Genomic DNA, 72,089 nt, shown 5'->3' with positions numbered 1-72,089 from the left:
AAAGCGATAATTGAAGTGATTGAAGCGACTCATCGAGAAGGCCTTGCTTAAAGTAAGTGCGACCGATCGCATTAATTAATACCTAAATTTTCACGCTCTTTATGTAATTAGAAGAGATCGAAATAGACGAAGTATATTTATCTAAACTTCAAGTGATTCACATAGAGTTGTTAATACCTCCATCTGAAAGCCCCGAATGGTTGAAAGAAAAATGCAAAAAAAATAAAAATAAAAATGGAAGTAAATTACTCTGCTATTCCGCGAACCCAGAGAACGATAAATCATGCAAAAAGGCTGCGCCGTGTGTTGGACTTTTTTTTATTTACTTAATTTTCCCACCCTCCCTCCGTATAAAATTAAAAATACATGCGCAATCACAAACACCACCACTGAAAGTATACTCGATATTGTTACTTTCATTCATTTTTGTTAACATCGATTTCCGCAAAGAAACGTCAGAATCTATTAATTATTCAAAACAAAAATATTTTTGCCAACAACAACACTTTTCTTATAAATACACAACTGTAGTTACATATTAAAAACTTATTACACAATACAATACAAAACACTCTATATGTATTATTTTCTTGAAATTTACTCATGTAACTACGTTTTGCATTGCACCGACTTAAAAAACTGCTAACTAAAAATATAATTTGATATAATTTCTATCCATTTATTACATAGATTTTATTATATATACGTTGATTATTATGTTCAGCAGTCAATGTCTTCCGGCTGATATGATGATGATGATATACGTATTTATACAAATTGATTACTGGTGTAAAGAAAGATGTCTCGAAAGATCAGGGTCAGATTTAATAGAGAAATAGAAGAGCTAGTGTTTGAGCGGAATATAATCGACGAGATAAAATCCGCTCAACTTCACTGACTAGGGCATGTGGAAATAATGGGAGAGGATCAAGCTGCCAAAAGAACGTATTTGGGGCAACCTACGGGTCATGGTCTAATGGGCCGTCCGGGATTTCGCTGGAAGGATGGAGTCGCCAAAGATCTGAAGGAGCTGAATATGCCCAAGTGATCGGAATTGTCACAAGACCGAAGAAAGAAATGGTGTACTTTGGTGTCGGAGGCCAAAATCCACTTCCGGTCGCTGAGGCAGGGAAGTGATTATAGGTTATGCTCAACGTAATTCTTTTTTCAAACTACATATTTACTTAAATAGACAATAAGGCTCTTTGGAAGACAACAAATTTGACCGTTTCTGTAATAAATAAAATACATAATGTAATTTCTGAGAAAAACAAACATGTCGCTTTGCATAAAAGTTTTAACACGTTCCCAGCCCAATACTGCGGACTTTTTTGGAATAAAAAAATTATCGCACGAAACACGTTCACTACTTACAAGTTTATAGAGGACACATGAATTCAGGATAATCGAATATGGATTCATTTTAAATGGGTTAAGGTTTTAATTACAATAGAGAACAGAAGCGGGAAAATGTTTAGATATAGAAAAACCAAGAACGATATATAGTGGACATATAATGAAGAAGATCAAAGTGAGCAGCTGTAAGGAGGTCAAGGAACTGGCTATGAACCGTGTGGAATGGAGACCACCGCCAAGAGCCTGGCTCTTAAATAGGATGATGATGAACTCATGCTTAGATTTGTTTTAGAGTTGTGAATGAGAAAGACTATAGACTGCATGTATATTATCAGAGGCGTATTCTTTTTTATATAGGCAGCGAAAAATCCGATAAAACTGGTGGAGTGATTTTGATTTTTGTATGGATAAACAGAGTCCTCGTTTAAAAATGTGGTTAGCAAACACTGTCATTCCTATACCGTAGCCCTGTTTAATAATCGTGTTAACCACGACGCATCACTGAAATGATAATTCAGGCCACATACCAAACTTATGAGTCATTTACTATCTTCTTAAGAGCAAACGAAACTTTGCCTGAAAAATATTTAATACTTTCTCCGTTATAAATTCTTTGATATGAAAGTTTGTTTAGACGTTTGTAGTCCTTTGGATTAAGCAAAAAATTCGCTTTTTATTACTATCTTTCCCGTTTGTTGCAATTAGTATTAATATTTATTAATATTTTTATCATGATTCACGTGAATTGAAAATTTTAATCTCATTGATTTTGTTTTATTATTTAAATTTTTATTGCATTGATATTCAATTATTTTTTGTGAAATGACTCGACTAGTTTGTTATAATTATTAATACAAAGATCGAACACTCAGAAAAAATCCTTCGATCCGGCCGGATTCGAACCGACGACGTCTCCTAGCAAACCGTGCTAGACGCTATGCCAACTAAACCACGAAACGAACCGGCGTACCTCACGAAGTTTTAGTATGTGCTTATTGTCGGATCTTTGTATTTGCTTTTCAACGAATTTTTAGCCGTAGCGCCATCTATAAGAAATCTATGAAAGTATTTCGTTAATATTTGTTTTATTATTTTAAATATTCCTAAAACGTATTCACGTCTTTGTATAAAAACAACTAACAAAAAGGCCAAAACGCTTGGATTATCAATACCTTTTGAGTGAACTTGCCCCAAAAGTACCCTGTAAAGAAGCGTACCAAAATGGCATCCACAATACTGCACTGTTGCGACCGAAACTGCATAGTATTGAGCGCAAGCATACTTGCTTGTCATTATTTTACTGAATACATTTCGGCAAATGAGTTGAAAGAAAGGAAGAAAGTTTAATGAGTCAAAAAATTTAACTCAAATTTGAGAGAGTCAAAAAATTGAGTCGTATCTAGGGCTCATAGCAATAACGCGCACACAATCAACATAGCCCCGCACTAGGGAAACCCTGTATCGCAGATGCTATGGAGACACATACACAGCCAACCACAAATTACACTCAAACCACGAGAGAAATAAATGTAGCCCAGCCGGGAATCGAACCCGAGACGTGTCAGTCCAGCATGGTAACCGTGCGACCCCGGAGGCAGTTAATGAATGAATCTTAGATAACCCTAATGCTATCTGATTATTTTAATCAGTAGAACGCTCAGTATCTCATGTACAATAAAATTTGGCATGTTCAGAAATACGTTACAATTTAACTATTTTGTTTTGAGCCACTGTTCATGCAAAGTAGTGGTAAGTTATAAAAAAAAATTGGTTATTTATCTATTATAATATTTATAATGCAGCGTATTCTGGAAAAGAATCGGAGAGACAAAATCTTATTCGTTTTTTTATGATACCAAGTGGCGGGACGAACAAGTGAACGCAGTCGATCGAATCGAAATCTATCGTATATGATTGTAATCGTCAGAAAGTATGTGAAGTAAGTAGAGGACAATACTGTCGACACCTGCACAATGCCCATGGAACGAACGGTCAACACGTATATGGTTACGATACGATAATAATATGACTCAATTAGTGAGATGTAATAGTTTGTATTGGTTGTACAGAAAGCACACAATACGTTTTTTTTTTATGATGCTAAGTGATGGGACGAACAAGTCGTGCGCCTGGTGGTAAGCGACACGCCTGTCCATAACAGTCGCAGTGCCATTCAGAGCTTTAAATCGCATAGATCTTATGGGCACAGCCACTGTGCCCATCAGCCAGTGACATAAGTTGATAAGTCCCATGTGTGTGTAATTTCACCAGCATCCGTACCTTCCTAAACCGGAACGCAGTAACGCTCACATTACTGCTTGGTGGTAGAAATAGGTAAGGTGGCAGTACTTCCTTGGGCGAACTCTTTCACAAGGAGCTCTAGTGCTACTGCAATCTGATAAACTTAACTCGCTAGCGCCTAGAAAACTCGTTTTAGCAAAATTGTCAAGATCCATTCGTTTAAGCCAAAAATAATCGTTTCTTTAGGCCGAAAATATAGTCCAAATCAAGGCAAAGTGTTATTTTTACAACCCATAACCTGGTCACGTCACGATTTTCACAGAGTTTCACAAGTGATGGAGCGCGCTACTGTTTGCCGTTCTTATCTAGATTGCTCATTCGCAAACTATATGGGAGATAATTATATGGGACAGAACTAATTAAGGGCATTGAAAAATACTTGTGAAGATCATCTGCTTTTAGGTTGCGTACACTATGAAATAGGCACGATAAGATTTTCGCGTGACGCACTTTTGTTTCAATAGTTTACTACATCATTTTATCACCGAATTAGGTTTATGAGAAAAACCTACACGATTTCATCAACATCATTTCTTCGCATCGTCGGTGTTGTACAGAAAGAGCGTAAGCGCCATTGCGAAAAAATTTTCAGGGAGCATGTTTTAGGTTTTCACGAATGTTTTAAAATCTTAACGTCCTGTTTTAAATTCAATATTGAAATTCAAGATAATTAAAACCAAAATCGAATTTTAAAACAGGACGTAAATATTTTATAATAGGACGTAACTAATTTAAAACAGTCGTTAAAACCTAAAACACGCTCCCCTAAACAATTTTTCGAAATGTCGCTTACGCCCTTTCCACAAAACACCAACGATATGATTCGACCTATTTCGAACTATTTTGTAGAGGATTTTTTTTATAATATCAAGTGTCGTGATGAACCACTGGTGGTAAGCTACACGCCTGTCCATAACAGTTGCAGTGCCACTCAGAGTTGTCCATCGCAAAAGATCTGAAAGGCACTGACAATGCGCCTGAGATGTAAATTGATAAGTCCCATGTGCCTGCAATTTCACCAGCTGAATGAATGAAATTATGTGTGAAATTATTTTGGTAATGGGGCCGACGAAATCGAACTTGAAATTGAGGATATTCTTAAGAAAGGCCAGGTCCAGAATATCCTTAACCGACGAACGTGTCACATACATCGCTACACTTGTGATTTATAAGCGATGAATCGATGCAATCGCGCGTTTGTATCGATGCAGTCGTGCGTTTGCATCGATGTAATCGCCTGTAAGTCGCAAGTGTAGAGATGCAATCGCGCGTTTGCATAGCTCATAAAAATCACCGTGTGTAAAACTCGTGTATATGACTAATCAGCTAGATGATGAGTCAAATAGATTTACTTGCCTTCAAAGGAAATGCCTTTAAAAAATATAAAACTTGTTAACGTCACACATAGTGATAAGGCTAAAATCATAGAAAACTATTTATTTAGATTTCTAAGGCTAAACCTGATATTTCGATACCTGCAATCATAGACCACATATATTGGGTAGTGCTTTAAATCATACTCAAATCCTGACTTGAGCATTGAGTAGAGTTCTGGAATACGACCCTAAGAGAACTTATTTTTTGGGCCTGTTCTGTTTTTTTTGTTGCATTAATTTTTTTCACAAAATTCATTTATTTTTCGATTTTTTTGTTTCTTCTTTTTTCGCAAAATTCGGGGAGCATAATATTATTAAATAAATATGGCTGTTTACAAAAATAACAGAAAATGACCAAAAAGTAAACTTGGCGTAGGTAGTGTTCATTGGAGGTATCAACTGTACATGTAAGTAACTACTAATAAATTCAGTGAACGCCCAAAATCAAGCAATACAAAAGACAACAAAAAATTTATAAAGTTATATTATTTCCTCTATTAAAACACAGTAAAGCGAAATAAGTACATCCCCTTAGGTTACCAAGTGGAAATAAGCTAACGAGGTCCAACGAGGCAAATTATCCTATCAATCCTGATAATATTCCAGGAATCTTACGTTATTGGTGCAGTCTGCACTTCCGTGCACCGTTTACATGCCCTAGGACACGTTGTTCGTGTAATTTTAGCTCCACACGTGATCGACTGAACTGAACGATAGGATCAGATGGCAAAAGAACTCTAACGACGGTGAGAAATCTACTTCTATTTCTGCTTCTTCTGAAATATGTTTGCCACGGACTAATGTCTCTCGCCTCACGATATCGCGCTATCTCTCTCTGTTAGTGGATTTTTTTTGTACTCATGCAAAGGATCACCCGCAGCAGATTTTATTTGGGTCCATGGGTCCTTCTGCACAGTCTAGTGTCTTCTACTCTGCACGACACCTTGCACGACAAGACGCTTTATGGACTCTTTATCCCGCCTTGAGATGTGACCGAAGAATTTGTAAATGCAAGTTAGTACCAGAACAAATGTATATGGACGAAGAACAAAGCATTCGATGCTCCCTGATACGCTAAACACCTTATAGAGAAAATATTAATACGTAAAAATGTAAAACTATGTAAAAACAGATTGACGGTATTTTTCATCAAACAATACTCTAGTACTATTTGATGAAAAAATTTGATCTAGTATTAATATTGCTGGTTACTGTTGTTAGTAGGAATATCAGTTAATGTAATAAAAATTTAAAATAATATTATTAGTAGTAATTGTTATAATTCCTCTTGTTTAATATTGTTTATTTAATTTAGTATATTGTTTTGTTTTTGTTTTTCTAAAAGAAAGCGCATTATGCTGTGCGATGACTGTAGCCACCTACGTATAATAAACCCCTTAAAGGGATTGTAGTAAATTAGATTTAAGAACCAATGTAAATAATTTTGTATTGGAAAATAAATGAAAAAAAAACAGGCACGCCGTACTACGAACTAAAAAATTAAAGGTATGGTACAGAAGCTCACATTTTAATTAACTTTATGGTGTTCGGACCGATTGTTCCTGAACATTGCAAAAAACATCTTGAAATCGAAACAAAACATAAACGAAATCAAACAATTTGTTTTTTTTTGGAATATAAATAAAAAATTCGGGCGCTTTACAATCCCGTGATCACGGCTGCCTCAGTTAAAAAAGTCAAGAAATAATCATAACTTTTTTTTATTAAAAAAACCGACCTCAAAAGTTTGTGGAATTACATTTATTTGCCGGGTTTTATTGAAATCGGTTAACCGAAAGTGGCTGAAATCCAATAAAATCCCCTAATTCTCCACTCTTAGAGGTGGAATATTTTCTTCAAATTTTAATGGTACCACTACTGAGATACCCCCTTTCTAACAAAAAAAAGAATCATCGAAACTTACACACAAAAGCAAATATTGTCGAATTAAGGTTTTCCTCCTTTTTTTAGTCGGTTAAAAATTGTTTCATTTCCAAAGTGTCACGAAAACCTAAGAACTCGAAATAAAGAATAACAATACATTTATTACAGTGACAGTTTGCTGTTACATTACAATCGTAAAATACGTCGCTTTAAAAAGTGAAGGTTGTTATTTAACTACCGTGAAAATATTTTTTTACCCCAGCAACTACATCTAAACGCCGTTGTTTATACAAACAGGTAAAGTACTGCAGGAAGCCTCCCCCGCGGAAGCTACCTTCCAGCAATGCGGTTATAGGAAACAAGCATTTTGCAATTGACAGTGTTTAACTACACCTACCTTGTAATTGGCGGTACCGTTCACGAGTATTTAAATAGGTTTATCATGGACCATGCTTAGTGATGATAAACCCTCATGATAAACAATATTTTAGCAATATATTCTAAAACACATCTCCTGCATTTCGTCGCCTTCATTTCTCAAGCTAAACACAAAGTAACTGAAATGCAAAAAATGCATTGTATTGTATATACATACAAATTTGCAGGCTGATTTCATATCACTTTTCCCTCATAGTAACACATTGGCTTTTATCGATTCTTAAAGTAGTGCATCCACATTAACACCCTTGATAATAAATTAAAAAAAAAAAGATTTTTTTCCCATCTCCTGAATAATCACTCTTTATAAGATACGTGTGTGAGAAAGTAAGGCATCTATATTTTCTTGGGCATATAACCTCGAAATATTCAAGGGTAGCTTAAGTAGCTATTAGCTGTGCTAGATCAATCGTCAACTTAATCTTAACAGCCTTGATTGTGGTAAACAGGAAACCCATATTTGATATATCAAAAACAACTTTACCTACTACGGTATTCAAAGTGAAGATAATCGATGAAAGCAATCATTAACTGCCTCCGTGGCTGAACGGATACCATGCTGGTCGTCCGCGCCGAGGTCCCGGGTGCAATTCGGCCTACAGAATATATTTCTCTCGTGAGTTTGGGTGGAGTTCGTGTTTATCTATGTGACACGCGCGACACAAGAGTTTCCCAAGGGGGATATGAGTGTGCACGTTATATATTTATTTACTTATCTATATCGCGAGGAACAACAATGTAGCCGTTTTCTACATGTCAGAGAAGATTGACAAAATTCCTTGAAATACATAATATAATTTTAAAATCACAGAATTATCAAAATTTTTATTGAATGTCAGAATGTTACCTTTTCACAGAGGAATCTTTTCCGTTATCTACTAGCCGTGGACTTAGATGCTATAACAATACGTGTCCTCTGTTCTCACAAAACAAAGTTTTGAAACTAGTCCTACGAAATTGACCCCGTAACTGCGTAGAACTGTCTCATCCATCACCGCAATGTCTTGCAATTGCACCTTATTGTATGCAACTCCCTAATCAAAATAATTGAATAAAGAAGATTGAGCAACTTCTTGACACACTTATTCGTTTTGGCACAAAATGTGGGAACGGCTATATGAGATAAATATATATATATATATATATATATATATATATGATCAGACACATCAGACATATATATTTTCAATATACATACGTTTTACTTTTTTAGAAAGTAATAGTAAATAATCTGATTTCATTGAACTGGTTTAGGATTGTAAAAGTGTGTAAAAGTTCTTCCTAATGAATCGGTTCGATTTTCTGCTAAAGAAATTACTATTAAATTAGTATTGTTCAAGAATCTATTTCTTATGTCAAGTAATAAGACTAATAAGTCGTGCGCCTGATGGAAACAACATGCGTATCTGTAACGGTTACAGTAGGTACCACTCCGAGCTTTTAATCGTAGCAGTAGAGCTCCTTGTGAAAGAGTTCGTCCACGTAAGTACTGCCACCTTACCTGTTTCTGTCGCCAAGCAGTAATGTGAGCATTACTGCATTCCGGTTTAGAATAGTAAGTATGCTGGTGAAACTACAGGCACGTGGGACTTGTCAACTTATGTCTCAGGAGGACGGACGCAGTGGCAGTACTTTTCAGACTTTTGTGATTTAAAGCACTTGCTGTTATGGACAGCCATATCTTTCTATGCATTTTTTTTTTATTATAGTGACCATCCCTAACCGACCCTTGGTATACGAGAAGGGCACTATAACCTGTGCGTGCACAGAAACCTTCTAAGTTTAGGTTCAGATCAGCCAGTGTACAGGGTTGTCACAGATCGTTGTTACTGACTTCATCCGGTTCTCAAAAGGCTAGCGCCTAGGGTGAGCCGCCACAGGTGCGCGTACAGTAACCTCCATATTTCCCAAATAGGTACCGGAGCTGTAGGCACGCTCACTTCCCGTTGCATATTGCAAAATCCACTACCAAATCTCCTTATTGGTGGCGGAACTGTAGGGCACGCTCGCTTCCCGACGCCGAAAAACGGCGTCTCTCCAGTTTCCAAAAACCTAAGCGGATGGAGGGACCAGAGTATATCGAGCTCATCCTCTACTAGCTAGTGCCGGTCAGAGCGTCTTTTGACCATGTGCGGACATAGGGCTTCCGACTTAAAGGGCCCTCGTCTAGACCGCTACTAAGGCACGCTAGCAGCGCATGAGACAGACGCCCCGACCACACACCACCGGAGCAGACGAACATTTCCGTCTCTGCAACTCACAACAAACCCCAGCGAGTCCATACCCAAGTCCGGATCCACCAGAGACAAGCAGCCAAGCAGTAATGCTCACATTACTGCTTGGCAGCAGGATTAGGTATGGTCGCAATATTTTCCTTGAAGAATTCTTTCGCAAGCACTACTGGTTCTAAAAAATTACGCAGTCTTTGTCCTAAGTTTCGGATTTGGCTGTCCACGCCCAGTTAAAAAATTCACCTTGTATTATGAAGTCTTTATATATATATACAAATATATATAGATTTTTCATAATATATGGAGCAGCGCATGCACTCTAGCGGGGTCATTGTTGGTATAAGGTACAATTTCCTGTAGTGTTTCATAACAGAATAAATACGTAAACAAAGGCACGTTACGTGAGATTCAAAATCATCTCGATACCACTTTTGATAACGGTGCAAAGTGTTTTTTATTGTGTACTTAAAGTATTAGCCGTGACACAGGTGTTATACTGGTAATTGCTTTTGTCTACCACTTTTCAAGTCAATTACATTTTTATTGCTTGGTATTTTATCGCGTAGTGGTAGATATAAATCATGACACGATAATAAATTGCATACTGTGTTGCAGAGCACGTAGATATACGTATGCGTACATAGTACATAATTTGTGAGTGGGTGACAAAGGGAAGCTGCTCGTTCACAGCAGGTAAGTAAATAATGCGCATATGTTTCATATAGGTACTGGGTGGACAGATAACTTAAACTATTATACTCATTAAATATCATAGCTTTTGTCAGAAATTTCACCTTAATAGTGTTTACGTGTTATATACGTGGATTTTGCACATCGTGTCGCTTTGTATCTGAATGCGTATCAGTTTCAAAGTTAAGATACTTTAGTAAAAATATAATTATTAATACAAAGATCGAACACAAAGAAAAATTCCTTTGATCTGGCAGGATTCGAACCTGAATCTGCATACCAATCTAGAGCAACCGCTATACCAACTAGGCTACAGATCCAGTCAGCAGACCTTACGAATTTCTGTATGCGATTGTTACAGATCTTTGTTTTTTTGTTTTAACGGCTTTTTTATTGTTCTTGTGTTTTAATGATCCAAGGAATTTTTCTTTGTATATTCGATCTATGTTAAATAATTATAACAAACTATACTGGAGTAATGATTGTTAATACAAAAATTGAACACACAGAAAAAAATCTTCGTCTCGATGGGTTGGGATGAACACACGACCATTATGATTCGGCATTATACCGAAAAGCCCAGTAAAAAGTACAATATCTAACAAAAACAGAAGTATTTCGACAACTCGATAACTTGACCTGTAGCTCAGTTGGTTAGAGCAGCGCTACGGTACAGCATGGTCATAGGTTCAAGTCCCATCTGATCGAAGAAATTTTTCTGTGTGTTCGATCTTTAAGTGACGGCACGAACAAATCGTGCGCCTGATGGTAAGCTACACGCCTGTCGATAACAGTTGCATTGCCACTCAGAGCTTTAAGTCGTAAAGATGTGAGGGGCGCTGTCGCTGCGCCTATCACCCTGAGACCTAAGTTGACAAGTCCCATGTGCCTGTAATTTCACCAGCACCCTTACCCTTCAAAATCGGAACAATAATGCATTACTGCTTGGCAGCAGAACTAGATAAGGTGGCAGTATTTCCCTGGACGAACTCTTTTACAATGAGCTCTACTGGTACTAAAATTAATAATCATAACAAAACTAGTGTAGTTATTTCACAAAAAATCTGAATAATATATAGTCATTTCATAAAAAATAAATGAATATTATAGTAGAAAAACATCATACTATTCAGTAAAATCAATAAAAAAAAATTTTTTTTCTTTAAGGTCCTCGTACGACGTACAGATCTAGCATTGTGTGTCTAACCAGCCAGACGAGGTCAACGCTTTTGCGGATGTTAACCGGCACCAAGTGTCACGAACTGTTCCTTGTCTCTCTGCTACCGAAAAATAGGGACAAATGGAGAGAGATCGCTGAAAGCGCATAGAAGTTGTACCTCGTCAAGACTGAGAACTTGGCGAAATACTCTAAAGTAGAAGAAAAAGACAAACTATGTATATAAAACTACATTTACTTTGGCACTGCTTATTTACGCTTAACATTGTTTCCATACACATGTGTACTTATTACAAACATTATATATGAGTTGCAGAGATAGACAAAGCGGATACATCGATAAAATATCCAAACTTTGAAAATAACTTACATGGTCCGTTTTGCGTAAATTATGAGACATGTTCAATAACACATTAATTAACCTTACATTGTCTTTTATTACCAATCAATTGCTACACGGTGTTTTAATAACCTAAACCGGATGTTGTCATTATTACTACAAAGATCGAACAGTAATAAAATTCCTTCAATCCGGCTAGATTGGAACCAGCGCCTTAAGCATACCGTGCCTGATGCTGTCCCAAGTGAACTATGGAACGAACCAGCAGACCTTATGAATTTTTCTATGTGCTCGTTGCAGATGTTTGTTTTTGGTTTTTAACGACTTTTTGCCGTAACACCATCTTTTTTTTTATATAATATCAAGTGACAGGGCGAACAAGTCGTGTGCCTGATGGTAAACTACACGCCTGTCCATAACAGTTGCAGTGCCACTCAAGAATTTTAAATCGCAAAGATCTGAGGGGCACTGCCACTGCGCCCCGTCACCCTGAGATATAAGTGGACAAGTCCCACGAGCCCGTAATTTCACCAACAGCTTGGCGGCAAAAGTAGATAAGGTGGCAGTACTTCACTGGACGAACTCTTTCACAAGGAGCTCTACTGCTACTAAAATCATCCATCATCCATTTGTCACTATCTGTGACAAATTTATGAAAATTCGTAAGGTCCGTCGGTTCGTTCTGTGGCTTAATTGGCATAGCGTCTGACACGGTTTGCTAGACAACGTTGGTTCGAATCAGTCTTTGTATTAATAATCTATGAAAATTTTTCTTAAACCAGATATATTTCAGTTCTTTATAACTTCAATCATCACCAAGGCCACCAGGTAGCGTCCGTTTCCGCTGACTTAAACTCACAGGGGCGTCCATTTCAGTGAAATCCCTCTCCTCGTATCTTCCATGAGTGGGTTTCAATATATTTATCTCGTTAATTTTATACGAATACGCTTTGAAGTTACCCAATTTCTGACCATCTTTGTAGAGATACTTTTTTAAGCACATGTCGCAGAAGAATGCCGGGTCGAACGGCACCTTGTCGCAGCCGTCTATGATCCATTTAGCACCGAACTCTGCGCAGGCTGTGCAGTAGATGGTTTGGTTCTGTGCCACCGCCGTGTGCGTAGGATAGTGTATCGTCTTCAATGGGTCGGACGGAGTCACCAAGCGGATCTCGGAGAACGTAAACAGATGTTCACAGTTGCCTTGATGCATGTACACCTGGAACAAGTACAGCCGGAGTTATATTGCAGTTCTACAAAAAAAAATCATAATCAAAGTTACTTCATTCGACATGCAGTACAGTAAAGAAAAGATGATACAAATTAATAATAAAATAAACATGTCAAAAGGGTTTATGACTCAACTACAGAAGACTATGGAGTATATATCTCTCGCCGATGTTAGCAGGCAATGGTACACACCAAAAATTAACAAAAAATACACACTCACATCTGAGCAATAACCTCAATTAAATATCTTCAATGTGTATGAATAAGGCGCAAATTAAAAGAAACCGGCATTCCGGAATGCTTGACAAATAGCACATTTTCAACTGATTGTCAATAACAATTAAGCCACTGCCCCTTACGAGGAGGAGGCGAGGTCATTCCAGATTTTGGCTAAGGAAAATTTGAAGCGACTCCGGGCGGCAGTCAATGACATCGGTTATTAAAAAGATCCCTAATATGTTGTTTCTCAGCATGAGTCACCAATAATGGTGTACGTTTTTAAATATAGAACATAAAAAACACGTATGTTTTAGACATCGCGAGTTATCTCATGCCATGATCTCTCCTTGGTACAGCATGTCAAAAATGCACATACATATACATTCTACACCATGTTACATGAATTAGGTCTGGGTTCATATACTACATATATGGCAATCTAAATAACCGTACATTAGAAACCTCTATAGGGTCAAACCAAAACAATACACAATACTCAATACACAATAATAATATCGAGTTCTTAGGTTTTCGCCATTGTTACATGGTTGTTAGTTAACTGGTTGAAAAAAAACAAGTAAACCGCCTTAATTTTTAAGTATTATTTGTTTTTATTCTAAAGTAGACAAATAAGTAGCAGCCAGCCCTCTACACTTAACAGCTTGTTTTGCGCAGTACAATTAGTAACTAAATATGTTTCTTTGTATTATTTGCAGTCCTGCAGTTAGGCCGGGAAGATGACAGAAGGGACGCCATTATTGGTCAATTTCTTAAAAAATTTCGACTGTATTTCGAGTTCTTTAATTCAACCTTTTATATTTAATACAATAATATTGGTTCAATCTGACGGCACTCAACCGTAGTAGCTCTATATTTATTGTCGGATTGTCACACACCGCTTCACAGTGCAAAGTAAGCCAAAATTATACGTATACCCCCTGAGCATAATCATTAATATCTCGTGGATATAATCACTAATTCGTGTTCGTAGTCCTTAATCATGAGATGCCACGGCGGTGACTCGACGGTTTCCGTCGAGTGAGTTTTCCGTTATTTTAGTTAATATGCTGAGTCTCACGGTGGTTTTCTATTTAAAATAGCGTACACTTATTGATATTTAGCAAAAATTCGACGTTCTTTTTTTGAAACTCATTATAGTTAATAATAATAATAATAATAACGCACGCCCTCAACATAGCCCCGAACTAGGGAAACCCTGTGTCGCGGGTGCCATGGACACACACATAGATAACCATAAATTACACCCAAACTCACGAGAGAAATAAATGTATTAATAATGTAAATGTAATAGTTCCGTGTACTATAATAAAATTTTTCAGCTCCATAGCCAATAAAATTTTGATTCAGAACTAAAAAGTTCGCCTTTAAGATGTGGTTTAGAAAATTATAAAAGACCGATTAAAGTACAGGAGCAGAAAAATATAACTCCATGTTTCAGGCCCAAGCAAGTATGCCCAGAATTTTGTACAAAAAACGTATTTTTCTAGATGCTCTATGGTCATATAGAATATGTACCTCTAAATTTGAATGCGATATTTTCATTACAGTGATACACTGGACAGTTACGTGATAGGAGTCGTATCTGGTTATATACTCGATGGAACTGTATTATCTGGGTTTGAATCACTTCAGATATTATGTATAAATTTGATATACACGGGAACTTAAGAGGTTAAGATACGTAAAACAGGACGAAATGATAAGTATACAATATTATCATTGTTATGGGCAGCAAAAGTACATCGCAAGCACGACAACATTGGAGATTTATGAAAATTTGTTACATATAGTGTAATAAGTGTAGTACTTAAAGCAAATAAATGATTTGACTTTGATACATACCTCAGGGTGTCCCAGCTTGAGGATGAGCTCGTCCAATCGCACTTTGGTCATGTCCTTGCAAGGAAAGACGCCGCGGCCGCGTTTCTCAGCCCAAGCGCGCAGACCCGCAGAAATGTCCCTGCAGGAGCCGCGGGTGTCCACGTAGAATACGTTGTTTATGAACAGGAAACCCGATTGGAACACGTCCTAAAACATAACAATAATTTATACAAATCAAATTAATCAGCCTATTGTAAGTGTACGCCATTTTTAAAATTTATAAAAATAATTCCATAAAATAACAATCCGATTCAATTCGATGATCCAAATGGTTAGCCTCGTGGGTGCTAGATGAACAGGTGCCGAGTGCGTCTCCCGGTAGGACTGGGTGTTTTGGGTTGTGCCCCAAAGTTAATTCTATTGCCCTGGTGCCCACAGTATAGTGAATTTCCTAGTTTGAGACTAGCTATTAGTGTGGTTGCCTGGCACATTATTATTCACGTTAATTCTCAATATGTTCTTCAGCGGAAAAATTCTTCACAAAAAAAAATTACTTCAAAAATTTAATAAATAGAAAAGACAATGTAGTTGATTTATTTGAAACAGTCATCAAGTTTTTATTATTTCTCAGCAATTGCTTTCATTTAGGTTCTTAACCGACTTCAAAAACAATTCGACTGTTTTTTTGTGTGTATGTTACGCGTTTACTCAGGGATTTGTGAACTGATTTTGATCACTTTTTTTTGTCGGAAAGGAGGTACCTCAGTGTTGGTCCCATATAAATTTGAAGAAAATAATCCGCCTCAGGGTGGTAAACCAGGGGTAAATCCGGTTTCGCACGTTTTCCGGTAACCGACTACAATAAAACTTAACAAATATAATAGACTCATCCGCAGAACAGAGTCAGAGAGAGATGTGTTACGAGAATAATTTCGTTATGCAAACTAAGGCCTATGCAAAGGTTTTTTTGACAATTTATATATCTTATTTCGTTTCGAAAGTATAAAATCCAACAACAGTCGATCTGACATTCACAGCGAAGAAGATCGAACGAAATGTACTATATCCTTGCAAATTGTCTTACAAATTGTCTTGCACATAGATCTTTGTTCTACAAATGAGTCGATATGTACTTCCACGAACTTTTGAAGTCGGTTTTTTTTATATAAAAAAGTTATAATTTGCATTAGGTGACGCGTCGAAAGTAGGTTCGCTTCTATAGCTTAACAATATGCAGTAAAGTGCATAAATCCCGCAAAATATTCTCCTAAAGTACCTGGGCAGTGGTCACCGGCGGTTCGTTGATCCGGTCGGCGACGTCGACGCGTACGTCGGCGTCGTTGGGGCACACGATGCGATCACGCAACGCGCACAACCGTTGCCGCCCGTACAGCACAACATCGTGACTAAACACCGAGTGCCGCGACCGGCTCTGGAACAAGACACGTTATCGTATTTTGAATGGTGTCGAACATATAATGGCGTTATGTCATAACATTTTTTTCTATAGTATTATGTCCTTTAAAACCACTCTTTAGTTTTAAGCAGAAAATAGCGCAATTTTACTTTAACATTTTATTACATGTAATATTTACCAAACTTAAATGTTGTGGACAACTTTATTTGAATGTCTGAACACCTATTATTTATTTATCTGAAGTTGCACCCTATTAAATAAAATAAAAATAATGCCCATTCAATAGGGTAAATATAAATTTTTCTTATGTTGCCTCTTCCCCTTTGATTTTGGGCCATCAATGCATGTCTTTACACTAAACTTCATTACAGTACGTACAAACATACGAGTAACTACTTTTCATACAAACAGACTTAACTAAAATATGAATAAATTCACAGTCTCACTATGGAATCTTAAAATTTGAAATTACTTTACTATACATGGCACAAAGGGAGGCCTATACCCAGCACTGGATGAAATCAGGCTGTAGATGATGATGATGATATTACTTACATGTCTGTCCTTCAAACTGTAGGCAAAGCCTCTGTAGATGCGTATACGGAAAATAAGGTCTTTCCCCGGCTCCAGCAACTTGTCTTGAGAATCATCCTCAGTAAAGTCCTAGAAATTACGTTGGCTTATGAATATAGATTTTTAGGCTAGGTTCAGATGGACGCACATCTGCCGCGCGTTCAACATTGACGCGCGTTGGTGGAAACTTTTAGACAACCGAAGACAACGCGCGGTGCAAAAGTAGGAAAGTGTACAATCGCGACGAAAGCATGGTCATCTGGACAGGTACACTCCCAGTGCCTATAATTTTAAATGCGCGATAACTCGCGTTGGCCAGCAGTGACGCACGTTTTGAAGTATTTCCTCTGAACGCAGGCGGTATGGCGGAACATTTGAACGAATGTATGACAAATATACGAATATCATCTAGACAAACGATTTGAAAACGCGCGTTAAATATTTGTCATCTGTACTTAGCCTTAAACTTCACAGATTACAAAATAAGCGTGACTTTTTTTTTTTAATTAGATGTTCATATACACTGAAAGTAAATTTAAGCTTACGATTCTTTACAAAGGCGGGATCAATATTATAATGACAAAATCAAGTGAAGCAATTATAAAGCAAGTTTAATACATGAAACCAAATAGTTTTTATTATGAATCCCCAACCCTTGTCCCACAATGAATGAACTAAATCTACTATTACATACAAAAAACTTAAGATCACCAAGCTGATAATATGAATAATTTAACATTCATATTGACAACAAAAAAAAACTTTTGTATTGAAACAACTGATTTATAATCTCCACTATGTAAATTCTGTAACAAACTTGAAATTATGCTACATTTAATGGAATGTTACCATTACGTAGCTCTAAGAAGCCAATTTCAATTAGGGGATATTTGGCAGGTTGGGAAGTTAAATGTAGTGTTGGGTGACCCGCTGGCGAAGAGGGCTAAAACTCTATACTCATATGTGAGGTCTTGTACCTTACTACGAGGCGACACGATATAGCAGAAAAATCCACAGGGATTGACATCACAAGACCGACATTGACACCCATGTATTACAGGCCTTATTAAAAACAAGATTTAAATACTTATTTACGTAAAGAAAAAGTGACTTGATTTAGTGTTTCCATGCCTTAAAAGTTTACATAAGTTTTTTTTAGACCATATAGATTAGATTAGACCATATTCATTAGCTAGTTAATAGTTACCAAGAGTAAAAAACTACCTGCAAATCTGAGAGAGGCATCTGCTTCAACCCACGATACTTCAACTTTATAGGATATCGATTATTGTAGTCTTTTTCCAATCTTAGTTTAAGCTTCTTCACAATATTCAGCTCATTCTTATTTTGTTGAACTGATTTTAAAATGTCAGTTTCAGCGACATATGGCACTGTTGGTGTTTTGGACATCATCACTATTTCTGAGCCTGTTTCAAGTAAGTCTGATCTGGAAGAATTGTGTTTGTTACATAATGCATAAATATATAAAATTGATTATCGTATTGTTATTTTAGATAGAAAACTGTAGAGACTCCGACATATTAACAATATTAACGGATAACTCAGAAAATTTAAGTTGCATATATTTACATTTTTATTGAATTGATATTCAATTATTTTTTGTGAAATTATTCCACAAGTTTGTTATAATTATTAACAAAACTCAAACTACAAAAATCGAACACTCAGAAAAAAATCCTTCGATCCGGCCGGATTAGAACCGACGTCTCTAGCTTACCGTTCCAGACGCTATACCAACTAAACCACGGAACGACCCAGCGGACCTCACGAATTTTTCTATGTGCTTGCGTCGTATCTTTGTATTTGGTATTTTCAACGACTTTTTAGTCGTAGCGCCATCTATGAGAAATCTATAAAAGTTTTATATCACCCAGTTAGATATCTTTAGTTACCAGCCCTGGCGAGAGATGTCGCTATTCACTGTATTTTAAATTATTATTGAATTGATATACAATTCTTTTTTGTGAAATTATTCCACTACTTTGTTATAATTATTAATACAAAGATCGAACACTCAGAAAAAATTCCTACGATCCGGCCGGATTCGAACCTATATTTACTCGAGATGTTGTGTTTTCTTAGTCACCACTATGGAAGCTCAAATTAAGGACCAAACTAGTTTGAAACATGTAAGCAAAAACTGCACTTAAATACGCGCGTAATCTGTTATATTATTTGGAATGGAATTATACTAAACATAATTACTTAGGTCACTCTAGTTACACTGCCATGCAATCCACTGAGTGGAGAAAGCAGTGAGAAATTGTTTGGGATCACAATATCCTTCAATTATTGTAAGTTTGTGTAATATACAGCTGAAACAACTGACCTGTGTATATGTCTCTGTATATTCCAAAAATATTCTGTATTTATAGTAATAAAGATAATACCTCTAACAATGGGGCTTTTCCAATCGGTGGTGTGGGAAAAACAGCAAAACATTACAAAACAAACGGAATCACATTTCATCAGTAATTAAATATTAAACATGTAATCACAGAAACAAAAAGGCAAATAACTGTGGACATTCAGCCTCAAATTCCCACAGTTCCTTGGTTTTTCAAACTCTGTTCAGCCAATAAAGAAACTACATCAACAACATGCCGCATTCATTTGGGTCTTGCGTGTATTCCAGTTCATCTGGCTAAAATAAGGATTAGGGATAACTCATTGTGTGAGTGTGGTTTAGACGAAAGAAGTGTGGACCATATATTCTTTGACTGCACTAAATTATGATATTCCTTGTATGACATTCTCCCTCCTTCTATTCCTTGTCCTACTTCCATTAAATGTCTTTTGTCTCTATCCTCTCACCCAAAAATATATCATATTCTCTGTAAATTTATTCATGTGAATCATATTAAATTGTGAATATTGTTCGTATATTAACACTATATTTGTACTTAGATATTATACATTGTTATGATTGTTACTAACAATTTGTGTTGTCTCTTTTGTTCTAGGGATCAACTTGTGCAAAAATTTCTTCAATACTCCCTCTAAATCACCGAGCATACTTTCCTTAAACAATCCCTCCATGATGGTTATAAAACTAACACGTAATGGACACTGGCAGAATTGAGACAATAAATTAGTCTCACAAGCCCATCAAGTATATAACCAGAAATAGAGACAAAATAAGGGCCATATATTCCTGGTAACACATTAGCGATACAGGTCTTATAAATATCAACTCCCGTTTGCACTGAAATATAGACAGGCCAACTACTGACCTGTGTGTACGTCTCTGTATATTCTAAAAAATATTCTGTATTTGTTGTAATAAAGATAATATCTCTATCAATACCATGCTGTTATATTCGGTGGTGTGGGAAAAACAGCAAAAGATCTAATTACAAAACAAACGGAATCACATTTCATCAGTAATTAAACATTAAATATGTAATTTTGCAATTTTCGTCCATTATACCAAAGCTCAAGTTAACTGGTCGATTTGAAGTGAAACAGTTGATGACACCCATCAATTGTTTCGAACTCGGGCTAGCGGAGCGCAGTTGTCACAGTAATGATATGGCAGAATAGTTTTCAAACAAATTAAATGACATTTCGTCTCTATTTCTGGGTATATACTCAATGCCATTCATTAAAGAAAAAAAAACTGGTTGATTTGAAGTGAAACAATTATGACGCCTGTCAAATGTTTTGAATTTGGGCTGGCCAATTGGAGCGCAGTTTTGACATTAATAATTCGGCAGAATAGTTTTCAAACAAATTAAATGACATTTCATCTCTATTAACTGCCTCTGTGGCCGAACGGTTACCATGCCGGACTGCCACGCAGAGGTCCCAGGTTCAATTCCCGGGCCGGGAGAAATATTTGTATAGCTTACATTTATTTCTCTTGTGAGTTTGGGTGTAGTTTGTGGTTGCCACATATATCTATGTCCTTGGCACCCGCGACACAGGGTTTCCTAGTGCGGGGCTATGTTGAGTGTGTACATTATTATTATTATTATTATTTCTGGTTGTATACTCGATGACCTAGAACAATGGGAAGAGCTTAAAATCCCGTGTTAAAATCAAAGTGCCCATTTAATGATAAATTACATTAAAATGATAATGTGTGTAGTAATTACCTGCAATATTGAGCAAGATTGTCAAACTCCTGATCGTTAAGATCAAAACCAACAAATTCTCTTATCCTTTCATCTTCGAACTCTGCTAACTTAGCCTTAGATTTTGGGCGACCGTATATGGGCAGATAACCAAAAGCATTCGGAAGTTTTTTTGGATCTATTGGGCGAGTGACTAGGTTCCCCTTAACATCATACCATTTGTTTCCTACATCTGGTACATAGATACTCTTTAGGTGTCTACCTTGCTGATGGTCCGTTAAATATCTACCTTGGGGATTTTCTTCAGCAGACATCACGATTTCAGAATCTGTCACTGAACTTTGCGCTACAGTTGTTTGAACATTGATATTTGATTGAATGGGAGGGGCTGGTGACATTTCAGTGTTATTTCCTTCGCCTTGCTCAGGTATATCACAATTATACAATGGAGCCACATCTTTACATACTTGATGTTCATTTGTTTCCACTGCACGAGACACTGTGGACTGTAATTCTGTTTGTCCCAGTGTGATATCTGTTACATTACCACTGCCAACAACTTTATCTAACAGTAAGATGTTACTGTCATCAGTATCCATCACTACCGATGCCTCTACTTCTGTAACAACTTTTACTTCTTCAGATTTTAAATCGCCAACAAGGACAGAATCATAGCTGGTTTCATACTCTCGTTCTATGGAAACTTCAAAGTTGTGAATAAAAACTGTTTCATTGGTAGAAAATCCCTTATTAACAGCAAGTTCTATGTTACCTTTAGTCTGTAAGTCAGTCTTGGAAGTGCTGTTTAAGTCAGTATCGAGTGGTGAGTTATCTACATCGATTGCTAAATTTGATTCCATGTTTTAATATTTATGAATAGTTACCTAACTTATAAGATTTAAAAAAAACTATACAAAAGTTGGGACTTTGAGAAACCCGTTGGAGATTAAACTGTTTGGTTTTTGGAGATTATTTTAGGTCTTTAGCTACTAAAAATGTTTAAAACACTAGACTGAACTAGGTAAACAACAGGCTTAGCCAGCCACAAATTAGAAAGCTAGTAGGAATTAGTGCTTAACACATTCTAGTTCCACAAAATAATTAATTGCCCGGCGCCGTGAATAAATTTCAGTTCTATCTTTTTTTTTAATCATGGCTTGAATTGACTTGTGAGACTACTTAATTCTGCCAGTCCAGTTTATTTTTTTTTTCAGAAAAATAAATATTTTAAATTTTTATTGAATATATTCAATTGTTTTTTATGAAATTACTCCACTAGTTTGTTATAATTATTAATACAAAGATCAAACACTCAGAAAAAATTCCTTCGCCCCGGTCGGATTCGAACCGACGTCTTCTAGCTTACCGTGTCAGACGCTATACCAACTAAGCAAAAAAAATCCAGAAAAATATTTGTATTTCCGGATTTTTTTACCATATTTTTTCTCTAATTTCCACATTTGACGTTCACATCTGTCAAAAGTAGAAGTTACTGAACGAAAACAATTGAGCCAACAACAAGTGGTGGTGGTATGGTTGTTGGAATTATTTTCATTGTTGTGAAATTATATTAAATCTCGTTTTTCTATAAAGGGCTTTTAGTTATACAAGTTTGTTTTATAATTCACGCTAAATAATACTTCAAAAGATATTTGTAAACAATTATATTTTACAAATTTTTTTTTCATTTCGTACTCACGAAAGTAGTTGTGTGTGCATATCTGGCAACACTCTGCTGAACTGGGGTGCGTTTAAGACCGCAGGCTAAAAATTCGCCAGCTAAAAATTAATCTGCAAAGGCATCCGTGAACGGAGTCTTAGGTTTATGTCAATGTAAGCTGCCAAATTCAAATGACAGCTGTCATAAGTACCTAATTCAAACTTTATTAAACTAGCAGAAACAACAAACAGCTGTCAATAGTGTCAATCTGACAGCAGGTTAAAATTTCACGACCTAAAAAGCACGCGAAAATTTATCCCAACATATGTCAGGTTAAAATTTATCCCGGCTAGCGTCCTTAAACGCACCCCTGACATAACGTTATACACCCCGTTTAAGCACTCTGTCAGGCGAAAATTTAATCTGTGAAAATTTTATCTACCCCGTTCACCGACGTCGGCTAGGATGAAATTTAGCCTAGTTGGGATAAATTTTCGCGTGCTTTTTAGGTCGTGAAATTTTAACCTGCTGTCAGATTGACACTATTGACAGCTGTTTGTTGTTTCTGCTAGTTTAATAAAGTTTGAATTAGGTACTTATGACAGCTGTCATTTGAATTTGGCAGCTTACATTGACATAAACCTAAGACTCCGTTCACGGATGCCTCGGCAGATTAATTTTTAGCTGGCGAATTTTTAGCCTAGGTCTTAAACGCACCCCTGACGACACGACATGACAACCATATGACAACGTTATGTCAAAGTGAAAAGTCATAACAAAAATTAGCCATCGGACCCTGCGGATCACAGAATTAAATTAAATTCAACTTTAATTAGCATTATCTGTATTTGTTTAACATGCTCACTTTATGGAACTTATTTGAGGCCACTTTGCTATGTTTAAACGCAGTATGTGTACTCCACGAAGAAAGATTTATGCAGAAAAGTGAGTTTACGCCTTTTGATTACCACCTAAAATTCTAGAATCTTAACATATTGAATACTTTTCGTACTTTTCATGTTAGCAAGTAACTCTTAGCAAACATGAGGAATATTACTCAGGTATGTCATAAGTTTAAAATGTGTTTTAACCATTTATGATCTTTTGTAGTGGGTTGGGGCGCTAACAGTCCGAACCAAGGGTTTGAAGACCAGTCCTCTGTCAAGTTTCAAGTTTTAAACTTAGTGAGATCTATTAGGACAGTCACCAGAAGTAAGTACATAACAATAATCTAAGTTGTAATATTATAATATGATTATATGGTAATATTTTCTATCTAGATAGGTATGTTTAATATCTAAAATTTTCAAAAAGTGCACTCTAGACACCAAAGAACTATCAAATAACACTTAATAATTGTATAGTTTCTCTATGGTGTATCATGTATATATACAGGGTGTCCCAAAACTCAATGATAACCTGGGAACAGGATGCTGCCTATTTTGTAACAATGTAGAAAAAAATATTTAAAAAATCTTTTTTTTGTGATATAAGCATTTTAATGAAAAATGTTGAAAACGTACGACCTGTACACCATTTTTAAGTACTACAATTACAAATTTGCTAATTTTGCTGTTCTAGTTTTTTTTTTAACGTTAACCCAAATAGCCCAGCTAATGAACACAATGCCAAAGAAAGCCCGAGTTGCTAAAGTTTCAGCACAAAAAAATAATGTATTTAATTTTTTTCTTGAAATATTATTTAGCAGATTCTTTTTCAAGGTAACTTTGACACCTCATACTGTAAAAAAATGTACCCAGAATACTATGGCAACTTCTTGCAAAAGTTGACATAACTAATTAAGATCCTAAAGTGGTATAAAACCTTCTACATCATCGTTCTTGGAAAAAATAATCTTGGTTTTTCTAAAAAGAGGCCAATTTAAAAAGGTTACCTTTTCTGAGTGAAAATGGCTTTCAGTGCCTCTATAGTTAATTTACGTTTCATATCCATATAGTCGGAGTTAGACTGGTAAAAATGGTAAGTATGATTAAGTGAGGCAAACAGTCTCAAAATTCAACATTTCTCGACGTATATAGAATATTAAATTAAAGTAATGAATAAATTATTATAATTTTATTACACACATTACAGATTACAGCAAGTGCTCAAACTGTTTTCAATCACCGAAGCTGTACAACAGATAAATTTACGACGGTGTGCACGATTGGTGAAAAGGTCATTTTTAAGGCAGTGCCGTGCATATATTGATGGTGGTGGAAAACAGTTTGAGCACTTGCTGTAGTCTGTAATAAAATTATAATAATTTATTCATTACTTTTATTTAAATTCCTATATCTGTCGAGAAAAATGGAATTTCGAGACTGTTTGCCTCACTCAATCATACTTGCCATTTTTATCAGGCAGTCTAACTCCGACTACATGGATATGAAACCTAAATTAGCTTTATAGGCACTGAAAGCCATTTTCACTTAGAAAAGGTAAGCTTTTTACATTGACCTCTTCTTAGAAAAACCAAGATCATTTTTTTCCAAAAAGCATTACATAGAAGGTTTTAAACCATTTTTGAATCTTGATTAGTTGCGCCAACTTTTGTAAGAAAATGCCATAGTAGTCTAGGTAAATTTTTTTTACAGTATGGGGTGTCAAAGCTACCTTGAAAAAAAATCTGCTAAAAATTTCAAGGAAAACCTAAATACAAATTTTTTGTGCTGAAACTTTAGCAACTCGGGCTTTCTTTGGCATTGTGTTCATTAGCTGGGTTATTAGGGTTACTGTTACAAAAACTAGAACAGCAAAATTAGAAAATTTGTAAAAGTAGTTCTTACAAATGGTATCCAGGGTGTGCATTCTCAACATTTTTAATTAAATTGCCTATATCACAAAAGAAATGACTCCGATTTTTCAATATATTTTTCTGGGTTGTTACAACCAGGCAACATCCTGTGCTCAACCAGGTTATCGTTGAGTTTTGGGACACCCTGTATTTATTCATTTCACTTTGAAAGCTTCATAAGTCCATTTTTGGACGAAATCCCTTTTTACTTTTCTAGTGCATAATCAGGAAATTAAAGCCTAAAGTAGACATTATTCAAGACTTTTTTTAGTTATGAAATAAATGTATAATCATAGATTTTGATGTCCACATGAATGGAGGTTACGAGGTATAAGAATTTAATTGATGATATTGTATATTTACTTCATAATGTTTGTATAGAAATGATGTCTAACTCTTTTCTTTTTGTTTCAGTTCCTCTCATCCTCCTTAACATACTTACAATAATATTTAAGTTACTGCTAGGATAATAAAGCATTTGATTTGATTACTTTCTTAAATAGTAACAAACCAAAATACACATTGGAAATTGAGGAGCATGGGACCAAAAACTGATTAAGTCACATTTTGATGTGATCTTCCCTTTTCATCCCAAGCGCTAGTTTTTAAAGTTTCTATGAATGATACATCAACCTGAAGAGCAACCGCTAAATCCTCCTAGATGCACAAATCAAAATACGACAAATACTTTCAATGACACTCGACAAAGTTAGAATCGAAATTTATCAGATTTGTCAGTTTTTGTTTCCAAGCCCCTCAATTATTTCTTGTAAAGTATTAGATGTGCTTGTTTTCGCATTTTAAAGTTACCACCAGAGAATATTGACAGTGTATACAAATGCTCTAAAGGTCTGTATTGTTACAATTTAATATATTTTTGTATATTAAAAAAAATATCTGATTCGGTTTATTTTAGCATCTCAATACCTATCTATTTTAGCGGAAAAAGGACCTCAGACTTTAAACAAGTAACTATGTATTAGAATTGAAGTCTTTTGCATAGGTAATATAATTTTTGGCTGGATTGAAGGAAATAAGTGGCTGGATTCACCTCAACTTAATGCCCAAAGAATGTTTTCCATCTATCAGAGTTATGATTTTTATTCTTAAAAAAAACTTTAGATCACTCTCGTGTAATATTTTCAAAATGCACGTTAAAGTGGTTACACATGGCGACTATTAGCAGCGATGCAAACGCGCGATTCCATCGGTATACACTAGAAATCATACTCAAGCCCTGCCATTAGGGTCATATTTCCAGTGCTTGAAATTATACTCAAGTCTGCTCAAATCCTGACTTCAGTATAATTCAAAGCACTAGAAATCATACTCAAGTCCTTGCCATTAGGGTCGTATTTCCAGTGTTTGAAAGCATACTCAAGTCTGCTCAAATCCTGACTGGAGCAGTGACTAGAGTTCTGGAATACGACGTTTAGGGTCGTATTCCTGAGCTTGGAATCATACTGAAGTCAGGATTTGAGTATGATTTAAAGCACTAGAAATCATACTCAAGTCCTTGCCAATAGGGTCGTATTTCCAGTGCTTGAAATCATACTCAAGATTGCACTGGAAATACGTCCCTAATGGCAGGGACTTGAGTATGATTTCGAGTGTTTTAAACCATATTATATTCTAGAATATGGCCCTTAGTATTATGATTGTTTCATTAAACAAATAAAGTCAATGATCAAGTAAAATCGATTTATTTTATTCCACTTCGAACTTGATTTAAAACTATTTATGCGAACGCTAATAAATGTTGGTTACACGCACGCAATAAATTGAACGCATCTAAATAGAACGACTGTCTATGGTTTCACAAAGTAGAGATGCGGTATTGCCACGTGTGCAAATTGTTATGTAAATGTGTCTTGTAACTATTATATTTCATTAGTTTAAGAAATCGGCAATGGTTCTTGTCATTATTGTAATAACATCCAAAACTACTAGATATAAAATATTCTTCGGTATTTGTCAGAGGGAGTTACGTTAATGTAAAACTTTAATATCACATTAAAGCTCTTTAGGAGGGTGTGTAATGATCGATACAACAACAAATTATCTACTTTCATTATACAATAACGATATTTGATGTAATTCCTCCCTACGTGACCGAACAGTTACCAATTTAGTCCCGGGTTCGATTCCCGGGCTGGGAGAAATATTTGTATAGCCTACATTTATTTCTCATGAGTTTGGGTGTAATTTGTAGTATTCTATTTGTGTGTCCATGGCACCCGCAACACAGGGTTTCCCTAGTGCGGCGTTATGAGTGTGTGCGTTTAAAAAAAAAACCATTTTAAAGGATATAATCACATATGTGGGATGTAAGGAATGATTGATTATTTTCTTTGAAATTAAGAAGCAAGTGGTATAGCAACAAATGGCATAATTTCATATTGTGTACAATGTACAATAAACTTTCGGTATAACAAACATTTAACTAACAAAATTATTTAATTGTATACGTATTATTTATTTTTATATGCCATACTAGTGCACCAATTGCCTGATTTCAATATTCCCTATACCAGAGCAACGAAATTCTAGTGCTCTACTCAGAACACCCAGACCAGAACCAATTTAGAAAAAATAATTTTCCAAAATTGGTCCTACCGGGAATATAATCCGGGGCCTCCGCATCCAGCGCCCACAATGTAAACTGTCAGGCCATCGAGATCGTCATAATATACATTTTTTCTTAAGTCTGATAGCAAAGGGTTAGGTAACAAGTACTACGCAAATATGGGTACGGGCATGCAAGTGGAGGTTTACAGTCTCTACCACCTAAGTAAGTAAGTGAGAGGTGTGTTTGTGGTATGTTATTGAATATTTATATTCAATTTATATTTATTATATTCTTTTATTAGTTAACTTTCAATTAGCAAACGGAGATGGTCAGGAAAATACTATAGTTCTATTGTCTTGTATTCGACTCTAGATTTTGTCGTCTTTATCGAAATATAATCGAGTATAGTTGCTAATTTAGTAATTACTACTTTTGGTGTCTAAAAAAGGCCCTCTATACCATGGTACGAAAATGTAATTCATATAAAAACGTAACTAAAAATCAAAGTAATCGATCTGATTATTAATTTAGTTACAATCGATCCGACTACTAATGTAAAAACAATCGATCCGATTGCTGATATAGTAATCATTGATACTATATTAATTTAGTAATAGTAGCGCGCGGGCGAAGAGGTGACAGAAGTAAATTGATAATAATTAATCGATATTGATTTACTATTTCATTTTGTTCTAGTAAACTTAGATATTTATTATAGAAATATGTGAAAAATTAAACCAGACCCCAAATAAAAATTTGCATCCTAAATATTATTATTCTGATTAAAATAGCAATTATTACGTGTGTTAATTTGTTTTATTTATCCATCCTACACACCTCATGATATATTGTTGATGTTTAAAATATAGAACAAATCAACAAAACAACCTAAATGTCTGCGTTAAGTGAGAAGAAAGCGCCAATGCCCGTGATTTAGTAATCGACAACGATCGAATATGGCGGTGCATTCGTTCGCAATTCATTCGTCTAATGTCGAAATTTAAACCATGATCGGCAAACGATCAATAATTAGAAATCCATCCACAATCAACATTGATCGACAATAGAAAATTAGTAACTAGTAAATTAAAAACGATTTCAATTCACAATCTACATTTGATTATCAATCGAAAAGTACAGTGTGATAACTAATTATTAGTAATTATTTAATATCAACAATCAAATTACTTTGATTATTTTAACAATCGAATAATTCGATTATGTTAAATATCTATCGCCCTACGCAACTTTCGGTACTGTATATATTCGATGTGTATCATCAATTAATTTAAAATAATACAGTGCCTACGTAAAAAAATGTGTCAATGAGAAGCTGTTACTGGTAATAACAGCCACTTGATATTACTTCTACTTTTAAATGTTACTTGATATTTTCGTGTAAACTCTATTTCTTTTTACGACGCCATATTTGACATAGACTAAACGCCGGCCTTTTCCGCCCGAAGCGTCTGTTGTTTCAACGCGGAAAATTAGTAAATGATGGCAGCGAATAATTATTTTGGGTTTACTCACGGAGGAACCCAGTACGGGTAAGCTATTTTTTATTATACTGTTATAAATATTGATCTGCAAGTAATCATTTGCACTAGAAATCCACAATAAATTTTCCGCAGCCTTGTGCTCGTGTTTCTAATCAAAATGGCGTCTTGATGTGTATTGATCGTGGTAATTTGCAGTAAGGTTGCCGCTTTGCGGAGTAACAGATATTTGCGGTGTTTTTAGCGCGGCTACTGCCGGGGCCGCTTACGGTGGCCAAACGGGGTACGCCGTGGCCCCGGCGGCCACTGCGGCGACGTACGGCACCCAGCGCGCCGCCGCCACGGGATACGATACAGCTTATCAAGCCGCAGCGGCTACACAAGGTTAGTATTCTTCTCCTACTCCGATAAAATATAGGCTCATTTGTTGCTCTTAATTACTCGTGGAGGTGTTCATCGGCTGAACTTTGCAGCACTACTCTTGTGTCGCATTGGGTAGGTATGTCGTTTAATCAATACCTGCGTTGCGGCACTGATTGTCAGCTGAACGTAAATCGAATTACGAGCTTACATATCTGCAGAAATAATTTGAAATACCTATGTCGTTGTGTAATGAGTAATGTTTACTTATAATTGTAATTTAAGAAGTCATTTGTTTCCTGTCAGTGAAGTTGTGAATAGAGTGGTAATTATAACGGGATTCTCATACTAAATCAATTGCCAATAAAAACTTCACTTGGGGTTTTTGTGTACCAGTTACAATTTGTCATGGCCAATTTTACCAGGAAATTGTATATGAATTGAGTACTTATGACATGTTAACATTCATGTGTTTATATGCTGCTTAAAAAGTATTGTTTGTTATGTAACTGTTTTCTACATGTAAATACACCATGTAAATACATTTAAGGATGTCGATCATTTGCTCATGGACTGTGTTTTGACAGAACCTATCAGGGCACGGTTATTTGCACTGGCTGTTTTCTGTACATTTACACCCACACGCTTACACTCTCATGTTGGGTGGTTTCAATCAGTTTTGTTGGAGATTTTGTATACATGTTTGGTTACGTAGTATTTTGATCTATCTGTCTGGATTTTATTAACTGTTTTCTTGAGGTATTATTATTATTACAGTAATACACTAGCAGCTCTGAGCTGATGCGTGTATATCACTGTGCTTGTATAAAATAAACGATTTATTATTATTATTATATTGTTAGTTTAAAAAATGTTTATCAAGTCTAGCTTTGAAACTTTTCACTGTTGGAGCACTAATTACTGTTTCTGGGAGCAATTCCACAAGTTCATAATGCAAAATGGCAGGAAGTGTTTATGTCTACAATGCCCATAATATGACTGTTTTAAAATTCATAAATTGTATTTTCTTCAATAGTAATAACTTTTCTAGAAACACGCAGAAATAATTAAAAAAATTGTCGCTAACATTGTAGGAAAAAATGCTTCACCATAGACAACAGCACTGTGGGTGCGTTAATGAAAAGAAAAAGTACTATAATTGTATAATATCTGAAAAAATATCATTTATTTCGAACGATTTGATTTATTGGGCGTATTCTAGTCATACAATAAAAATCAAATTGTGTAATTTGTTTTTTTTGAACGGCAGTGCCGTTTTCGCTGGAATTGTCCTTCTATAGCCTGTACTTATTTAATTTACTGTTGATATTATGTTATGCAGCCTATTTTAAAATTCTATTGTGTGGGCTTTTCATGCCAATATTTTTGTATGCTATCAAAAACTGAAGTAATTTCAGACTATACATATAACGCCAAATGTGCATTTTTTTTACCATACCTGAATTGAAATCTTTATTGCAATATTAATGTTGTGATTTCTACTGTATTGCCCACTAACAGTTTCGAAAATAATGAAAAAAATCAACAATTTGTTGGCCTTTTTGAGATTGAGGTGATCTTTTCTGTCCTGGGAATATAGAGACTTTTAAGTCAATCAAACAATATTAAAGATTTTCACTAAACCAACAGTCATTTTTTATTCTGGTTACATGGTTATGGCAACACAATGTAACTTACTGAAAAATTGAAGAAAGGTAGTAACAAAACTGGTCCTCTCTGTCTGAAACTATTATATATCAAATCATTTGGTATTGGTGCAACGGGCTAGTTTCCGCAACTCAACGTCGAGGCGCCTATTTTGCGTGTGGTGGGTGCAGGGTCCTACTCGTGCCACCCAAGCTCCTCCAGGAATCTCTGCAGACTCTTCAGTTTTGTGAAGATTTCGGGGAGCGACCTCGGCACTCCAAGGTACTTTGCCCTGTAGTTGGCCACACCGGAGCACTCTAGTAGGATGTGTGCGGCCGTTTCCTCCCCCTCCATGCACGCTCTGCATAGAGGGCTGTCCGTGATACCTAAATTGAAAAGATGTTTATTATATGTACCATGACCCATTAGAGCGGCAGATAGAGTGCGCAGCTCTTGTTTTTCAAGTTTGATTAATTTACGAGGTAGACTGGCGTTGAGCGTTGGGAGTGCTTCCCTAGCCTGTCTACAAACCGTAAGGATTGTCCATATGTTATTATGAGAAGATTTTGTACCTTTGAGTATAGTTGTTCTTGACCATTGGTAGGGTAGGGACACTATGGATTCCGGCCCTACAGCATCCGTCTCCGACCCTTTTCTAGCTAGTTCGTCTGCTGCGTCGTTGCCACGTGAGCCGCTGTGTCCTTTAAACCACTGTAGAGTTACGTGGTTGTGTGTACATACCTCCATGAGTGCTTGATGGCATTCATATATAAGCCCTGAGTTAATGTCATAGCTGCTCAGTGCTTGTAGTACTGACATGCTGTTGGAGAGTATTCGAATGGAGTGATTCTTTACTCTTCTCGCTATTATTGCTTCTGCTGCCAACTTGATACCCATACATTCAGCCTGGAATACTGTGTTGTGGTCACCAAGCAGCGGTGTTGATATTCTGATATTGAGGTCTTCTGAGAATGCCCCAGTACCTGTTCCTGAGTTTGTTTTTGATCCGTCAGTGAATACGCGGACCTCACTGAGGTTTAGTCCTTCGTTGGGATCTTCAAACAATTGTATCCTGTATTTTTTGTCAAAAATGTATTGTTTCGGGATCCTATCCACAGTCGCCTCCAGTAGCGGTTCCTCTTTGACTAATTTGTAAAGGATATCTGTATGTGGGGTCCTCATGTGCTTCCAAAGGCCGGTTCTCTTTAGTCGCACTGCTGTTGACGCCGCTTCCTGTCTGATAAACAGTGGGAGGGGTCGCAGGTCCAGCATCGCTTCGAGCGCCGCAGTTGGAGTTGTCCTCATGCAGCCGATCGTCGCCATGCATGCTAGCCTTTGGAATATCAAATCAAATCATTTATTTCTTTATGATACACAGGTTATAAAGTTGTTACAAGAATGAATTTTGAATCACTGTGATCCGCCTTATGGCATACAAAGTTTTCTTAGTTTTAGTAATTCTCATGCAATAATAAGTTTGTTTATCTCTTTTGAAGTAGAGCAGTTTTACATGATCTACTGTTCAGTTGATGAGAACGGCGGGCTCGTGTGACGAATTCAAATAAATGAAGATGACGGTTTACGAAAAGTGACATTTCAAATATATATAAGCATGGTAGAGTCAGTATTTTCAAATTTGTAAAATGTGGTTGACAGCTATCTGTTTTTTTCAAGCCGCATATAGCCCGAATACATCTCTTTTGAGCTTTGAATATGCGTTCAATATGCGGTGCATTTCCCCAAAAAATGATTCCATACCTAAGGTTGGTTGCTACATAACCATGGTAGACAGTCACTAAAGCGTTTAAATTTACTATTTTCGATAGCCTAAACAATGCATAAGAAAACTTTAGTATTTTACCACATACATATTCTAGGTGTGTTTGCCATTTTAGATTATTATCCATATGTAAACCTAAGAACTTTACTGTCATTGTTTCACTGACCTCCTTGCTTTCATAGACCACTCTAGTTTGCATAGGTTTATTGTATCTTTGTTTAAATTTCATAACTAGTTTTGTCAAGATTTATAACTAGATCATTATATTTTAGCCATTCAATAATAGAGTTCAAACTTGTATTTATATTTGTTTCATTGTCATAAATTACCGTACAATCATCCGCAAACAATATTATAAGGTCGTTAATTGATTTAGGAATGTCATTTATGTATATTAAGAATAGCAATGGTCCCAATACGCTACCTTGAGGTACTCCTTGACTTACTATTCTCTGTAATGATGCATATAACTTCTCAATTTTCGATACGGGACATACTTCATTAATGTGTGTCGACTGAAGTCTATTTTTAAGGTAGGATTTTATTAGTTCTTGAGCATTGCCTCTTACACCTTATACCCACAATTTATGCAAAAGCGTGTTATGATTTACATAATCAAATGCCTTGGTTAAATCCATGTATAATGATGAAACGGGCTGACCTCTGTCCATCTTAGAATATATTTTATCAAGAAATTCGTATATAGCCAAATAGATGGAATTATTCTTACGGAAGCCTTTCTGTTGGTCTATCAATATATTATTTTTTTCTAGGTATGAGTAGGTTATTAAGTATTACTCTTTCGAAAATCTTGGACATTACTGGAATTAAAGCAACTGGCCTATAGTTCCCTAATTCGCCCTTATCTCCTTTTTTGTAGAGAGGTTTTATTACTGTCGTTTTTAACTCTCTTGGGAATATCCTTTGTTCAATCTATATCTAATATATTTCTAATCTATGTATATATTTATAATCTATGTATATTTTAATCAAGTAAAAGTAAAAAATGGTGAAATTACAGGCACATGGGACTTTTCAACTGATGCCTCAGGGTGACTGGCACAGTGGCGGTGCCACTCAGATCTTTGAGATTTAAAGCTCTGAGTGACACTGCAACTGTTATGGATACGCGTGTAACTTACCATCAAGCGCATTTGTTCCGTCACTTAATATTATAAAAAAAAAAGAAAAATGTATGGGGATTGGAATAATGCGGAATATTTCATTTTACCCTTTGTTAATCTACCCGTAGCTGATACATTTCGTTTCATGGTTGTTGATAAATAACATCAATTACGACGAAAATTTACGAGTACATATATCAATATTTTTGGCAATATTGCACATCACTTGTTTACAAGTGTGTGATATTTGGCCTTGTACGTGGGGCGCACTATAAGTTTCCGAAATGAATAAGAAAAAAATACTATAAATGGTCAGAAATGAATTTATTGTTTCTCAAAATATTCTCCGTTAGCGTTAATGCACTTTTTCATACGAATCATACTTACCTTCGACTGAAAATTACTTGAACACAAGAGTAATGGACTACTTCATTACTCTTGTGTTACCTTTATCGTAAATATTAATTAATTTTTATATATATTATTATGTCGAATTTTGTATAAATTCACTTAAAGAAATAATAAAGAGTTGGGCAGATACGTACATACAAATATTACTACAAATGTGAAAATAAGCGTGTACACTTTGCACGCGCGCCACTTTGGTTGGTTTCGGCTCATCTCAAAAGACCCATATGCTCGATTGTTGCTTTGTTTTGGGATCGTAACTATAAATCCATGTTTCGTCACCTGTTACTATGTCCAACACCACATCTGACGTTTCTTCGTTGAATCTGGTAACCATGGCATTGCACCAAGTGACGCGATCCGTTTTTTGAGCCTCAGTCAAATTGTGTGGTATCCACCGAGACTTTATAGTAGAGAGATCCACAGCTTTTTCACACCCAAATGTTTGTGTGGTATTCATTGTATTTGACTCAAGCTTATGCCTAAAGACGCCCGAATCTCATGGTATGTCACATGCCTGTCTGTTTTGATCATACAGCGCACAGCATCGATGTTTTAGTTGTTCACAGCAGTGGACGAGCGACCATTACGAAATTCGTCACTGAGATTCACACGACCGCGTTTGAATCCTGCAAACCAGCTATAAATAGTCGTCATGCATGGTGCTTCATCGCCAAAAGCAGTTTGAAGCTAAGCGAAGCTCCGCTGAGCTGTTAAATTACACTTAAAAGTCGTTGAAAAGCATGCTACGAAAATTTTCACGAGTTAAATCCATGATGATGTAGACAACCAATTTCTAAAATGATGCCACAATATAAAAACAAGCGACAGTCAGATGAAACAAACTGTATTCTACAGCTAGAGTTCCATTTTCAAATATTGTAATTACTTTTTAAATATTGTTTATGTAAGTGGCCAGTTTCGGAAACTTTTAGTGCGCCTTATGTACAAGGCCGACATTGACACAAAAGCGTTACAAGCCTTATTAGAAATAAGACAAAAAAGAAACGCGTGTGATATGTTCCCAAATTTATAAATGGTTATTTACTTCTTGTATGCAATGCCATTTGCAAGGATGTGGCAGAAAACAAAGACCGAATCAAAATAAATTAATAAATATTACTGTTTTTTTTATTTCTGGAGATAATTAAGTGGGGTACTTTAGTTTATGAACTTTGTCGCCTTTGGCAAGGCGAAGTAGTCTGCCCGGCAGACGACCCGGTGTAAATTCGCCGTAACTCTTATTGTGTTTTTTTGTAACTCTCAAATATGAGATAGATTATTAGTAATGTGCACTACTGAAAACGTTTCTTTTTCTTTATCTTTATGTATGATAGCATCAAATCTAATAATTGCCACATGTTACACAGCTGCTCACGCGCACGCGCACGCGGCGGCGGCGGCTGCGTCGGCGTATGACGCCAGCAAGTCGGCATACTACCAGCAGGCCGCCGCCGCCTATCCCGCCGCTGCACCGCCCACGCCGCAGTACGACGCCACTGCCGCCAAGCCCGCTTACTCCACGCCTGCAACTTACGCTCAAGTTAGTCCTTCTGGTTTTATTGTCAAAAGGAAATATACAATATAAACAATACAACAAACATATTTATGTTATGAAATTAACTATATGATTTTTCGAATTAACTGGACCTGAAAACTTTTTGCACTGCAACTTGTTTTTATTGCAAAACATTTTGTCAAATGTTGGCATACTAATACAAAATAAACCATGAAAATACTATCAATCATTAGATGAAAGTGACGTGCCATATTCTTTGGACGCCCGCCAGTAAATTCACTATGTTGACTTAAGCTTTGAAAATCCACTCCTATTAACATTATTCTGGGAATATCATCCTGTTTTGATGTTTTTTGATGAGCCGACAATAGGTATAGCAAATAGACTCGTTTTTAACCGACTTCAAAAAAGGAGGTTCTCAATTCAACTGTATGTTTTTTTTGTATGTATGTTACGCGATAAGTCCGGTATTTGTGAACCGATTTTCATGATTCTTTTTTTGTTGGAAAGAGGTACCCACCTCCACAGTGATCCCATTTAATTTTGAAGAAAATCATCCATCTCTAAGGGTGGCTGTTCACGTATGACGATTCATTTTCATAAATAGCGCCTAATTTTTATTATAAGGAGCAATTATTTTAATGGTTGATTTTGCTATTCTCCAATTCAAGGCGTTTTTCTCTCTTAATATACTTTGAGTAGTGAGAACCGATTTTCATTATTTCCTGTGTCAAGTCCCGTATAGTGGCGAACTAGGGGATGAATCCGCGTTTGCGCACTTTCAGGTAACCGATTTCAATAAAACTGGTAATTATATGTAATTCCACATACTTTTGGTATCGGTTTTTTAGTACTCTATACTGAGATTATTTGAATATGATGTTATTAATCGAGTTTCAGGTTTTCATGATTGTTACACATAGGAAATGAGACTATTTTTCCTATATATTCAATCAAGTTCGACATACTCCAGGTCTGTTATCTACTCAGGATGCCGCGCGAGGCCATTGAAATTAAAAAACATCCTAAATTCAACAGGAAAGATGGTTTTTCAATGCTACCAGTTTTTCTTCCAGTATTTCCTCTGATGAAAAATCCCAAAAAGACATAAGACTGCAATACTAATTAATATGCATTAATTTATTCTAATTTCCATTATTAATTAATAATAAATGTAACCTAATAAAAGTTCTCATTGTTATAATAAAATAATTTGAAAAACGTATTATACAGTGTAAATTGGAACATCCTTTGTAAAATTAAAGTTAAGATATTACATTATTAGATATATAAGGTCTTTATTTAATAACTTTTGAAACTACAGCGGAAAAATAGGGTGGTTTGCATTAATATTAGACCTAACTGGTTGATGACTTTACCATTTCAGTCAACTGTGACCATGGGACCTCTAAAGGGTCCGAAAAATTGGTTTTTTTAAAAAAAACAAATAGATGCTATTTAAATCCGAAAAAATAGTTTCATTTCGTATGATGTTACTAATTTTGCTTTTATAAAGGATTACTGTAAAATGTTTGCAGTGTTTTTATGATGAACATAAAAATATATACTTGAGAAAAGTCACTGTTGGCTGAATATATGAAAAAGCTGGAAAGAACATTTGTAAAGTGTAGTTTCATGTGTGATAAATTCTTTATGTCTATTCAGAGATTAATTGACATAACCATGGAAACATAATATTAAACATGGTTCCAAGTGATAATTATTATAATTATCTTTATATTTATACAATTTATTACAACGGAATGCTGTACCACTAGCAAAGTCGTGTATGTAATAGATGTATATTTGTAATAAGACGTATCCAAACGTATCAAATGACAATCTCTAAAAAGTCGCAATCCATATCGTTTTCCCAATGATTTTTTTTTAAATAGTTTTCTCACTGTTTCTCATTTGAAGTGATAAAATCTTGATAATTTCAAACCCTGTTATTAAGCCTGTTAATAGATTGTTACAGAATCTCGTGATAGGGGTGAAACTGAATGATTGTTTGTACAGACGGGGGCGCGCGCAGGCGGGGGTGCTGCAAAGGCGGCATACGGCGGCGTGTACACCGCTACGACCGCCGCTACTTCCTACCCCACGCAGGCATATTCGCAGCCCGCGCAACAGCAGCCCAAGCGTGAGTAAACCATCTATGTACCTCTCAATGTTTCTAGCTTACTGGTATTGGTTGAAGCAATACACAACTGGATAATCTGATGGGTAGTCATGCCAAAAGGTCAAAACAACTTCTAATTATTTTCGAGTATACAGGCTTTATATTTGAAAGTGAGACATACTTATAGAGTGTGTTATATTCCTGATTCTGAACCCAAAGAAATAATGAACTTAAAGTTGACAAAAAAATTTTTTTAAATTTTTTTTATCGACTACTACTTGAGAACAACATTAGTTATCGAAATCTATGCACATCACTATTATTGCTCCGACGCAGCTGCAAAATACAAAGCGCAGGTCGGGGGTGGGGACGCGGGCGCATACGCGAAATTGCTCAGTGCACGCGCGACCTTGATCTAACGAATACACGTAAATTATATGTACTTCCGCTTGCCCGATCGCCGCAAAATGGATATTTATTCTAACATCGAATTGATTGAGATGGTGCGACTTTATGCAATAAGTGGTGATAGTGTGAGGCAAGCTATTGAAATGTTCCCAAATCGGAGTTTACGCAGAGGAGGTGAACAGTGTCGAAGTGTTGCGTGAGGGGATTGTCTCAGCATTTTATACTGTAAGACAAAATGTGTTTGTGTTGTACAATTTAAAACAAAATTTAGTATGCCGTGCTAGACTATGCATTGTGGAAAACGGTGGACATTTTGAACACTTGCTCCGTACCAAGTGTAAATAAACTGTAAATAACTAAAAAATCAATAGTTGTAAATAATTTGATTTTACATTTTTAACTACGACATAAACCTCAATTCTTATTAAATGATAACTAGTTACTAAATCATAAACTTATCTTTTTCAGTACGTAAAACATTTCAATGAAAGTTCAAGTAAAAAATAATTAACATAAGCTAAATGTGAAATCATTGTTATTGTTGCTGTCTCACTCGGCGCTGGCTTGGTAGCATTCTCATTACACTCGAAATCAAGCGTAAAGGGAATCGGTTTATTCCTATGTACACTTCAAAACACATTTGTTGATTTATTTTTTGTTCTATCCCATATCCTAATTTTATTTTAGTCTATGTTAAGTTGTAACATGATTTACTATGACATGTATGAATATGTCTCAATTTCAAATATACAGCCTGTATAACCAGAAATAGAGACGAAATAAGGACCATCCATCCCTGGCAACTCATCAGGTAAATGGGCCTCATATCAACTCTCGTTTGAGCTGATATCACAAATTAGAAAACTGAAATAGTAACAGCGCCAACAACTGACCTGTGTGTACGTCTCTGTATATTCCAAAAATATTCTGTATTTATTGTAATAAAGAGACATTGGGGGCTGTCCCATTCGGTGGTGTGGGAAAAACAGCAAAATATCTAACGACAAAATTAACGGAATCACATTTCATCAGTAATTAAATATTAAATGTATAATTTTGCAATTTTCGTCCATTATAGGAAAGCTCAAGTTAAACTGGTCTTTTTGAAGTGAAACAATTGTCGACACCCGTCAATTGTTTCGAATTCGGGGTAGCCAATCGGAGCGCAGTTGTCACTGTAATGATTTGGCAGAATAATTTTCAAACAAATTGACTATTCGTCGCTTTTCTGGTTATATACTCGTTATTAACTACCACCTAGCAACGGCGGGGGTGGATTCGGTCCGTAACTGCGATACTTAACGACGTACGTTAAAACTCCTATGTGTGCATGTTGTCGTAGTCGAAAACTGCAATACTTTTAAGGTGGGAAAATGATGTACATTTTTTTTGCAGAAACTGCAAACCGAGGCAATACTGCATATGACACTGCGCTGTACAACGCGGCGACCATGTACGTAGCTCAACAAAATAAAACTGGTGGCGGCGGGTAAGTGTCTATTGCTGTATTATAATTATAAAGGTGTAAGAAGTTGGTATGTACGGTTCGTTTGACGTGTTCTGGTGGCAGCGGGTGGAAGAACTACAACAAAGGTGGCGTGGGTGCTGGCGCAGCGCGGCGGCCTAAGCCCCCGCCGAAGGCGCAGCAGCTGCACTACTGTGACGTATGCCGTATCTCCTGCGCCGGTCCGCAGACCTACAAAGAGCATCTGGAGGGACAGAAGCATAAAAAGAAGGAGGCAGCCGTCAAGCTGGCGGCGGCGGGAGCCTCGGCGGCCAGCGGCCGTGCGGCGGGAGGCTCCTCGCTGCGCTGCGAACTATGTGACGTCACTTGCACTGGCGCCGACGCCTATGCGGCTCACGTACGCGGCATCAAGCACCAGAAGGTCGTCAAGCTGCATACCATGCTGGGGAAGCCTATCCCTTCTACCGAACCCACTAAGCTCGGCAATGGTGAGTAGAGAGAACTATGATTATTAAAGAATTGTTTTGTGTTATGTTTATTGCTGAAGATGCAATGGAACATTTGTTAATTTACATTGATATTTTTCTTATGTGTATCCCTGTTGTAGTTTGGTGTTTCTTGTTATTCTTATATGTATAGATAAATCGGTTTTGTTCATCTACTATGAGGTATTAGTTTGGTACAGATTAAAAAATGTTTTCTTTTTCCAGAATCCTTACTATTTGTTTTTCAATGTTGTAGTCTATTTTTGGGACTGTTCCGTTTGGCTTATTTGACGTAACAATATTTTTGCGGAGCTCGAAAGTCTACGTGTTAGTATTCAGATATGCTCTCCAAACTCAGTTCTAGAATCGAGTGGAGAACGTATTTGTACTGCAAATGCACGTGCTGTTCCTCCCCGATGCCACAATATCATATCTGTATCATCGCGTAAAGTCGGCCGTTGCTGTACGAGTCAAATTTTCTCTGTTTCAATGATATCAAAAAATTTCGGCACTCGGTACAGATATGGAGTGTGAATCTATGGGCCTTTTTATGTCTAAAAATTAGTTAAGAATACACCAAGTGGGTTTTAGGTATTAGGAAAATTATTCAGAACACAAAATTGGCAATTGGAAAAACCATTGAAAATGAAAATCAAAATTTATCTATCCAAATTAAGCTATTGATGACTTTGAGTGTAGTAACTGTAGAAAAGGCTCATTTCTTGGTGAGAAAATGCCTGTTTCAGTTAAAGCCACACTCACTAGAGAAAATTTGACTTTATCAGCCAAAAAGACGGTGGCCGGGACGCCCAAGATCGCGTTCGTTGCCTCGGGGGGGCTCAGTACTGTGAACACGAACACGAACAAAGATGCGAAACCTGCAGACAAGGAGAAGGATGGCGACGAGAAGGACGAGGACGGCGACACCGAGCCTGAGGTGCAGCCTGTGGGGCAGGACTACATTGAGGAGATCCGCGGCGACGACGGCAAAGCGCTCTCCTTTAACTGCAAGCTATGCGACTGCAAGTTCAATGATCCCAATGCGAAGGAGATGCACATGAAGGGCAGGAGGCATCGTCTGCAGTATAAGAAGAAGGTACGCTGATTCAAAACGTCGTATGCCGTCAGCGTTATGGCTTTAACGGACTATATAACTTGCTACGGCAACCGCATGCGTGATACAGCTTAAGGTGTCACAATGGCCAAAGCGAACTGTCGTGACACTGAGCAGAGTATTAGATAATTCAACATTCTTAAATTGCCTTCTTTTTACCTTTACTTTCGAAAGAAAATTCCCAATGATTATTTAGTAAAAGGTTTGAGGAGGTCGTCGAGCCTGGCGGCTGCGTTTTTGCGATTGCCAAGAGATCCGATCGCCATATGATTACAAATTTTAATGAGGGCTAAGAAAACTTACCTGTCGATATTTGGTTGATGGTTTGTAGTAGGTAAATTATTGACGTATATTGTGCAGGTGCAACCCGATCTGGAGGTGAAGGTAAAGCCTTCGATGCACCAGCGCAAGATCGCCGAGGCCAAGGCACAGCGCATGATGGCGCGCGACGAACTTTGGGCCAGGAGGCGCATGCATGACGTGAGTTGTATACATTTAATTATCGTGCTTACAAGGGGACTTTTAAATGTGTAGTGTGTTATAAATAACCCACATGAAATCCTGTGGTGTTTGCAATGGTTGCCTCTTTGATACAACGAGGGTTTTGTGCATGTACTAAAATTAGATCACGGTCGTATGGCAGGGCATGGAAGAAGACGAGCGTGCTTATTGGGAAGGCGGGCTGGAGCCGTGGGGCTGGCGTCCTCCGCACCCACCTCCCCTGCACCCACACCATCACGTGAGACTTTGGTTCTTTATCATAACGAGCTCTTACTACTAGCCACTCGTATTATTTATCTTAACAATTTTTTTTGCGACATCTAATACTTTAATTGAGCCGCAACGTACGCAGGGCATGGGCATGGGTTACGGGCCAGTGGGCCGGCGGCCCGAGACTTCAGACGATCGCCACGTAATCGCCAAGCATGCTGAGATCTACCCCACGGAGCAGGAACTGCAGGAGATTCAGCGTGCCGTTTCGCATACCGAGAAGGCCCTCAAGTCGCTTTCTGATGCGTTGCAGGACCAGGCCAAGCCTAAGGTAATTTTGTGATATTGATGTACTATACAATGTGTTGATTTGCGTTCTCGCCATACTTAAGAATTAATAATAGAAATAATGCTAAAACATAGTCTGTTCTATAATAAAGTTTTGCAAAATTGACCGTAAATCATCGCGAGCAAAGACCCCGAGCCACCAGCGCTTCACCGAGCGATACGTAATCTTTCTCGATCGCTTATTTACCAATTTTTTATTATGATTATGTATTGCTATAATTTACTAATTATTTACAATAATTAGAAAACTTCGACTGAAATTTTTTTTCGTAACTTGAGATTTGGTACTTACCAACTTTAGGTTACAAGAAAGTATTGCTGGAAGTGTCCACCACTAACTATAATACAAAGGCTATACAAAGATAAGCACGTTGTCTAGAGTGAGTCGGAAAATGCCCAAAAAATTAAGTTGGCGTAGTGTTCATTGGAGGTAGTTTTGAAAGCAAAGACTTTTTTGCGCTTAACTCTTCGACACTAGTGATCTCCTCCGTGTAAACTAAACCTTTTACAATACTCCATAAGTAGTAATAACGCATTTGCCGTCCATAATGAGAAGGAGCACCACTTGATGGTAATGTTAGTTCTGGTGAATCTGATAGTGGCTCTTTTTTGCACTATCTCTTGTTTACATAATAAACTATGAAGGATTTCGCCAGAGACTAGCTAGAATTGCGGCAGGCGCTTACCCCAGTGCGTGAGCGAGTGCACTGATAAGGCGCGGGCGCTTACTGCGTTTGAGAAAGAGATAACAACACTTTGGCGGTTCCTTTGTCGGTCCGCTGCGCTATAAGTTTTGGTAGCACGGACCGTGCAAGTTCAATACAATACAAATACAATACAAAAATTATTTATTGTACACCAAAAAAGGACACAAATACAATACAATTAAATTAAAAATAAGCGGTGGTACAATGGGCGGTCTTATCGCTTTAAGCGATTTCTGCCAGACAACCTTTGGATGGAAGTAATTATATAATTCATAGGAAAAAGACGGTGGTGTATGAAGAATTACTAAATCAACAGATAAAAATTGATAAATAAATACAAATATACATATATTTATAAATAAATAATAAAACCAATACATATATATGAATATCGTAAACTACTATATATTCTCATACTTATAAATATAAAAATTTCTAAAACTTAATTTCAAAACATAAAAATACCTAAGCAGTCCAGGTCAATGATTTCGCTTGTTGAATAGACAAAGGTAAAGCGTTCCACAAACGAATAGCCTGAACAGTAAAGGACTTGTCGTAATACTGGGAGGTATGCAATGGCATCTTAAGTTGGAGAGTTGAAGAAGAGCGCAGAAGTCGGGGGTTGTATTGATGGGCGAATTCAAATCGCTCCTTAAGATAAGGTGGTGTGTGAGGAATAAATAAGATGCCATAGAGAAGATTAAGAATATGAGCATTCCGGCGAAGTCTAATGGGTAACCACTTCAGCTCATTGCGATAAATGGAAACATGATCAAATTTCCTCAGACCATAAATGAAACGGATGCAAAAGTTTTGTAGACGTTCGAGTTTGTTGAGCTGTTCTTCGGTTAAATCCAGATAGCAGGCATCAGCATAATCAAGAATTGGAAGAAGAAGAGTTTGCGCAAGCGCAGTTTTCGTGGCAATAGGTAAACAATTACGTAACCGTCTGAGAGATGCGGCAGACGCAAACAATTTGCGGCTGGTCTCAACTAATTGAGGTGCCCAAGATAGCTGCCTATCAATAAGTATACCTAGATTTTTAACATTGTCACTAATTTTAATGTAGGTGTCGTCTATAATAACCTGCGGCAAGCGAAACCAATCTATCGTGGATACCATTCTAGAGCTGCCAATAATAATCATTTGCGTTTTCGTTGCGTTCAGCTTAAGACCAAATTGTTTACTCCACGTCGAAATATGACGGAGATCATTATTGATTACCTCAATGGCTTCGTGCAGGTTCAATGACCATTGGATCAGGTGATTGCGATCGATGTTTACCTCAATTAAATAAAAATTAAGAATTTTTTTTGCGGTTTATTTTTTTTAGTGATTTGTGTTCAGTTTCGAATGACCTCTGTAAATATAGCGAGAATGCAAACCAACAGATTGTATATTGGTGATTTATGTAAATACAATGTGATGATTTGTAGTCTCGCCATATTTACAGAGGTCATTCTATATCCGATTTACAATCATCTGCTTGATCCAAAGGTCATTGACTATCGCGGCTCGTGCTAAACTTATAGCCATAGCGCAGCCGGAGGAACCGAGAAAGTGTTGCTATCTCTTTCTTTCTCAAAAGGAGCACACGCGCATGCCTATAATGCGCTCGTTTACGTGTTAAGACGGGGTGGGGTTATTGCCGAACTCGCCGCAATTCTAGTGATCTATTAGCTAGTCTCTCACGAAATGCCACGTGGTTTGGTATGTAAACAAGAGTCAGTGCAAAAAAGAGCCGTTACCATGTTCACGAGAACCTGCATTACCATTCACTGCAATAGCGTGACTATTCTTATGGCATGATGTGAAACGTTTGGTTACGCAGAGGAGATTTACGAGTGTCGAAGAATTGCGCGCCAAAATCGTCTCTGCTTTCAAAGTTCTAAGTCGAATGTGTTAAATTGAAATAAAACTCACGTGCGAATCTCTAGCTTCGGTACGGAGCCAGCCACAGCAATAATTTCATGTAATCTGAAGTTGGTAAATGCCAAATCTAAGTTTAAAAAAAAATTGGTTTCTGTCATTGACCTACCAATAAATGGACGTCGGGTGTGCTATATATATATATATATATATATATATATATATAGCACAGCTATATTCAAGTTGATAGTACGATATTACAAAATATGACAGTCTTGTAAGAATATCTATACAATCAAGGGTTTTGATTATAGGGACCAGTTGCCGCTAAGAAGTCTGAAGACAAGAAAGACGATAAACCGGAAGGTAAAGAAGATGGTCGCGACAATCAACTGTGAGTAACGCAACCATTTCTATTTAATTTGTTAGCATAACAACTAAATGTTTGTTTCAAGTTGTTATTAATTTGCTCACTGTACATTTCAGTTTATCTAGTGTTAAGTTTTATTCCTGGTCTGAGTACAAACCGCTTTTCACCATATTTCCCTGTCTGTTTTTGTTTAAATTATTTTGTGTTTGCTTCCGCGCTACGGCCACAGCAAACAAGGGTTGAGTAAGCTGCCGATTAAGATAGAGCAAATTAAGAAAGAGCCAGGGCCTGACGATCGAATGAAAGTGTGCAATATTCCTTTGCCTGTTGCGAGTCAAGCTGTTAAGAAAGAGCAACCTCTCGTCAGGGAAGATGGTCAAAAACGTCAGCCGTGAGTTGCTACGACCTAGCCGTTATTTAGAGAGAAGTAGGCGCTTGTTTTGTGTGCTGATGAAAGCACCATGTTGTTTACTTTCGCGTAGATATTTCGCTTTTTGTAGAATAGTGCATAGTTAGTAAAGTAGATGAGATTTAAGATAAAACATACGGAATAGGATAAGTAGCTTTTAACTTGTTATACAGGAGTTGCAGTCGCAAGTTGGAATTATTTCGATTACGATCTGCTGAAATTTATAAAAAAAGTTGTAATTTCATCGGTTTTTATTGAGGTGACGACGTGTTTCGCCGAGTCCTATCTATCTATAAATGAATTGTAAATGACAATTTTCGGTGCTAATGATATTTGGACGTACTGTCGCAGTTTCTCGTTCATGGGTGAGGGCGAGTCGGGGGCGAGCGGCGGTGAGGGCGCGAACGTGGGCAGCGTCATGCGCGCGCTCAAGGGCGTGATGCGCGTGGGTTTGCTGGCCAAGGGTCTGGTGCTGCGCGGCGATCGCGACGTGCGCCTTGTGGTGTTGTGCCACGACCGTCCCACCGTCACGCTGCTCAAGCGCGTGGCCACCGATTTACCCGCTCACCTCGCCAAGGTCAAGGTGAGCTCCTTCGGCATCTCGAGTGTAGGATGAGCCGCGTGCGGAGTCTACATGTGCTGATTGTCCAGGGCCCCGGCGACGAGCCCAAGTACAAGGTCGAGTTGCAGCCGGCAGAGGGCGCTGTGCAGGTGTCAGATGGCACTGTCAACGTGCTGGTCAGCCTCACTTCGGCTGTAATGCGCGAGCCTGCAGGTACGTTGAAAGCATCGCTTGTCGCCCACGTCGACGCGCCAATTTCACTCACCTGTTCTATATCCCTCCTCCCGCTATTGAGCGATCTGCGAGGTCGATCTCCTGATTGTACCCTTACCTCGTTAACGTTATAGCTGAAATTGCCGGTCGATGTCATCGACGAAAACACAATTCGACCAAATTATCTGAATATATGTTAATAAAATGTAATATGTATTTTATATAATAATTTACTACTTTTTTTTTGTTGAAGATGGAAAAAGATAATTTGTTCCTATTTTACCCGCCCGCCCGGGCCTGTGTTGAATGCTTATTTTTAGGTGTGCATAGGGTAAGAAGCGGCCAGAAGAAGGGTTTTTGATCATCCTCCGCAGTGGTATATTACTATCTTAAACCGAGCAAACATAATATATATTTTATTTTATGTATTCTTAATATTATATTCTTAATTTCCTATGTCCGATTCTCGATCCCGTTTCACTAGAAGAATTCCCTTTACCTTCTTTTTTAAAGTAATATTATTTACAGATTTACATGATAACATTGCAGTCAGTATTAAACTTGCTAAGTAGTGTTTGGAATGCGAGGAGAAGACGTAAGACGATAGTTCGGCCGTATCGCATCACACGAAACCTATAGATAAGTGAGCGTCACGGCACGAATAATTGTCGACGGCCTTGTATTTTTGCCGAACGTCCCTCGGGCGTTATATCGGGACGAGATGACCAGCCGTGTGATCCCGCCCCGAGTTAATAACACCCAGAAGTGGGGCCGCAGTAGGGCAGATAACTGCGAGTGTGTGTGCGCTCATGTTTGCCCTGTTTTGATGGTCGCTGTGATGGTCAAACACCCTTTGTATTGTTGTCGCTAGAGGGCGGCGAGGTAAAGCGCGACGACAAGGACGTGCTCCCGCGGCAGAAGTGTTTGGACGCGTTGGCCGCCCTTCGGCACGCCAAGTGGTTCCAGGTACATTCGCCACTACACTACGTGTGTGCACTCCATACTAATCACAGCTGGTTCAGCCACGAGCGTTTGCAGCTGCACTTATTACCGTGGGTCCCATTTTTTGCCTAATATAATTTTGGACATTTATATATAAAAAACCTCGTGGCGGTGTGAAATTCCGCCCTATTTGAAAGCAACAATTAACAATCGTTAATTAGTAAATAAAAATAAATCCGTTTTAGTTGCAAGTGCTTTTGGTTTGACCAATCATTTTTTGTAGCATTCACATTGAGTTTTGTTAAATACTCTTGTTTCAGTCATATGAAACATTTTTATCTGTAAAAGTTGGAGTGCGCACGTATTTATTAGTCACATGTTTGTTTTTATTTACCATCAAATAGTAGTATTTTAAGTTACTAAAGCATTAAGATGTTGAAACCCCCATGAACATGTGGCTACAAGTGCTTATCTACGATAGAAAGCTGCGTTTCCGCTCGCACTTCGATAGCCAATGGGAGGTATCAGGAAACGCAGTTTAATAAACAAGGAAACGTGAATAACACCATATTTATTGCTCTTATTTCTTTGGTGCTTTTGCCCACTTAACTGTAACGTAATTCGAGCTAAGAGAGGAGCAATAAATTGGGACCCGCGCGTGCTGCGACCCTGCGGCGCGCGCGGCCACCGTCCGGCGTCTGACCGTATATCTGTGTGCAGGCTAGAGCGGCAAGCCTGCAGTCGTGCGTTATCATCATTCGCATCATGAGGGATCTTTGCCGTCGTATTCCCAACTGGACTCCGCTCAACCCTTACGTGAGTCAACATTTCTTTCGAATCCATATGTAAGAAAATAATGAACATAAAAGCAAATGTTTTAACCTTGCGAAAATGACCTTTATTGTGTGATGTGGCGTAGGCAATGGAGTTGCTGGTGTCGGGAGTGATGCAGTCCGCGGGCTCGGCGTTGTCACCCGGCGAGGCACTGCGCCGTGTGATGGAGGCCGTGGCCGGCGGACTGCTACTTGATCAAGGGCCTGGATTGCGGGACCCCTGCGAGAAGGAGCTTGTCGTACGTATTAATTAATCTAAGCGAACAGGACTGGTTTGGTTTTTAATTTTGATTACCATAAATGGTTTATTGGTTCTTAGGATGCTCTCGGCAATCTGCCACCGCAGAAGCGTGAAGACTTGACTGCTTCGGCGCAGCAATTCTTGAGACAAATCGCATTTAGGCAGATTCACAAGGTATTTTCAGGCATATTATTTTTATTAAAGCATTTATTTTAGATTTAGTAATAGTTTACAGATTCATTTCGAGCTTCAATATCATCTTGAAAAAACTTATCAGAATGTATTCGGCAGGTGCTAGATATGGAGCCGCTGCCTAAGATAAAGCACCCTACGGGTGCGTGGAAGTTCCCCCGCAAACGCAGGCGTTCCAACACTGACGCTGAGGGCGAGACGCCTAACGGTACGTACTGATTTGTTTCCAGGAATACAAAAAGACCGCGAGTCATGTAGGTAAAGATTGGAAATGATGATACGATGACGAGTCGTAGCGCGCGATTAGTCGCAGGTAGCGGACGCAGATGCGAGTTTTTCGACGCTGTGTCTTGCTGCCTGCTTCTACCGTTCACAAAGACGACTTTTAAGGCGCTCCTGATCCAATCCCACCGTGCAAAGTAAACATTATGTTTGGGTCATGATTCCTAATCGTGAGATGAGAATCGTATTATTTAGTTTTGTTTTCTTAACAGGTGAAGGCAAGGTAGTGAAAACCGAGGAGAAATCTGATGCGTCAGAAAACAGCGCATCAAACGCGAAGAAGTAACGCCCGTGCTCGCGTCATCCTCGCTTACCGACTCGCTGTTCTTTTGTGATCACTCCGCAGTCGGTGGCTAGTCAACCAAAGTCACTGATCGACGCATCTGCTTGGCTGCCTATTCAGTCGAGCACACCAGTAACAGATCCGATAGATATTAGTTCATGACGAGGAGCCAAGCCTGTTGCCTCGAAATGCAATAATCTGGTAAACTACACTGAATGCAAGGATGTCTATTTTGTGTAACATATTTACCCATCCACAAGTTTTTTGGTCACACAAATATTATGTATGTATATTAATATTATTTTTGTGGAGATCTGTCCAAAAACAACAAAGATAGCTGTCCCGATATATTTGTAGTGTTTTAAAATTAGGTAAAAGTTTAGGCTCTATATTATATTGTAATTTAGAACTAGAATGTTGAAGATTGAGAGACAGGGATATAGTGTACGCCTGAGCGAGTGGCCTGATATGGTAGGCAGGAAGAGCACGAAGGAAGCCGATTCGATTAGGGCTCTTAAGATTTTCTTTATTATTAGGATAACAGTATTTTGACATTGATATTTAGTTCCTTGTGTTTCGACATCGTCGATTCGCTTTTGTTCGCCTGCTGAATAGCAGTGTTTTTGTCTGCTGAATAGCAGTTTTTAATATTGATTATCTGTTTTTTTCTAATTTTATTAATTGTAAGTTGTATATTTCCTGAATACACATCTGCTGCCTACAAATAATGTAGAAGAAAGAGATCTGTTGCATCACCTTATAAAACGAGTATCCTGAAATTAGAACCATTTTAAACGGTACTCTGCCTAGCACTGAATATGATTTGATAAATTTTAGTGTGATTTTCGCTTTATTATTATTTACTAGGAATAAGGTTACATACAAATATTAGAAACCTTTTAGATAGATATTATAAAAAATTCAACTGATGTGAAGTACGACTGTGAAGTGAAACCTTTATGATTTGTTCTCTCGTTCTCTCGTGGGGAGAATATTTCATTTTGTATTCTATAAAATATGTACTTTTCAAAAATTAATGTCAATAAAGGTAAAATGACGAAATATTCACGTATTATTATTTGAAGCTAGTGTGTGGCTATACCCAAACGTTACTGTAATCGAGGATAAAATATACATTCAAGTTGGTCCAGTTCAAAAATAAAGAAGATTTAGGGTCTGTCTACACTGGAGTAATCCTATGTTTTAATCCCGAGAAGCGCCTATAATTGAGATCCGATTATTTCGGTTAAGGTCAAGTGGGTTAAGAGGAACACCGGGGTAATACCTAAAGTAAAGCGTTTAGCACTATAGTCTCAGTCGATAAAACAGACAAATTAGTTTAAAGAGATGTCGCTACGATGTTTAAATTATTTTTTTTTTTTATTTATTAAGGCTTTGGCAAAGCCATCAGCCTAAACATGAAGTTTGTTTCTGTAAATATGACCGCCACAAAGAGGATAGGCAATTTGAGACGGCACGCGTGTTTGGATTGACTCGGGATTCCTTAAAACGGGCCGATACGGATATTCTAGTTCGAGATTCATATAATTTCGCGTTTTAATCTTCGATTAAGGCACAATAGCACTATTTATTTATTTATTTATTTATTTATTTATTTATTTATTTATTTATTTATTCATTGCTTGCTACATGGTTTTCTTAGATCTAAATTTTACATTTTTTCCTTATAAATATAGCACCCCGGTAGGGCGTTGCAACGTCTGAGAGAGAGCACACTTTACAATATTCCATTTACATATCTATTACATTACATGTCATATTTATTGTCAAAAATTATACATTACTAAAATAGTCAAAAAAAATTCTCATATAATTACCCAATATCAAAAATAAAACTTACATTAAACAAATCAAAACTAGTACAGTATTTGAGTGTTATTTTCTGAGAAAAAATCTTGTAATGTATAAAATGCGTTGTCCAGAAGATATTTTTTGAGGTGATTTTCAAACTTTTTTATATTTGGTTGACTTTTTATACTATTTGGTACAGCATTAAATATTTGGATTGCCATAGAGTGAGATCCTGTCCTATATAGACTTAGGGTAGAAAAGGGTAATTTTAGTTTGTTTAAGCCGCGATTATTTCGTTTTACTATGGTAATGGGGGAATAAAGTTCAAAATGTTTAAGGACAAATTTACAGCACTCCAAAACATAAATAGAAGTTATTGTCAGAATTTTATGTTTTATAAAATACGGTTTACAAGACACTGTTTGTTCGATGTTAACTAGTATACGAATACATACTATCCTATTCCACTTTAAACTAGATTTCACAAAATAATTGAAAGTCAAAATAAAAACGACACTTTTCTCTCCAAAAGGTCCAGAGCGAATCTCGCTACGATGTTGCTAATTTAAGAAAAAAAAAATTTACAGTTGCGTAGTCTGAAAACACTAGATGGGCGCGTAATTTTTTCTTTGCTGGACCTTGGTGAAAAAAATTGCTTTGAGAGGTTATTTTTATAGAAAAACACGTAGAGAAAACGGTAAGTTTTACTTTTTATTAGTTATCTCAGACCAAAAAGAACAAATAATACGAGTTTCATTCGAATCAAAATCCTAATCGCCAAAAACATTGTTGGGGTAAGAGGATCTAATACTTACGGGGTAAGAGAAACCTACGTGCCTCCTTCCCGTGTCAGGGATGACAAACTTTTTGAAGAATTATAATAGAATATTGTCATATTCGAACAAACACAACTTTATATCGATTTTAAACATCAAGTTAAATTTGTTCAAATAACGTTTTTGATAGTAATCGTAAATTTTGGTAAAATTTTAGTGACTTCGTCCACATGATGGTAATTTACATTTAATTGTATGTAAGATGGTAATTTATATTTATGGTAATTTACAATAATTACACCACTACAATTTTATGTCTAATCAATCACACATGTTAAGGTAGTTTTTAAGGCCAACAGCAAAATTCTGATGGTACATTTTTTCCGTCACGAATTTTTAGAAAATTTTGTATTTTAGTCGAATGATGACGTAATCTAAGAACACAAAAATGGCTCATTGCAGGTTAGCTACGTGGTCACACTACTTCTATACCAAATTTCAAATTTGGAACTGTTTTCAAAATGGTTTTGGTGACTAGAGAAGAAAATTTTCAAAAAACTCCAAAAAAAAATCATAACTTCTAAGTCACTGATTTTCGGGGAACTAATGTTTAGGAAATATAATTTTGAAAGATTTTTGTTAGAAGTATAAATTTATTTTTGGACCAAACATTGTTTTTCTATTATGATGTTGTTTAAAAAGTACTTTAGTTACTTAATGTGTTGATTTGTAAACGAATGGTTAAAAATATGCCTTTATTATGCTTTGTACAGTTAAGAGCACATCAAGCTTGAAACTTTGTACTTTGGACCTCTCTTCTCGCAAGCGGCATAGAGTTGGATTTAAGTCTTAAGTGTCAAGCTTGACGTGCTCTTGACCCTGCAAAAAAAAACATATATCAGATTCACATTTTTTCAGACACACATGTTTTAATTTGTCACCCCTGACCTTAACCTGTATGTTCCTCTTGCCCCGAAATTAACTTTTCACTTTTTTTATGATAACTATACGTTATTCCAATGGTTTTAAGATCAAATTCGATTGAAATATTTTTACTCGGGAATTAACTATGGACAATAAATGGACACGCGCTTGTTACCTTTTCAATCGAAACAAGGAAAGATACTGACATATAAGGAGGCTGTACGGTGGAACCTTTGCTTATCCAAATAAATGGCGGAAATTTATTTAAAAAAATGTACGAATATATTTACAATTTTGATTTCGCTATAACTTCGTTATGACAGAGGTACAAATTGTCTAAGAATAAATACTAAATAGTACAATTTTGGTACATTTTTTGGTACCAAATATGTCAGGATTCGTTAAGGTGCACACGGCACTCTGAAATCTCAACATATTTTGTCTTTTAAATTTTTATTGAATTGATATTCAATTATTTTTTGTGAAATTACTTCACTAGTATATAGTAATATGTTATAATTATTAATACAAAGATCGACACTCAGAAAAAATTCCTTCGATCCGGCCGGATTCGAACCGACGTATTCTAGCACACCGTGGCAGACGCAATACCAACTACAAAAGCCACGGAACGAACCAGCGGACCTCAGAATTTTTCTATGTGCTTGTTGTCGTCGTGTCTTTGTATTTGGTTTTTCAACGACTTTTTAGTCGTAGCGCCATCTATGAGAAATCTATGAAAGTTTTATCACCCAGTTAGATATCTTTACAGCTACCGGCCCTGGAGAGAGATGACGCTATTCACTGTATTTTAAACTTTTATTGAATTGATATTCAATTATATTTTGTCTTATTTCTCAGAAACTAACCAGCACATCGAGCTGGAGTTTCCTTTACTTTAGATTACTATTAAGGTACAAATTTTTGAAATAAGAAGTTTTTATAGTTATTGAATACAATACAACAATATATACAGAGTTATTGCGGCAGGGTTACCGCTGACTCAGCCTGGGTTCGTTAGAGGATGTTCTGCGGTCTCAAACTTGGCTGTGTTTGCAAATTATTTACTAAATGAAATGGAAAATGGAGGTCAGGTTGACGCGGTCTACACTGACTTCGATGATCGTGTGGACCACGACACCCTCCTCCACAAATTAGAGACATTAGGTATCCACGGAGACTTACTTCGTTGGGTGCGATCTTATTTGACCAATCGTTCTGAGGCTGTGGTCTTGGGAGGATTTAGGTCCGATTATTTTACAATTCCGTCCGGCCTCCCTCTGGGCTCACACCTTGGACCTCTGTTTTACAACGCCTATATTTATGATATTAATAATCACATAATTAACGCTAAGAACTTACTCTATGCCGACGACAAAAAGATTTACATGCAAGTCCGATCCACAGCTGACTGTGAGCTATTACAACAAGATTTAAACAATTATTATAAAAAACAGAATCACAGACAACGCCAGTAAATGTCAATGTATAAGTTTTACTCGTAAAATAAATTTAATTGTATATCCGTACCATTTCAATGGCATCGCTATTGAGAGGACCCACATTGTGCCTGGGTGTTTATTTTGATTCCAAAATGCTTATGTCTCGTCATTTTAATTTAACAGTATCACTAACAGGGCATTTAGGAACTTGGGCTTTGTTCTACGAACTTGTCAATCGTTTAATTGTGCAATCACTTTAAAATTATTGTATTCGGCATATGTCCGTAGCATATTGGACTATGCTAGTCCTATATGGTCGCCACTCTATAGTGTTGATATTAATCAAATTGAACGAATTCAAAAGAGGTTCCTAAAGCATTTGAATTATAAATGTAAATTAACCTATCATCATTCACCTTACGTTGATATCTGTCACACATACAATTTGTTAAGTCTCCTGGAGCGTCGTGAGTTGTTGGATATGGGTCTTTTGTTTGATGTACTCAGTGGTCGTTTGGACTGTTCTGATTTATTACAGCAAATAAGTTTTCGAGTGCCTGCCCGTCGTACCAGACGTACGTCTCTTTTTCATGTATCATTTCACTGCACAAACTACAGCAAAAACTCTGTGCTCACAAGATTACTTACTGGTTACAATAAATATTTCTATGACGTTGATCCCTTTGTAAATTTTTTTTAAATTTTTCAGTCAAACATTAAAGAATTAATTTTCAAATGCAATGCGTAGGTTCACTTAATTTATTTTATTTTGCTCATTTATTTATTAATTTCTTTTATAGTTATAGTTTGATATTTTTATAATGTTAGAAGTATTTATGATTTTGGGTTAAGTTGTATTCATATGTAGGTATAGTGTATAATAATTAGTAATACTAAGTTTTATTGTGTATAGTAAATATTGTTTGTATGTAAGTGTACGTATTTAATTTACTTAATTTGTTTCACAATTACATGTATGTATATAACCTGTATAATTATTTATCATACTCATGGACACCCCGTGCTCTGTTTTTATTTTAAGGTATAAATCGAGGATAACTGTTACTGGCTTTGTAATATGTAATTTATTTTTTTGTAACTTATCATTATTTGCGGTTGTTATCCCAAATAAATAAATAAATACTGGTAATCCGAGGTGCACCCGCCATATTGACAGTCAATACGGCGAGTGTACCTTTGATATTGCTATAACTTCGTTATGATGGTGGTATAATTTTTTAAACAAAGGTACTAAATTCGGTTTTAAATAATTTTTGAGGTTAATAACACATAAAACTACATTTAACTTAACGTTTTAGTTAGATATTAAGGTATTCTATCTAGCCATTATAATAGGGAATCGGACAATTTTTCAGAAAGTGCCTAGAATTAACTAAAATAGATACGTACAGCCATGAAAAATAATATTTTACTAAAATAAAGCTTAATAGTCTCTAAAATGTGCTAAAACTATGTTAAAATTTAAATAGAAACAAATTGGCGCGCAAACGTAACAAAATGTAAAATTGAACGCGTGACGCATTGACTTACAAGCGTGACGTGATTTTTTTTCTATTGTCCGATTGCCTATTGCTTTAGGATAATATTCGTTGTAGACGTGGAACATTACGATGCATTTAGTTAAGAGCTCTCATGCCAAAAAAGTTTTGACGTTGGCTCCGCCCAAATTTGTGAAACAAATATATGCCTGAAGTTCGCGTGACATGCGACAGGAGATGTTGAATTTTGCGCATTAAAAGTACTAAATTCGTTTAAGCGGAATAACTCAAAAACTAAAGGGATTAAAAAAAATCCGTAGTGACAGTTGTCGATCATGCGTAAATATAATTAATTATCAAATTTTTGTCCTAATAACCTGTAGCATTTCGAGGATAAATCGAAAAAATGTGAAAATTAGAGGTCCTTTCGTGCTTTTTATGTATCGAGGAAACTTTGTTTTTTGTTTCTAATTAAAGTCTATGCTTGAATATATCGTGTAGTTACTCATACAATATTTTATTTTTAACTTTAAAGTGGATATACCCCCCTAAAATCAAATCGAAGATTAGGAATTTTTCCTCGGCTCCCTCTTAAATGATCATGGTGTTCTTATATCGTGAACTGTTTCAATAACTTTACAGTAGAATAGAACCTCAAAATGCTAAGGCTCAATTTATATTGCGACTCAATTTATACACGGAATGGAATCAAAGGCGGAGTTTTTGTTCACGTTTGACATTACAGTCACACTGCGCCTACCTTCGCGCCACATCCCGCGGATTCGCCATAAAGCTTAGAGGATGGAAAAAAATAGTCCAAGCCATAAACTTACAATATTATCAGAAAAATTAGCTTTCATTCTGTTCCGCCGCAATATAAGGCTCAATCCCAATAGTTCTGCCGACAGAACTACTCAACAGAACAGGTGGGAATAGAGGCTCAATTCAGGCGAATTTTTGTATAAGCATTATTTTTGCTTTGCTTCGCATTTATAACACAGAGGAAAGGGAAACAGCATTACAGAGTTTGGAAAAGGTATGAAATTTGAAAAAGGATGTATCTATGAGTACCTACATAAAGTAGTCGGGACCGCTGCAAATAAAACAAGTATTTGGCAGTTTGTATAATATATTTAACTATTTAATTTCTTTGTACAACAACGACAATAAAAATTGCTTGTGTTCAATAAAATAAAATGCAACACAAGAGAAAATTTGTCAAAAACGCGACAAAAACGTTACAAAACAACAATATTCGGATAAACCCGATTATATGTTGGTATCGCGAAAAATACGTTACAGGTTTTATATAATATACAATAATTACATAAATACAATTCTGGATAATGAACACTTTTACATTTTCTGAAACTAACAAAACGTGGTATAGTCCATAATGTAGCATTTTATTCCCTTGAACCAACTCTGGCATATATTAAGTACATACATTTTTGTTTTCAAAAACATACACACGACAATTTTTATAATTGAAATGTACGGACAAAAAAATAGATGGACACAACTGCATGATACACATAAATTCACGAATTGGCAGTGCTATTTTGCGTATTTACTAAGCTAAGTTTGGAAATACTGAAACGAAATTAGGTGGCTATATGCTATTTACAATCCAGTATCTAGTTCGTGATTGAGACAAGCTGCGACTTATGAAGTTATTTTAGTCATCAATTTAAAAGGGGTAACTTAATTTTTGTTTCTTTACATTGACATTTATAAAAAAACCTTATGCAGTTAAATAAGTACCTAAATATAATATTAATACACAAGTTATTTTTAAGTAGTCAATTTAAAAGGGGTAAATAAATTTTTGTTGGTTTACATTCACATTTATAAAAAAAACCTATACAGTAAAATAAGTACCTAAATATAATATTAATACACACTATTATTTCAAATTAAAAACATGCAATATCATAATATTAAAACTAATCCCTTTTAAACTGAATTTTATTATTTCAATATTTAAGACTTTTGAATTAATGTGTAAGGTCGACAGAGAACTTGGAACAGCATAAAGAGTGAACTAATTTGAGTCTCTATACAATTACAAAATAGATCAAACAATGAACTAGCAGTGCTGGACTCACGCAATCACCACCTATTTTCCGTTATTGTCGTATTAAAAATAATCTCGCAACGAAATTAATTGACGATAGAGGACTTCAGTTTGCTTTGATGAAATGCATTTATAATGCAAATAGAAGAAAGGACATTGAAAAATATGTATACATATTGTCATGAAGGATGTCCAATGCACCAACAAACGATAAAAAGCGAACCAACTTGCTAGGGTTAATGATAATTTTGAACGTTTCAAAAATAAGCTACTGGTGCAATTGTAGCTGGTCGCTTAAAACTCGATATATACAACGGATTAGTTCCACGACTAAAACCGCCTGATATATCGGTTGCACAGATGTCTCGCATGTTCATAATTGAATGCAAATAAATGAACAGCGTGAGGCAGATGGTCGCCATACAATAAAATCGAACAAAGTAAAACATGCGATAAACACGGACCCTGATCCAAGTCAAATTCAAATGGCTTTTTTCAGATATATTTTTTCAAATTTATATTTTTTTTAGATTTTTGAAGTTTTTTTATTTTTTTGTATTTTTCTTTATAATTTTTTTTTGTATCGGCTTCATCATTTTTATATCTTTTTCAAAAATTAAACAGTTTTTGAGACACTTTTTATATTATTCTAATAACTTTTCTTAAAGATAGCTCGTTTTTAAAATTATTATTCATTTATTTATTGTACTTTTATATTCAGCGTGGCCGAGTGCCTCTTATGTAAAATCGATATAAAACTTATACATAATGTTTATAAAATCGCCAGGCGTTTAACATTTCAATAAAAAAAATTAATAGAGCGTGGGCTGCGGACGAATTAAACGATGGCATATTGTTAAATAACAATTGAGCAAAATAATAAAACTTAACAATTGCTCATCTTTACAGGCTAAGAAACGAACGAACTTAACAAGAAGGTGGCATCGCTGAAACATATCGGTTGGATGCCACGCGGTCGCGCGCCCTGCGCCGGCGCCGCGCCCGCTATACACAACACGGCTACACGCACCGACTAGGAATTATCTGACTACTCATTTTTTATCCAATTAGTGTTTGTAAATGCCAAAATATATGTCTTCTTTTCAAAATAATTATTTTGATATATTTTTAATAAATAGTTGTAGTTCATACTGTTAAAACGAAAGAGTAAAAAATGCAATAAGCTAAATTTCATTTTTGGTTAATGTTTTGTTTCGTTAAAACCCTTACGGAGGACGAGGTGTAAATGTTGCCGTCAAATGATTCAATTTCCTATTCTGCCAACGCATACAGCATTCCCAACCTGAATGAAGTTACATTTATACAAACTTGATTTAGTTTGCAGGATTTATACGAATTACAAGATTTGTTTGTTTACATTTCACTCCACCGCGATTAGGAATTCTGAACGTGCTAATTATAATATACTTATACATTTAAAATTTCAATATAGCTAAGCTTGGTTCCTTTAGGCAAAGTAACACACTAGCACCATCGGAGCGTGAGAGATCACGTATGAGTTATTATGACTAACAACTACGGAATTATTTGGTATTGAGCTGCGAAATTGAGGCAAAACATGTACAAATAGCACCTTATGACTGCATTTACTGCGTCGTATCTTAATTTGTAACTACTTTTCAAAACATCGTGCCGTAGTGAGTTGCCACACGCACGATGAATATCACAGCGAATTTCCCTCGCCGCCCGCCGCCCCGTGCCCCCGCACAACAGTCGCCATCGCCTGGCCAGAACTGCGTTCATGCTCTACATCGCCAGGCATACACCAGACGGCGCTATACACATACATAGTCTAACTTTTATATATTTTTTTGTCATTTACTCTTTACTCGTAACAAAACTATTTACATAAAATATTCACGACCCTAAAACAATTCAATATTTATCTTTTTTTCTCTCTTCATCCTTACTATGTACATAATTAAATAACTTACAAACAATATAAACGTTAAAAACGAGTAGGACGCATCGTGAGGCATAATTCGCTTCGACTCTAAATTAAATCCATGGGATACTCTAATTGAGTTCAACCACTATTATGTACAAGGAACAATATAGAACATTCTGTATTTGAATGTTTCTAATTTCAGGCAGTATCGATATTAGCTAGCAACTTAACTACTGACTGTTCGTAGGAGTATTTGCAATACAAGCGAGTTCAGTCTTGTGTATGCTTCTCATAGATATGCTAGCAGCTTGTATGCTACAACGAAGGATGCATGATACACTCCGGCCAGTAGAACGAAAACCTCGTGTTGCACTGATATGACTATGTGTGGCCTAAAGCGAAGGTTCTCTGCCTTCTAGCCCGAGTGTCGTACTTTGGTATTGAAACATTGCTAAACATGCAATATGTTCCTCGTATGCGGTGGCCGAAGTCGACTCACCACTCTGCCTCTGAGGAGCTTATCAAGAACACAATGCACGTTTAGAAACTGTCAATTCTTACAACTACAAATAACAATACCAATAATAATAATCATTCGACAATATGGCACTATGGAATGTAAACATATAATTTTTCATAGTGGCATTTGTTCTATTAAGTCTAAAATATATTTGCGGTATGTAGAAATATGAATCGCGAAACTAGTCTTGGTAGTGGAGAGTAATTGCATCAGCTAGGAACTGGAAGTCGCGAGTCCGCCCGATGGCCGTGCGATCCGGCTACGGCGCAGCTAAGTACGAGTCAACACTATATCTAGAACATATTTGTAGGGGAATCAGTCGCATATCACAGCCCGAGGAGGTCGATAGCGCGGAATATTTTGCGCGACTGCCCGCTGGCCAATTTCATACAGCATTGGCGGATAGACGCCGTACAGCACCTACAGATTTGTCCGCACTCCTTCGCGTCACTTTCCTTACTGGGAAGCGCCGAGAGCCGGTCTCGGACACGTTTTCCCGTACCACTTAACCTGCGTCACAAACACCTGTGTTAATCCAGCGCCAGTTTCAAGAGAATCATCTCCACCTCAGCATAGCTACGGTCTGTCATGTAAAACGAGGCTAAGTGACAAAATATGTTTCAGTTTCAGAATATTGAAATTGTTCAATAATATTTCAGCTATACATCATTAGGGTAAGTTCCGATAAGTCGAATACTTTAACTAAATTTACCTGTTCTTAAAAGAGAATTTTTTGCTCTCTTTTGCTATTTGAAACGGATATTCGACCATTTGTCACTTAGTGGACTTCAGATAGGTTTTAATGATAAAATGTCACTGACTGAAAATTACGTTCCTTTCAAAGGTGTGTAATTTTTTTTAATATCGAATCGAAGCGAGGCGAGACTGACCTGGAACTGTACAGTATATACAGAGAAAGAGGCGGTATCATCGCAAGGGCGCCGCCGCCGGCGCCTGCTGCGGCCAGGCGTCGGCCAGCCGCCTTGTGGCGGCCAAGCGCTGGTGCGCCAGGCGGAAGGTGCGCACGATGCGCTCGAACTCGTCGGGGTCGTAGACGGAGCGCGCCGTGTTGGTGAGGTCGAAGGGCTCCTCCACGCACAGCAGCTTCCACTGGTGCGGGTCGTTCTTGTGCGCGCGCGCGCAGCGGCACTCGGCCACGGCCACGGGCCGGCCCAGCCGCACCGACACCGCCATCTTGTCCCAGGGGAACTCGGCGTAGTAGCGCAGCAGGTGCAGGAACAGCTCGGCCAGGGTGAAGCGGTTGGTGCCTCGCAGCGCTTCCCAGCCGCCGCAGCCCGCCTGCCAGACGCGCGGCAGCACCGCCGGCACCGTGCCGCCTGCAACGCATGTGGTCATTCTCCGCTCGTCGCCGGCGACGTCGACGCGGCCGCGATACTCACACTGCAGGAACTGGATGACCATCAGCGTCAGCGAGTAGGACGAGAGCGTCCGCTGCCGCGCGTCGTTGATGTTGTGCGCCTGCGCCCACAGCTTCATCAGCGCCACCAGCGGCCGCACGCGCCAGTCCACTGCGAACGTAACACCCGTTCCCGTCCATCTGACCAAGCAAGCCTGACTGCGCGTCAACACGAAACACACTAGCTCGACAAAATATTATTTTATCTACACACATATCATAAACTCTCTATAATGTGTTCAAAAACCGCAAATTACGACCAGCATAAAGGTAAACTGTTAGAACACATTTCTTATCTGTGAAAGAGTTTTTATTTCGATGTTATTATTACATTCAAATTTCGAACATCTCTGAAAAACAAAACAATTTGATTTGACCTCAATTCGAAGTCGAAATGAAGTTTTATTCGAATTGTTTACTATTGAAATAGTAAACAATTTTGACAATTTCACAAGTTACTTGATATCGAACGATATGGTAGTTGGGGCCGATTCTAATTTATCTATGAATTAAAAATAAAAACTACGGTTGTGTGACATGCGTGACAAAAGTCTTTATTTGCCGCCAATTCGCCAGTCGTAACATGCGGTTCCTGAACATATCACAGAGCTTATAATATGTGTGTAGATAAAGCAGTGTATGTAACTGTACATAATTAGGCATTAAAAAACTCGTGAGATGTTTTTATGAAACCCATGCTCGTATTTTCATTCCTTTCATTATGTAACAGTCACACAAACTACTATTAGTTAATTGCTCTTTGCGCAAGTTATACCTTGTTAAATTTAATTGACCGTAGTCAACACGTCGTAGTCTTGTCTTGTGACAATAGAAAAGATCCTACTAAAATTAAATAAACTTAATTAAACAGACTGACTTGTGGAAAAGCCGTAGAGCAGATTGGTGTTTCGGATGCCGACGACGTTGTTGCAGTTGAGATCGATCTGTAGACCGTTGCGTGCGTCGCGAAACTTCAGGATCGGCACCTTCGCCTGGATTAGCTCCGCGTCTAGGCCGACAGTGCCATACATTAATTCTAAATAGCATCTTCACTCCAGTACCTCTAATTAGATAAGGACAATTTTTTTTAATGGCTGTTCCCAATATTCTTCTCAAATAAGCTACCCGTAATAGCGACAAGATTTATATAATCGATTGAAGAATGATGGCTATGTTTTTAGTCCTATTTTTCATTAAGGGTTTTTTTTAAAGCTGTTTGATTTATAAAAAAAAAACATAGAACTTATTCAGAAACAGTCAGCCCAGTTTTTAACCATAGCTAAAAGACCCATGATATTCATAATGGTCATGGCACAACTTAAGGTCCTGTACCCAATTGGTTCAAATTCCTGCAGTTTGCAAGTAAACCAAGAGTTAACGCAATTTACCCACCTCTATTTTATTATTATACGAAATTAAATTAGCCTCTATCATTCGTCATTATTTTTATTGCGATGCTAAGAGACTTACTAGGGTCGAAGCTCTTGATGTACGAGAGGATGTAGTTGAGGTGTAAGAGAGCGTGCGCACGCGGCTCGAGGTTGTCAACGGGACGCACGTATAGGCACAGGTCCATGTCGGACGAGTCCAGCCCGAAGCCCGACATAGTCGAGCCCACCACGTATAGCCCGTAGCGCGGGAATATTGACTGCAACAACAATTAGACATTTACTAGGTGGTACAAATAACACAATATACTTTAGGTATGTAAAGGACCATAAGACCATATTTTGGAATTTAGATGTTTTCAAAAACTACTTCAGAATGAAATCAAGCAATGGTAAAAGACATTACATTCTATCGTTGTTTGTCTTTTATTTAACATAATTATATTATTTGACTAAGATTGATTTTAAATGCATAATTACTCTTAATTATGCATTTAAATTCTCCTTAATCTTAATCCTCCTCTTTAAAATGCTTGGAAGTAAAAAATATTATTTGGCACTTTATGTTCTCAGCCTTTCACATCCATATCAAATCAATAGGATTGTAATAAATAAATAGACACAATAGGTGAATAAAAAGATGAAAACTAAATATCATCTCACATGTTGTTGTTAATGGGGTTACAACGAAAAATAATTTCAATTCTGAATCAACTGTGTAAATATTATTTTTCTGTTTAAGTATTAAGTTACTCATTCCAATAATAAAATAATAAATTTATTGAGCAAAGTATGATTACAAAATAGCAAACTGAAAGTAATAAATATGTAATTTAAATAAAACAATTGACTATAAATAATATGACTAGAAAAAATCTATCTATATTCCCCTCATTTCCGTGTCATATTTGGCAATTACAACAAAACTTATTTGAAGAGGTATACGCAGCAAAATAAAATTTTTCATGAAATGTTCAGAAAATATATGAAAAAAGCTTTGCTGACCTTTATTGTTATGTAGAGATATCGCCAGAGGTTCATCTTTTTACGAAAGGTTTCCTCAGTCTGTTGTGATTTGACAAATTTCTCCCAAATTTCTTGTGATAATGTGTCCCATTCTGATCCTGTACATTAAAATGAAACAATGTATGATCAATACATATAAATCTGTCCTGAAACCAATATGATTACACTCATTGAAGTTGTGGTGCTCCTCCAGCTCCCCTAATTTAAAGATTGTGCAGTGTTTCCAACATGGTGCGCTAAAAACTGTAGTTCAATGTTGGTCAGGGAAAATTATATGAAGGACATAAAGACTCATAACCACAGCACAAAAATGTGTTGGCAAGATCCTGCAGCCATAAGCATCGGTCGGTTATCTCAATTACACACACTAAGGGTCATACTACAGAACTCTACTCAATACTCAAGTCAGGACTTGAGTATTGAGGACTTGAGTATTGCAGTGAACACGGAAAATCATACTCAAGTCCATTAGGGTTGTATTTCCAATGCTTGAAATCATACTCAAGTCTGCTCAAATCCTGACTTGAGCATTGAGTAGAGTTCAGACTCACGTCACAGAACTCTATTCCAAACAAGTTAGCACAATCAGTTGATGATCCAGGAATTGATAGCAGATGACGAAAAATAAAAATATATTAAATTTTGTGTCATGTGCCAACAAGCAAGTCTTAAAGTAGATAATTCTAGATGAAGGGTGAATGTTGTAGTAAGTAGTCTCACCATTGAGCAGCTCGTCAGGCGTGAATTTGACTTGGAAGGGGTATGCAGCGTTGAGGTACCGTTCTGGCGCGATGCGGTGCCTTGGTCGCGTGTCTCGACGCTCGCGTCGCCCGCGCCACTCTCCGCCGCGCACGCCCCAGCCGCCCCACCCGCCTCCAGCGCTGCCCACGCGCTCGCTGCTGCGTGACGTGCCTTCTGAACCATACATCAATCGTAAGATAGTCTATCATTGGATATTAGGAAAAAGAAGTCCTCCCAATGGACCTAAGATGTGTGTGTCAGAATTATCGATGATATCTTATACTTTTACATTTTTGTATCAAGCTTACCCTCTCTATATTTAGCAAGGAAAGTAAATGACAGCTCTGAAAAATTCTACAAACAGCAAAGTGATTGCACAGAAGTTAACAAAGCATTTGTAGTTTAAAGGGCTATTTGAATAAAGAAATCAAATTTCACTAAACAAATCAATTTCCAATTTGAAATAACATCAAGTTACAAATTGAAAAGTACTACAAGTGTGTGGGTAGTGGAAAAGATTCACCATTTGTACGTTTTGGCAGGATTAATGAAATGTTTGTTTACCTATTTACACAGAGACAAGGTTACATTGTTTAGATAGGCTGTTACCTAACACTGGTTATTACATGCTCAAAATATTACCAGTTGAGTATCAGTACAATAATTTAAGAAGTATCAAGATCATTGAAGATTCATAATGCTTTCATAATGTTGGATTCATACTTTTTGATACCATATTTAATATTTTGGGTTATAAACAAAAGAAATTGTGATGAAAGTTTACTATAAATAATAATATGCAATTTTACATTATAAATAGGTTAGAAAGTAGACATAATTTATACCTGTAAGCATATAGAGTAAACTCAGCCCTTGTGAGAGTACACACTTGTAGAGAAGTACATACATTTAGATCTAATGACAATAACAGTAGTAGGGTAGTAGCAAAACAGTTTCCAAGTTCATGAGCTGACTCTGAATATTAACTTACCCACATATTAATTTTATAACAGATTCTAGAATTATGTCATTTGTTAGCAGACATAAATATGCATAGCTGGGAAGGTAAATGTCAAATACAGCTGCAAAGTGTTAGATTACCTTGTGGTATCAAGTAGTAGATTATGTTATGACGAACATACCCTTCTCGCTAGATTTGTTTGATCCGGAGGCATTGCTGGAGAGACTGGAATCGTCCGAGTCGTAGCCGAAAGCCGTGGCGTCGCGAGGGTCGCGCGGTGGGCGCTCTTTGCGTGGCGCGCGGCGCGTACTAGCAGGCGCGGGCGCGGCGCCGCCCAATACCTGCAGCACGTCCAGCGGGTAGTGGCGCGACTGCCGCTCCTGTCCTGCTAGAACGAACACGCCGGCGCCGCCGTAACCGCAGCCGCCACCGCCGTACATCATCGGCGCACCCTCGTTCATTTCCGAGCCTCCTACGCCGTAAGCGAGGTTAGTGCTGGCTCGGCGCGCCGGCTCTTCAGCCCCGCTACCGACCTGCTTCCCCGTCTGTGGAGTCCGTTGGCGACAGACTTTCTCGGACAGCTATTCCGTCATGCTATGCGTGGATCGAGTGAGATGCAGTACGGCGTCGAATTTCGAGGGTTCGCTCCGTCTCCGTTCGCTGGGCCACCGAAATCCGAGACGATTTGTCGAATGTCAGTCTGTGTCGCTCGCCCGTTGGCGAATTTGGTCCTCCGTGGTGGCAGGGTGACGTGGGTCGCCGGGCACTCACCGTTAGTTAAACGAGCTATTATTTTCGACGCCGATAATTACAAATCTACCTACGAATTACGGCAAATCTATAAAAATTTGTGAAAAGATCCGCCATAACTTTTATAAAGCAACACTGGCGACATCTGGCGGCGGCTAAAAGAGGCGCACACGTGATTTATTTTTTTCTGCTTCAAATTCAGGTGTTCCATTTTAGGCCAGTCACCTATAAATTAGTTTCAACAGGCTTGTAAGTAGAAAACAAAACAAGTTTTGTTTCCAAATTGATTGTGTTCCACAATAAACCTCCATGGTTTAGTTCACAAAGTGAATAATATTCACTGATATTATCATAATTAAATATGCGAGAAACCACCATACATATGACAGTTTTTTATGGTATAATAATTCGGTATGATATCTATTTCGGTGATTAATATGGTAACATTGGATATGACAAGTATAATGTGCTTTTTTCAGCAGCTACTAGGGTCCTTGACAATGAGCGAAAATGATTTTTCTATTCTTAAATGATACTTTTGAGCTTTGTTTCCCTCATAAAATTACTTTTTTTATAGTGTGATAAGCACGATATTTTGACAAACCACTAAATTAAATTCTTCACTGTCAACTTCTGTCATACACGTAGATTTTCACACGAAATAATTTCGTTTTTTATTTGTGTAAATTCTTTTCAGTGATAATGGAAGATGTTATGAAGCCTGTGATTTTCCTATGAGTTTTACAAATTTGATCAGCCAAGTGATGAAGTTATTATTAGAGGACGATGTAACCTTAAAAGTGCAAAGAATCATTACAAACAAACTTTGTCGTCTCATTGTTTGATATCTTTATCTTCGCATATAAGGTGCGTTGATATGTCACATTTCCAGGATTATATGGACGGTGTACCCGTTAAAATATCCGAAAAATACAAAAGGCCGCCTAGAATAGAATTGCCTTACAGTGTTATTGAGTGTCCAACACGGGCTCAGCATGTTGTCGACAACGTCGAGTACTGTGCTACTTTCGAGAAGAACGTCCTCGCTAAACTCAAGGAGCTTCGGAGTGCGAAAGAAACGAAGAAAAACGAGAGGAGACATCGTTTACAGCTATTGGAGGAAGCCAAACAGAAGAAACTGGATGAAATAGCGGCTGCCGAGGCTAAGGAGAAATTGAAGCAGCTGAGCGTGTCAGAGGTGTCGTACCCGAGTACAGACGAGATCAGTGCCCTGTCACCTGATGAGAAAACTGATAAAAACTGTGATAACTCTCCAACACAAGACAATAGCCCTGAAACTGCAGAAGCTTCAGCTGCTGTGGATGTTAGTTACCCTTCCTGCAGCAATGCAGAGCCTCAGCACAATATCCTGCAACCCATACCAGTCCAAGCCAGATATCCACAGAGCAACTTGTTGGATGATCCAGATCCTCTGCAAGAACTAAAGATGAATACTAAAATCACTAAAGTACCACATTACAGTAATGTAGATACGTTAACATATAAAGATTTTGAGAATGACACCTCTAGCCCATTTGATAATGTTGAATTGAAGACAATAAATGATATGGAATTATTAGCACAAGTGCTGCAAAGTCAGAGGGAATCTGCAACTAGCTGCGATCCTCAGCGAGCATACACTACGGACCAGATGTACACAATCCCTAATTGTGCATCTCAGGCACAAATAGAAGGTGTAACCTATCTACCTAACTCATACATGGAACAATCCATCCAAGGCCCTAGTGTCATGTATTCCCCACAACACTACCCTGTATCTAATGGTTACTATGTACCAACTGACAATATCTGTGATAATCCTATGCAAATGGAAAATATGAACATGTATTTGCCGAGCTATCAATATTACGTTCCTTCAAACTCATACCCGGTAACTGACCCAAATTATTATGGTAATCAGATATCAAACACTGGAGAAATCAGTCAAATTCCAAATGGCACGAATTACATCCCTGAACCATATTATTACCACTATTCTCATGTACCAATGGCATACCCTCCTAATACATATGATCCAATTCAGAACCAGAACCAGAATGTTGAAAAAGTGGAAGAGAATAAAAACATAGCTTCTAATACAAATAATACAACAAAGTCCAGATCGCGAAGTGTCCCGGATATTGTAAGGGAGTTGAATGAAGAAATTGCTTCAGCAAAACAGAGAGCCAATGAAAGGTCTTATAATGCGAGTCCTGCTCCTAAATTGAACCCTCATTCCACCTCAACTAGTGATAAGAAAGAGGAGAAACGAAGTAGAAGAAAAGCTGAGAATCTGCCAAATCCTTTTGAGAAGCTATCTCCTAAGTTACAAGATATGTGCCAGAAAATACATGGGATGGGTTTCCCGCTAGACAGGGTTGCTAGAGTGTGTACGCTTGTAGGAGATAATGATAAAAAGGTAAGATTTTGTTTATTTTTCTATTGCATATTACAATACAATTTACAAAGTTGTATAAATGTGTCATGATGAATGGTGAATGGTGTTTGAGCAAACTTCAATGGTTGAGTAGACTTAAATTATATAAATTATTTGAATTATATAATTACAATAGTGCCTAGGTAACAGTAAAATCGTACAATTTGGACAAGCTAGCAAAGTCAGTAGTTAGCTTTTTATTATTTCCAGATTACATTTGAATATTTATGGTACTATTACTTTTCCAACTTTCTGTACAGTGAGCGGACACTTGCACAGGCCACGTTTATGGAAAGCTTCAACATCATAGTCATAGATAGCCATAGCCTGTGCCTGCCCAATACAGTTTAGTATTCTAAGAATTCTTGAATTGTTGCTGCTTTTCGGGAATGCTGGTCAAATCAAAATAGTTAATTCTTTACTTATTTTAAAACCAGCTGTTTTCAAAATATGCTAAATTTGTTGTAAGACTTCATCCTTTCCATTACATAAAATACTCACCTAACAACTTTGCATCATTTGTGGGCTTTGCTTGTCAGTTCTTCGATTTATTAATATTAAATTTTTTTGAGGTAGACCTTAATTCAAGCAAGCCATTTAGGTGTGAATCTGATTTTTTACCATATGATAATTAGTAATCTCAAGAGTGCAGGGCCCTTAGGAATAAATACAATTTTTTTCTTTTCAAAATATATCTTGGTTTAGAGCATGTACACTTGGGTAGGTATTGTTTTGATAATGTGAAGGTGAACTGTAATCACTGACAAATGGTCTGACATGCATTCATTGATGACAGCAATGTTTTCATTGCAGCTGGGAAACAGATAATGTACTATTTTTAATTATTAATAAATTTTTATTTATCTTGTGTAAACAGTTATAGCTTTAAGTTAGGCTTTTATACATTACGGCAATGGAATCCTAATAATGACGTATCGCGAGTGCCGTGGACGCACACATAGACAACCACATATTACACCCAAACTCACGAGAGAAATAAATGTAGGCCATAAAATATATCTCCCGGCCCTGGTATCGAACCCGAAACCTCTTGCGTGGCAGTCCGGCATGGTAACCGTTCGACGACGGAGGACTGCCTCCGCCATTAATGAGTGATATAATGGATTTTTTAGTCTTAGTCTCCAGTTCTGTAACGACTCAACGAAAATATTTGTATATTTTTCAGATAATCGAAGGTCTTCTCATTATGGGCGAGCTGATGGACTTAGGATTCTCCGAAGGCAAGGTGTCGACGGCTCTCGCCAGGCATGAGTTCAATAGAGATAAGGCTTTAGACGAACTAGTGTCGTAACATACGCCTCATAGACAGGGTAAGCTAGTATCAAACACTTGGGAAAAGATTATTCACGTAAGGGCTTCAGCAAATCGTCTTAAAAATTAAGGTTTCTCCAAATAATTAATAACATTTATTTTGTAACTTAATAAAGTTATTATTGTACTACACGTGTTCGAGTGTTCATGTTATTGTTGTTTGAGCTTTCCATACATTGAATTATACCAGAGTTAACAAGAGAAAAAGCGATGGAAAAATAGAATAATTCTACGTCATTCTGCGTCATTTTGTGTTACAAGAAAAGTACCCAATCCATAATTTACGGCAGTAATTGCTGACTATAGTTTAACCTAGCCAGTTAAACTTGACATTGAAGCTTACATTGTGTTCGAAGTTCGTTCGGTCGGACTATGTAGCCTAGTTCCATGGAGTAAAAGTGTATGGTGGAACAGTACCCCTCACTCGGGGGCTTGCAAATTTACGCACGAGGAAGCTCCATCGTAAAGACAGATTAACGTAGGTTACTACGAAGTAGATTAAAGTAGCACCGTTCGAAAATTAAACCGCATATGTCGTAAATTTCCTGTGCACTACTGCGTCGCGCTGCGTTACGTGCGGTGTACCTATGCGTCAAGTGTTTAATAAATTAAGCATCACATTTTGCAACAATTCACACCTACGTAAAGTGGACTTTAAAATACATAATAGTTTTGCCTCTTTTCGTTGGTGAATTGTTCGATATAACTGTACTTGGAGCAAAAATTCGTTACTGTATCACTACAAGGAAAATTGTTCACCTGCTTGACCTCCGCAATAATATTAACCTTAATTTAGCCTCGCTCGAATGCTCGCTCGCTACACAACTCTGTACAATAAGCTTATGACAAGACAATTCTAAAATAATTTGATTTCTCCTAACACAAAATATGCGAATTTTATTATTATAAACACGGTACTTTGATGGATATTAGTTATTCAAATCTTGTCGTAATATTTAGATGAATCTCGTTATCTAACTTGCGGGTT

At 37.1% G+C, this 72,089-nt stretch overlaps 5 protein-coding genes across 13 annotated transcripts in view; 3 read left to right on the top strand and 2 right to left on the bottom strand.

The window, feature by feature from the left end:
- Positions 1 to 12,302: 12,302 nt before the first annotated feature.
- Positions 12,303 to 22,282, bottom strand: LOC113234741. The gene is made up of 6 exons (XM_026470205.1): positions 21,193 to 22,282; positions 18,299 to 18,521; positions 17,057 to 17,164; positions 16,361 to 16,516; positions 15,106 to 15,291; positions 12,303 to 13,012 (listed from the first exon to the last, which is right to left on the bottom strand). The coding sequence occupies exons 1-6, from the start codon at positions 22,029 to 22,031 to the stop codon at positions 12,599 to 12,601; spliced, it is 1,926 nt and encodes a 641-aa protein (XP_026325990.1). The 5' UTR covers positions 22,032 to 22,282; the 3' UTR covers positions 12,303 to 12,598.
- A 1,307-nt stretch (positions 22,283 to 23,589) lies between these two features.
- LOC113234818 (immediate early response 3-interacting protein 1) lies at positions 23,590 to 26,731 on the top strand. The gene is made up of 3 exons (XM_026470315.1): positions 23,590 to 23,776; positions 23,942 to 24,043; positions 26,043 to 26,731. Exons 1-3 carry the CDS (start codon positions 23,689 to 23,691, stop codon positions 26,096 to 26,098), a joined length of 246 nt encoding a protein of 81 aa, XP_026326100.1. The 5' UTR covers positions 23,590 to 23,688; the 3' UTR covers positions 26,099 to 26,731.
- A 2,908-nt stretch (positions 26,732 to 29,639) lies between these two features.
- Positions 29,640 to 51,069, top strand: LOC113234632 (zinc finger RNA-binding protein). 3 transcript variants are annotated; one of them, XM_026469995.1, is made up of 19 exons: positions 29,640 to 29,747; positions 29,941 to 30,080; positions 36,386 to 36,558; positions 38,554 to 38,677; positions 40,460 to 40,553; positions 40,635 to 41,017; positions 41,800 to 42,110; positions 42,489 to 42,608; positions 42,772 to 42,867; positions 42,982 to 43,170; positions 46,078 to 46,157; positions 46,894 to 47,125; positions 47,194 to 47,317; positions 48,189 to 48,283; positions 48,980 to 49,075; positions 49,179 to 49,331; positions 49,412 to 49,507; positions 49,625 to 49,733; positions 50,020 to 51,069. In XM_026469995.1, exons 1-19 carry the CDS (start codon positions 29,695 to 29,697, stop codon positions 50,091 to 50,093), a joined length of 2,742 nt encoding a protein of 913 aa, XP_026325780.1. In that variant the 5' UTR covers positions 29,640 to 29,694; the 3' UTR covers positions 50,094 to 51,069. The 3 variants fall into 3 exon arrangements, with proteins under 3 accessions (XP_026325780.1, XP_026325781.1, XP_026325779.1); XM_026469996.1 differs by having other exon boundaries at positions 36,377 to 36,558; positions 41,899 to 42,110; XM_026469994.1 differs by having other exon boundaries at positions 36,377 to 36,558.
- A 9,540-nt stretch (positions 51,070 to 60,609) lies between these two features.
- On the bottom strand, positions 60,610 to 67,495 carry LOC113234663 (poly(A) RNA polymerase gld-2 homolog A-like). Of its 7 annotated transcripts, none has more exons than XM_026470079.1 (8): positions 66,764 to 67,495; positions 65,601 to 65,795; positions 64,860 to 64,978; positions 63,937 to 64,114; positions 63,344 to 63,484; positions 62,450 to 62,578; positions 61,940 to 62,386; positions 60,610 to 61,559 (listed from the first exon to the last, which is right to left on the bottom strand). In XM_026470079.1, exons 1-7 carry the CDS (start codon positions 67,041 to 67,043, stop codon positions 61,977 to 61,979), a joined length of 1,452 nt encoding a protein of 483 aa, XP_026325864.1. In that variant the 5' UTR covers positions 67,044 to 67,495; the 3' UTR covers positions 60,610 to 61,559; positions 61,940 to 61,976. The 7 variants fall into 7 exon arrangements, with proteins under 7 accessions (XP_026325864.1, XP_026325865.1, XP_026325866.1 ...); XM_026470080.1 differs by having other exon boundaries at positions 63,344 to 63,475; XM_026470081.1 differs by having other exon boundaries at positions 63,344 to 63,475; positions 65,601 to 65,792.
- LOC113234662 overlaps positions 67,001 to 72,089 on the top strand; it is a 5,113-nt gene continuing 24 nt past the window's right edge. Inside the window, exons 1-3 of the mRNA XM_026470074.1 lie at positions 67,001 to 67,070; positions 68,030 to 69,751; positions 70,956 to 72,089. The exon at positions 70,956 to 72,089 is cut by the window's right edge and continues 24 nt beyond it. Coding sequence (XP_026325859.1) covers positions 68,210 to 69,751; positions 70,956 to 71,081 — 1,668 coding nt within the window. The 5' untranslated portion in view covers positions 67,001 to 67,070; positions 68,030 to 68,209 and the 3' untranslated portion in view covers positions 71,082 to 72,089. The remainder of the gene's footprint in view (positions 67,071 to 68,029; positions 69,752 to 70,955) is intronic.

This window comes from Hyposmocoma kahamanoa, unplaced genomic scaffold, assembly GCF_003589595.1.
Source record: "Hyposmocoma kahamanoa isolate Upper Pololo Valley unplaced genomic scaffold, ASM358959v1 86, whole genome shotgun sequence".
Classification (NCBI taxonomy): Eukaryota; Metazoa; Arthropoda; class Insecta; order Lepidoptera; family Cosmopterigidae; genus Hyposmocoma; species Hyposmocoma kahamanoa.
Note: the sequence above shows the minus strand (reverse complement) of the source record. Positions and strands in the feature narration are given on the sequence as shown.

Bases quoted from the DNA above. Each gene is read 5' to 3' on its own strand.
- LOC113234663 (XM_026470075.1), bottom strand. From the start codon at position 67,043: ATGAACGAGGGTGCGCCGATGATGTACGGCGGTGGCGGCTGCGGTTAC. The intron at 64,115-64,859 runs GTCAGCAAAGCT...TTGTTGTTGCAG, and splicing joins ATCTCTACATAACAATAAAG to TCAATATTCCCGCGCTACGG. The intron at 63,485-63,936 runs GTAAGTCTCTTA...TGTATGGCACTG, and splicing joins CATCAAGAGCTTCGACCCTA to TCGGCCTAGACGCGGAGCTA.
- LOC113234632 (XM_026469994.1), top strand. From the start codon at position 29,695: ATGATGGCAGCGAATAATTATTTTGGGTTTACTCACGGAGGAACCCAG. The intron at 42,609-42,771 runs GTGAGTTGTATA...GTCGTATGGCAG, and splicing joins CCAGGAGGCGCATGCATGAC to GGCATGGAAGAAGACGAGCG. The intron at 49,508-49,624 runs GTATTTTCAGGC...TGTATTCGGCAG, and splicing joins CATTTAGGCAGATTCACAAG to GTGCTAGATATGGAGCCGCT.
- LOC113234741 (XM_026470205.1), bottom strand. From the start codon at position 22,031: ATGGAATCAAATTTAGCAATCGATGTAGATAACTCACCACTCGATACT. The intron at 18,522-21,192 runs GTAATTACTACA...CAATTCTTCCAG, and splicing joins AATCTTGCTCAATATTGCAG to ATCAGACTTACTTGAAACAG. The intron at 16,517-17,056 runs GTAAGTAATATC...GTCTTGTTCCAG, and splicing joins ACAGTTTGAAGGACAGACAT to AGCCGGTCGCGGCACTCGGT.
- LOC113234818 (XM_026470315.1), top strand. From the start codon at position 23,689: ATGCTCACTTTATGGAACTTATTTGAGGCCACTTTGCTATGTTTAAAC. The intron at 23,777-23,941 runs GTGAGTTTACGC...GATCTTTTGTAG, and splicing joins AGAAAGATTTATGCAGAAAA to TGGGTTGGGGCGCTAACAGT. The intron at 24,044-26,042 runs GTAAGTACATAA...TTTTTGTTTCAG, and splicing joins TATTAGGACAGTCACCAGAA to TTCCTCTCATCCTCCTTAAC.